At 34.7% G+C, this 72,089-nt stretch overlaps 2 protein-coding genes and 1 long non-coding RNA gene across 4 annotated transcripts; 2 read left to right on the forward strand and 1 right to left on the reverse strand.

The window, feature by feature from the left end:
* The first annotated feature begins 545 nt into the window (after positions 1-545).
* LOC100378799 (uncharacterized) lies at positions 546-12,895 on the forward strand. Of its 2 annotated transcripts, XM_006812087.3 has the most exons (6): positions 546-751; positions 7,662-7,736; positions 8,574-9,292; positions 10,135-10,285; positions 11,366-11,501; positions 11,720-12,895. In XM_006812087.3, the coding sequence occupies exons 1-6, from the start codon at positions 626-628 to the stop codon at positions 11,878-11,880; spliced, it is 1,368 nt and encodes a 455-aa protein (XP_006812150.3). In that variant the 5' UTR covers positions 546-625; the 3' UTR covers positions 11,881-12,895. The 2 variants fall into 2 exon arrangements, with proteins under 2 accessions (XP_006812150.3, XP_085356982.1); XM_085500856.1 differs by lacking the exon at positions 7,662-7,736.
* An 18,788-nt stretch (positions 12,896-31,683) lies between these two features.
* LOC146750839 (uncharacterized) lies at positions 31,684-37,510 on the reverse strand. The gene is made up of 4 exons (XR_014926928.1): positions 37,502-37,510; positions 32,675-32,725; positions 32,415-32,471; positions 31,684-31,929 (listed from the first exon to the last, which is right to left on the reverse strand). It is a non-coding gene; the product is annotated as an uncharacterized LOC146750839 (long non-coding RNA).
* Positions 37,511-37,639: 129 nt separating this feature from the next.
* Positions 37,640-37,996, forward strand: LOC144357884 (uncharacterized). Its single transcript, XM_078011922.1, has one exon. It carries the CDS (start codon positions 37,640-37,642, stop codon positions 37,994-37,996), a length of 357 nt encoding a protein of 118 aa, XP_077868048.1.
* Positions 37,997-72,089: the final 34,093 nt, after the last annotated feature.

Here is a 72,089-nt window from a genome sequence, read left to right on the forward strand (position 1 = left end):
GTGCGCTCATCTAGGTGATAATTAAAGACAGTGTACAAATCCGTTGTATTTTGCTGAGTATAAAGATTCATCAAATAAATCATGCGTGTGTGGGGTGGGGTGGTAGTACCCGAACTTGTTTCCATAGAAACCTCTTAATGATTTCACTCTGGAGCCCATGTCTCTTGTAAAAAGTGCGTTAGCCGCGGCCATCATTAAGTGGCTACATTTCAGCCAGCTAAGCGGAGACGATTTCAAAATTGCTGGCCACGGTGTTTCACCGCCTCATGCTTATTACACGGTGGGATGTGAATCGTGCCGGCAGATTAAGCACGTGACCAAATGGCGGTTTTCCTATCACGAGAACGGTCACAAAAACAACAATACCGGTATAACTGTGTACAAAATTATAACCAGCTCTACAACTACAATATTCAATTGGATCGACGGTTCTGTTAACAAAATACAACGGTTCTGTGATTGTTGTACGACCGACAGACATAATCCCCATCAGGTGTTACACACCACTTCACCAAACATACGCATCACATACACATATCGATATTTCTCAACACACAGTGCAAGGCAGCGCTGGTCCGCGGCCTCTATTCCGGATAACAAAACTCCGCCAAGGACCAAGTGCAGCATGTTTAGCCGAATGGCAATGAACCCACGTCTGGGTTTTAGACGACTGGTTGCCGCCATATTAATTTGGTTAATTTATTTAATATACATGGGACCCGTGAGACGGAGTACATCACATGCGAGAAAGGTAAGGCCGTTAGTTTTACTGAATGATGTGTTCACATCACCACAATCACCGGCCATCAAAATACACACGAAATATATTCTATATAAATCACATACGTGACTACAGTGGCGGTGACATTGAATTATCTTAGCTCATATACCCACAAGCATGTACCCACCATTCAATAGACGAACGAAATCAAAAAGGTATTGAAAATTAGCGAAAGTATAAAATTTAAATTGCATCCAGGTTAGTGACACGAAGAAGGAAAAATCAGTACCATCGTACACCGGCATTGTAGGTTATACCGAGCTCACAGCTTGCAATAAAACACCACTTCATAGTACAAAGCTGTGACAATAACGCTACGATAAAATTATTCGACCAAAAACACGTCACCTAACGGCGTTTAATTTAATATTATATTTTCTCTCTCTCTGTGTGGTCAACATATACGATTCTCTGTTATGAATGTGAAATAGAAAATGATTTCACTTTCGGCATCTAAGCTTAGTAAAATATCAACATTGCAGACGACATATTGAACAAAATATATCACATATCCCATGATGCAACATAACTTTATTTAACCATAATAAAGTGGCTTAATGCGCAATGTGTTATAATAGCGGTCGCAGCAATGTTTGTGTTTGTGTGTTTGTATTTCCAAATTAAAACCGAAAACCAATTTTTTTCTATAAATTATTCGACATTGCACCAAATGTAGACAAAATTGTGATTAATCTTGAATTTGGATGATTTAATTGTGCATGAAATAGTATTCATTCAATTTAATGGTCAATGCGCATGCGCACCGAATTGCTGGTACGTATAAAATAATGCAGTCCTGTACACATTCACACAATCACTAACCAATGAAATAATTTTCCTGAACCGCGACTTTTGTGGATTCTTTTTTAGTTGATAGATTGTATCAATTTAATTTCAAGTCTCGAACAAGTCTTGGGTAACCAGACATGTTTACCGTGAAAGCAATGATGTTATGTTTTAAGATTAACCCCATAGTGTTATGCTCCAATACGACTGCTAGTTTGGGAAACACATGGGTACAATCTTGAAATCTGGATATACTGTTGTTATTCGTTATATTTTTGTTTATACATGATATCCGCCCCCACTCCCTATATTTAGGGGGGCCTATGCTTGTTCCCTCATTTTTTTGACCCCCCCCCCCTATCTAGGGAAAAGAAGAAAATTTAACCCCTCCTTTCACGGGCTTTTCCGATGAATTTCACCCCCTATCTAGGGAACTTTTCAGTCTAGAACTCCTTTTAAACCCCCCTTTTTTGTATATCTCGGGAAGTGTTTTGAAAAACACCCCCTATTTTGAGAATCTCGGGAAAACAAGCAAAAAATACCCCCTTTTCTACGATTTTCTCGGGAAAATGTTCCCAAGACAGATCGTCAAAAAGTACCCTCTTTCCCGAGAAAATGGGAACGCGCATGCGGCCCCCTATGGATCCTGAGTGGGGGGGGGCGCCACCACCTCCACCATAGACAGAAGGACCTAGTATTTTCAATTACAATACGTAAAGTGAATACAAAGTGAGAAAACAACAACAACAACTATTAGTTAGTTAATTAAGTAATAATAACTAATTCATAAAATACACATTGTCACTACATAAGTAATTATGAAATTATGAATTGTATGAAGACATTATACTAGTTTTCATGTGGAGGTTTGTGAAAATGTCAAGTTGAATAAAACATGTTCTCAGCAAATGCATTCTGTGCATGGCAGTGCGGCGGCCATTTATTGAATAAAATAACCCTAACGGCTCACATAGCCAATGGGAACCGTCTTCTTTGGATTTTAATGTAGTGCATCGGTCTCCCGGGGTAAATATTTTAGAAATGTTTTATAAATTTCAATAAAACACGCTAATATGAAAGAGCTTGTGGAGGATGATTCATAGTAAAATAAAAACAAAAGACGTGATGACGGGATAGAATGCGTTCAACGATATCTCGGCGACCATTGTCGTCCAAGGTCAATATGAATAACTGAATATAGATATTTTGCTTAATTTCATAATTTTTTTGTTTATTAATTAATAGTCTACAGAGTTGACCTGTATACATATGTAGAATCATATTCGTGTATACGTACACAGTAAGATTGTCTGAACCAGTGGCGGCGGCATAGGGACACCGCCAAAATCAAGCTTAAATCCTTTGTGTCAGCAAAATTCGCCCATCAAAACGCAGGAAATAGCGTTTCAGAGGGTCTATATTTCAAAACTTTTAAGGAGAAGCATGCCCCGGACCACATACTAAGGTCGCGCCTTTGGCGCAAGGTATATGAGCAGATCTCGCCTCCCCATGCACAATTTCGTGCCACCGCCTCTGGTCTGAACCACGTTTAAGGGACTTCAAACTGTGATAATACGTCTCCGATATCAATTGGCGTTATTTCACTTACACAATGAAAAACACACACGGTTGTGCGTTATTTTTATATGACCTCTGTTACAACTGTAACAGCTTTGTCTTTATATGGAAGATATATCAGTGCTCAACATCTGTGCTTGTTATTCATAAATCCGTATATATGTATACGTCGTATTAGAGACACAGACTAGGACATAGAAACACTGGACTGTTAGAATACATAATACATGTTTGTTTATAAATCGTTATAATTATGCTAGAGTCATGCGAAGGTAACAACGAATAAGCAAATGGAATACAATGAATTAGAATCTTACAATGTACAGCTCTCCATAACTTTCACGTTGTAAGAGTGACAGAATTGTCAGTATTCAAAATAGTGACTTCACAGTTTCTAATATTCCTCTACATGTAATTGCCTGCTGTGGTGAGACGTGGACTGTGATCGTGAATCATGTGTTCTATGTTTTAATATTTGTCTGTTTTCATATACAATTTATTAATTCGAATTAGTGGTTGCTTCTGCATGGTCGACAGATACACACGTGCCCTTGATCAATGGTAACCAAGCAGAGTTCATTGGAACCTTGACTACATGTATATACTTTATTTGTGATACCCAAGATGCGACTTGTGCATTACCATCTAATTGCTGTCGGGCGCTGTTCACTATACAACATTTCGAACTTTTTTGACGAGTGTGTAGCGTAGTAGGTTGTCCGTCTGCCTGCAGTAGCGAAACGAATGATGTGATCGTTAGTTCGAATCCTGTGTTTCATGTTACCTAAAATATCGGTTTTGTGTATGTACAATTTATTGGTCAGTTGTAGGTTCATTAACGATATTCTCACAAGTTCAGCCAATCAAATCAGCTTTAGTGTGGTGTGCATTTGAGCCTACATAATGTATGACTTAGATACCGTTTTTAATAGGTTGCAGGTGCCCATATTGTTGTGGATTTAGTACAGCAATTTTAAAGTATTGATAATTGTAGAACAGTTGATTGTCACACGCACCCGAATCTTGTTATTGTTTTTGGAAAAATTTACCAATTCTAAAATTGTTCGCTTCGGCCGAAAGCTCATCATAGATAATCCCCGTGTGTTGTCTATTATTCAACCAAATTCTACAGTACTCAAAACAAAACAAAACAAAACAAAACAAAACAAAATAAAGTACAAAATACGAAAGATTTATAAATGGCCATAACCTGCGGAAAATAACTGAATCATTATGACAAAATAATCTTGCGGGCCAAGGCTTCTCATAAAAAACACACCAAGTTCAACAATCCCATTTCCCCCTCTACTTTGTTTTTCAATTCAGTTTGCTAAAAATAAAATAAAAAAAACAAAACATATCGGTTGGACCAATGTAATGTACTGAATGTACTGAAACGTGTAAAACGTCTTGATGGATTGCACAGTTCTTATTGTCTGACAAACAATCAAACAAGGACACCATTACATACATAGTCGAACCATATATGACCCCATGGAATACACGTGGTGGTGTCAGTTGAATCGAATAGAGTGAGCACATCCTGCTCCATATGTTACAGCTGACATATACCATTCATAATGAGTCATAATCGAATAGATTTTGTTTGAAACATAAGGTCTACACCAGACAAGTGACATTGATGTCATCTGAGATCACCCATGTTTAGCATATTTAACCGCAACCATGATAACATTTCACAACTGATTTTCTTACCAAATTCCAGGCTAACTATGATACCTAAAACACATCTAAATATGCTAGGGTTAGTCAGTCAGTCAGTCAGTCAGTCAGTCAGTCAGTCAGTCAGTCAGTCAGTCATAAATAAATAAATAAATAAATAAATAAATAAATAAATAAATAAATAAATAAATAAATAAATAAATAAATAAATAAATAAATAAATAAATAAATAAATAAATAAATAAATAAATAAATAAATAAATAAATAAATAAATAAATAAATAAATAAATAAATAAATAAATAAATAAATAAATAAATAAATAAATAAATAAATAAATATTCCTTCTTTTCTCTGATTAGAAAGCATTCAAAAGAGGGCTAGAGAATATATGCTAGAGTACCCCTACGATATGGAGTATAAGAATCGCCTGATAAATTTAAATTTAGTTCCCTTAAGTTATAGAACAGAAATATGTGACTTTGTATTTCTTGCTAAATGCCACAATTATGAGTGTTAATTAAAAATTACTCATTTTGTAGTTTTTAAGTAGTTTGATGATCCACATTTAAAAATTCAAATATTTAAAACAGAAACAATCAACTGACTAAATAATATATCAAACAACCTTATTAATTATGCAATTTACATACTGAACATAATTAATATAATATACTGCACCCCCGCAAAAAAAAAAAAAAAAAATACAGCCGAAACGTCCATCAAAAACAGAAATTGACGTATGGTCAAATTGATATGTATAGTATTCATTTCATGAATTCTCAATTGATATAAATGATTGCTGACGTGCCACGGGATGTTACCGTATTAAAAAGCACGTAAACCATTCTGTCATAAATAAATTGTATTCATGATTAAAAAAAGAACGAAATAAGTACATGTTAACCCCTAACAAATAAATAAACACACGTTGTCTGAACAAAACATAGATAAATATTCAATATCCATGGAATTGATTTGTGTAGATCTGTAACACGAACGCACAATAACATGTCCCAGCTGTATAAATAATAATGCACTTTAAAACTGGCCTTCTAGCATAACAAATCTTAAATTGCCAATAAATACACCCCAATGAATGATTAACTCACGTAAATACCACACATAAAGGTACTATAGTTACCGCTTAGGTATACTGTAACTTTCAAGTTATCATTAATGATAAAATGAAGTGGAATTTATTTCATAGAATACCTTCTCTGTTAATTTAGCTCCATGAGCCTCAAAAGTAATCAAGTCACACTGTTCTGTATACTAATTACATTCATAACCGTATAAACCTACTCAGGGATTTGACCGCCATTTTTAGTTCCTAAATTATAAATTAATCGAAACCACGTCCATAGGTAACGTAACTTGAGTGTGTTACAATTTGACAGTTTTGTTTTGGAAGCGAGAAACTTTGCAAGATATCTCTGTTTTGTGATAAAGAAATACAATATTCCCTTTTCATTGGTGTTCCAGGATAAAAACACTGGATCGTTTACGTTGCAGTTTATAAACAAACTCTATAATTCCAGTCTAATATCTAATGTCAACCCATACACATACAGTATACAGTTATACATTTAGATGACTGACATGAACACTGCCCTCTAAAGTGCCACTAGTCAAACACACAGTAATGGCTCATCATATTCCACACATTAAACCAATCTCAGACACCTTCGTTAACATTATAGTAGTTTATAAATGAATAAACGCTACTCGGACTGATAAGTATGATATATTGAAGATAATATTTGGTAATCGTAGTCCTAAATAACTATTAAAAATAGCTAGACGTTTCGAGCAATGGCTCTTTATCGATAGCATTGCTCCTATGCTATCGATAAAGAGCCATTGCTCGAAACGTCTAGCTATTTTTAATAGTTATTTAGGACTACGATTACCAAATATTATCTTCAATATATCATTCGTTAACATTAATAATGTTATATGATTTCATGGCCAGAATTGTCAAACTAAGGTGGTAACTGAGCGTGATGGTTTGCATTTATCAACGGTTATTTTGCGAATTCCATATGTCAAGATTACGGATATCAATGATAACAGCAGCCATTCAGTAGTAATTACAATCGGTTGGGTTCGCACGCGGCAAATTATCAGAATAGCGTTTAAACCCAATCTGATGTGTCCATACAGGGGCAGATCCAGCAAAATGTATTGGGGGGGGGGGTCCCAGGCCTATAGGTCGAATACACGGGACCGTGCGATTCGGACGATGCTATGCGTAATCCAGATGCATTTTCATGCGTTTGGAGGGGACCATGGCCCCCTGCCCCCCCTCTGGATCCGCCACTGCGCCCATAGCAACCGTCGTCGCTATGATTGGCATTATATTATAATGATCAAAAGAACATATCACATATATATTCTTTCAAGCTACTGTGTTTTGCTGTCCATAATGTACTTTTATTAACAATTTTGAGTCATACATTTATTACTAATTTAAAATAATTTTAAATAGGAAATGGCAATTATTAACGTGTTTCTATAACAGCAAATCAGATCAGACGGACTTAGACATCAAATGAATACACCATAGACTCTATTCATAGAAATATGCCTTTGGTTTTAAGTAGCACTCAACATTATCATCGAAAGTATACCATCAAAAACAAAATCTATAAATATGAACACTGTCATTGAAATCAGTCCACACAACCGACACACTATAGAGAAGTTCGTTTCGTTTTAAACAAACTTAGTAACTAGTGAGGAACGCAGTCGGATTTAGTCCAGTACATTATACTACGCATGTAACACAACATTATCTGTATTTTGGTATAAAATTACTGTTTTTCCAACAGGAAGATTTGAACGTAACAACTCCCAGCCCATTCACAAGAAAATTAACACCAGAACACGTGGTTAATACGACAAAGGTACGTTTATGTGAGACAAGCAGTAACGATGACGCAAAAGAACACGTTTAGCTTGTTTTTAGAATAGTTTGTCACCCTTCCGATGAGTCGCCGGCATACGACAGGATAATTACATTTTCAGTTTTCTGTCAGTATGTGTTAACTTTCCCTTGCAATATTACATTCTTAACACCCAGTGCAACATTCCGATGTATTGCACATGCCTAGAATATATTCACATATTCATGCACTTTCATGCGTCTAATGTCATCATGTAAGTGATAACGTTCTAGCAAATCGCATTAACTTGTTTCGAGTGTCACGGCGACGTCACATTATTGATCTTCTTAAAGAAGCCACGAGATCCATACTTGGGTTGAGTAGGTACCCCCGACCGACGCTCAAAGAGCAACTCTTTATTCAATACCGTGTATCTGTCATTTTCAGAATAAAATACTACAACTAACACCTACCTTCCGCGGGACTTGATCATTATACTGTTACAAGTTGCACTCGAATCAAAGACGACATATGCAATATACATTATTTTTCCCCCTCCAGATAGATTATGGTTCTGATTTCACACATACTACCTGTCACCGTGACGACCTGATATGGGGAAGGGTATTTCGGGGGGGGGGGTACCCCGTTGGTGAAGATGCTTTGAGTTGATATTTAGATTAGAAAATTAATCAACGATTCAGAGCACATAGTTTCTTTTGAGCCAATTCAGACGGGAATTTGACCGCAGGCGTCATACGACGCACGCCCCTGGTATTCTACATTCTACACATGTTTTGTAGGATTAGTCTTTTGCAAATGATGATTTATCTCACACCTTTCTTATTTTGTCAATAGATATCTGAACTGACACAGAAAGAGATTAGACAAATGTATTTAATGGCCATCAATAAAAACAACACCTGGAACAGCGTACCAAAGAAGACGACACCATCTAACGAAACGGTGCCGCCGTACGTTCTCGCTGTGTTTCCCGAGAACTCGACACGTTTCCGTCATTTGCAGTATTCGGGCTTCAAAGACGGTGCCGCATTTGCCATGAAATATAACAGGACCATCGTACGGGCACCGTTTGTTGCTCTGGAAGACGACGGACAGAGGACAACGACAGCGTGGAATAAAACGTTTGACTCGGACAAACTTCGTCAATTGGTACCGAACGCAGCATTTCATAACTTCCGTCGCGACTGTGGTAGCTCTAAAATAGACGTTGTTTATTGGACGGACCGGAATGTGGAAAATTACGAAAATACGAGACAAATTTATAATGACGTATTTGGAATACAACTGCCTAGTAAATCAGATCTTCCCGAAACTCCGGAAAAAAGTTTGAATCTGATAAACTCGAAACCAGATATGAAGTGTGTGGTCTTCTTCGATCCAGAAGGATATCGAGAGAAGATGCTACCAAACAGCGATGCAAAAAATATAGACGAATATTTTGTGAGAGCGAAAATCATGCAAGACATGGTGGAATCAGTTAACAACACCATCAAGAAGTTCTGTCCTACCGACACGTACCTCGCTATGCATTGGCGAAATAAAACGAAGGAATGGTAAGAGTAATGAGATGATATTGACCATGTTATTTTCCATTATTATTGTTTCCTGAATCATCTTTAAATTCAAACTTTCTGAATGATTGTTTTATAATATCTCAGAGAAGTGCAAATTGTCATGTCAGTTCCATGGATAATCCGTTTAAACGTTGTTAGTATATATTTTATGGATTACGGACAGTGTTACTTATTCTGTGGTCACATCTGTTTGACAATTCCTTGTACATTATTGTGCATGTTTTGGTGTATATGCGTGATTAACCCGTTTTGTGATATAAACCTTCTACGAATAATCATATATTCAAATATGGATGAGAACATGTTTTCCTTTATTTTTTTTCATTTTTCTACGTACACTGCGTTGTTGTTTACATTGCGATGTAAAGACAGTGCCTTTTTTATTTTGAATTTTTTTATTAGAGCTTTATTAAGAAAGATACATTTTAGATGTTATGTACTATGGAAATTGTTAAATTCTAATACATTACAGCACTGTATTAAAAATGTCGAAAGGTCTAGATAATTATCATGTAACAGTATAATTGGCATATTAAAAGTCAATATTTTTATTTCGTGATAGAACATAATCCGCCATGCAAAAACAATAAAAAAAAACGCTTTTTGCCCATTTTGCATTTTTAACAAGCATGAAAATAAATCTTATTTGTAAGCTAAAATTGTACAATCGATATTTGCATCTTTTCTCCCCGATTTGCAATTTCACTTTTGTTTTGTGTCAACATTGCGTGGAAATGGCAATTTATCAACGTCTATTCAGGAGCCACCCATGAACGTACATCCTGAACAGGAGATGTTGATAGTAATAAGTTTATTTATAGGTGCACCGAAAATTCTGAGCACTCGGCCACATGCGACTCGTTGAAGGACAAAGTCGCCGAAGTTACACGAATGATAGCCGAGACTGTAGCCGATGTCATGAAACAGTCTAAAATACAATGTGTATATGTTGCCCATCCCATAGGTTCTGAGGTAAGACAAACTATCACGGTTCTACTCTCACAACGGTATAAGATGGAAATGGCATCGAAAGTTGGGGAGTTGGTCCCGATTCACATAATCATAGTTTTATGAGGTTATTACGAGGATATTGCAAAGTATGCACGAAGACAGTACAGCGAAGTATGGACCGACGCGCAGCCGAGGCCAATGCAACCACGCACTGTCCGAGTGCATCTTTTGCAGTATCCTCGTAATAACCTGATTATTATACATCTGTTCCTGCAATGAATACATCATGGGAATGCCGAAATCGTTTAGATCAGATTTAGCGAACTTCTTTGTGTTGTGTCCTCTCAAACACTGGGGGGGGGGGGGGGCAGCCATGTTTGTTTGTTATTATTAGAGGACGCCTACGCGCGTAATCGTTCCATATTTTTCTAATTATCGCATTTCCTTATATGGTAGGATGAAAATACCCAGTGCAATACCGCATAATTACGGCACGCTGTAACTTATGGCGTTATGGTGAAATACCCAGTAACGTCATAAGCACTTAGACAGTATGCGGTTGCATCGACCTGCGCTGCGCGTTGGTGGATACTGACGCTGTACTGTCTTCGTGCATACTTTGCAGTATCTTCAATATTTAAATTTTTTCTTTTCATTGCCATGTTCTACTTTGATGAAAACAAATACATACACTAAAATACAATCAGTTTTATTGTTTGACTCACAGATGTGAAACTCTTAGTGGTTTTGCTTATTTGCAAGTCGTACTCTTGGCTAACACCGAATGTTGTCTGTGACAGTATATATAGAACTATTTTCGTAATTGGATATCAGTTGCAAATTAATGTGTTTATATTTGTAGTCTTTAATCTCAAATTCAATATTCAATTACTAGTTCTAATAGAACATTAGCACACTTTATTCGTTCGACACTGTATCATGCTTATAATACATACATATAGTTCATTTTAGTTTTGATTGATTTGAAATAGAAAAAAAATGATATATAAAAGTCTTCATACAATATAATGGATGCACTTATCAAGCCATATGTTATACATAAATATCATACTACCGTGTACACGTAAATTTCATTTCCAGGAAATCATACGATATTTGAATGAAAACATCCAAGCAAAACGACGTATTTTCACCCAAGATGACCTGAACATACGATTTCCAGATCCAATGGAGGACGCCCAAATGAAGGAACTTCTGGAAGAAGAACTCTGTCATGGTGAGTGGTCATTTTCTATCAAATGTATGTACTAGAATACAGAGTGTTAGGTTCGATGTATTCCATTTATACATCCATTTCATCCTGTCGAGTCTTGAGAAAATCGCGTTAAGTTGTAATTTATAGAAATAAAACTAAGTAAACTCTCAGTGTCCTTGTTAAAATGCACACCTCTTTCGTCGTGGGCTAATTATTTGTTATTTTTTTTGCTTGCCAAGGTGCTGAAACATTTATTGGATGGCCGAAGTCAATGTGGTCACAAGCTATCATTCATCGACGAGATATTGAAGGAAAGAAGAACCTATATTTTGATAGTTTACCTAACCTTGCCATTGTCACATCTGATTATGGGCTTGTATTTGATATTGTCTTTTCCTAAATGATGTTTTTGTGGATATTTTACCATCACTGTCATTGGTAATCTCAGCCATAATGTGCACACACGAACGATGCGTCGATGTTAGCTCAAGTGTGATTGTTATCCTAACAATATGTTCGACGAAAAACATTTTAACTACTATTAGTAAATCCCAATTTTTTCCCCATGTGCATTATGGGTAATCGCCTACGAGGATTATATAACCTCGGATTGCAGTTTGTAAAAGTAATTTGGTAATCGTAGTCCTAACTATGTCACCTTTTCAATAGCATATAGACATGTTTAAGCAAAACGTGAGAAAATAAGAATACACATAACAACTAAAGAATAGAATCACACCTGGACTAAAATTGAATTTCCCGTGTAATACAGTGTATATCTCGTACAAATAATCTTGCTTGTTTTACACTTATATTAATGTTAAGTTACAGTATTTTTTGAAAGCTAGGATCATGTTTCAAATGAACAATGGATGTGTTCGCATAATGGACAGTAGTATCCGACAACGTGGCATTCCTGGGATTTACTCATCTATTCATCCCTTGAACATATTAGTGATTTAAACGACGCTATTTTTGGCGCCTTATTTTACATTTAATTTCGACACAGCAGACCCGGTTTTGTAGGCTGTTTTGTCGACTAAGTGATCGTGACATGCATGAGGGTGGCATAAAAAACTTTTTTAAATATAATGTGGCAGTATACATTTATATATATAGTGTATTTGATATACGGTACTGGTAACATACTAGTACACACTAATGTTTTTTCCCAAGTTTTGAGGAAAATTTCGTAATACATAATAGACTGTCGATAAGTAGTTTATATGATGTCATTAGCGTAATTTTTATACAGACTATATTTATCGAAGGTTATTATTATTCTCGCAAGGCTAGAAATCGTTTTATAGAAGCAATATATGTACATCTGGATATGATTGTTTTGGTTGTTTTTGAACTTACAATTTTCAAAGAAAAGGTATTTAAAATAAAACAAATTCAATTTTGACAAATAACCAAGGAATGCGTTGTATTTTGTATGCATCTTAAACTATGAATATTTATTTATTAGCAATTTGTTTGAATAATAACAAATAATTAGTTTGAATAATTACAAAACCAACCAACAGTCGCACATTAGTGTTTCAAAGTTCCTATCTCTTTATTGTAAGGTCTATGCCAGAGCAAGCTGTGATATAGTATAAATAATGAGTTGATCACGCTGACTGGAGCATACATATTCATATGTCACGTTTGTTTATATATCCTCGAGGGCGGACATCCGGGCATTTTCTACCGCCTGGCAACCCTCGCGGTGAAAACAAAGACCAAAAACTCGCAGAAAACGATACTTTGCGATGGTTGTTGAGAGTCCCCTGAACAGTGTAACAAGATTAGCCCTACGTGTGTAACATATATGAATTTGGTTGTTTGGGATTACTTCAAAGTTGAGTTTGTGTTGTTTTCTCGAGTTTTCACCGGCTCCACCGGCGTTCCACAGCAGCGCGCACAAAGCCCATAGAAATACGTGGTACAATGGTGCGCGTCTTAGCAACGTAGAACGTCCGTGACGTAGCTCCGCCCCCGAGAATACCAACACAGTGTATGCCTAAAACGACTTAATACATTGAGTGTTAGGTACAATAATACGCCCCCTACGACGCAAATAACACGGCTTTTGTTGGCAGTTTTTTTAGAAATAGATTAAACCAGCAGAAATTATGTTGAACCTACATGGGGACATACAATCATGTTTTAAAAGATATTTTAATAAAGTCATGTAGAAGTGCTATTTGGTCTGGTTAAATACATGAGATATAAACAGTTGGCTTCAATGCGTGTAACCAAGTGAGACGAACTCGCGATTGCCATACACCATTTCTTTATTCCCGTCACATTCCCTCTGTGATATAGCCTAGCAATGTAAGCTCCTTGACGTCCTTTTGATGTTGAAGGGGATAGACCATTTCCCGGACGTAGCTAGACTGGAATGCAGAAATATGTGTAATTTTGCTGATATTCGATAGAAGGGAATTGTATTTTGTGACGTCGATTGATACACCCAGACGCTCAATATCTCAAAATGGTATGCGCGCGCATGCGAAACATGGTCTTATAATTAACATCGTTCAAAACGATAACAGTGTTTGGTTGCGAAGTTGGTGGTTCATCAGTAGCATGGAAGCGCTGCGTCTGTGGACTGCTAAAATAGATGTACGTATATATATCAGTGAATAATAAACAGCTGTGACGAGGAAAGTATTTATTTACCGGGAGATGACACGACAATGACCTTATAAAGATTCGAAATATACGAAAACTTATCTTATCCTATACGGAATCATGTAATTAAGAATATGTGGCCTCAGAGTCAGTGTAACATAATAACTGGAAGTAAAGGCAATATTATTTGCCATAGGATTATTTAAATTCATGCATCCCGTGTTAAAAGTATGTAGTGATACTTAATTGGCAACAACGTACCAGATTTACAAAGTAGTCAATTCAGTGTCTGTCAATTGGTTAACAGAACTGACGACAATAACAACGACCATACACTTGACATCTTTTACACTGACATTCACAAATACAAATGTAATGGCATTATTTTGTTCACGGAGGATGTAATATAAGATTGTCAATTAAGTGGGCAAGCTTGACAGATAACATCCAGATTGAAGTGCACCACCCCGTCATGGATTATAATTCAATATACGCACGTGTCATCGCCATCGCATTAATCACACTATTTGTTAATTTGACACACGGCTTCCTAACCTTGACTTATGGAGATGTATACATGTACCACATATTTATCACTGAACACCGTCTAGTAATAAGATCTCCTCTTTCCGGAATTGTGACTTACTTTGGTAAAATGGTTAATATTAACCATCCCTCCTTAAAATGTCAAAATATATTTTATCCTAAATGGATCAAAAAGAGAAAATAATTCAACTTGACAGAACCACCCCAAAAGAGAATACACCACGGGATTTTGATCAGTTTAACAGCATGTACACATGAGCTGTAATGAGTGTATATATGCAGTTAACTGTTTCTGTAACTAAGATTCTCAAAGCAGAAGACTCGGGTCGCGGCTTTCCAGGATCACCATTCAGCCACATTCACGGCTATTTGGATCTTTATTCGAATGAACATGAGATGTGTTTGAAGCCTACTCATAAATGGAACAAAATGTCAAGTGGCAAATAAGCCATGTAACATCACGAAACAATGCAAATAGACATCAGTCCCTGTACCTTAATATACATACTGGATTTCGTTCCAGTCTATCAATCGTCGGCCTTCACATAGAGTTGCAGACCAATCAGCCGCATGTACCTGCCCGTAAGTACCATCCAGTCAGTGGCCTCCGCCAATTTATATACACTTTAATACGTGTAATCAGGTCACGTACAAGGCACGTTGCCCTACACCTATGACACCTTCCTTAAGTTTAATGAGAATACTAGTATATTCAAGCTGGTGTTAACCTATGCAGTTTACATATACGTCCTTCGTATTATTACATTGTTCGCGTCCTGCCAGCGTCGACTAGTCTATAGGTTCGATAATAAATTCAATATATGTATTGTACTCGGGAATTCTCAATTTCAAGGTATAGCTTTGATTAACACAGTGATTCACCATCCCAGATATACCATCCCAGATATAGCATCCCAGATATACCATCCCAGATATACCATCCCAAGACTACATATCGCAATGTCTATGCCAGGTAAACCCTTCTTGACTGTACGCATTGAACAATTTTTGAATCTGGCGAGGTTTGTTATGTTATCAGCTGATTCATACATAACTCATATTTAGTAATTCTTGCGAGTTTGCTAACAAATATAATGATTAGTAATAACCATGGGCTACATACGATCAGTGTGCGTGGACGACGGCCACCATGCCAGGAACTTAAGGAACTATACAGACGTAAACACCTCTCTACACAAGGACAGTATATTGATCGACTAATATCTAAATGTCGCCGAGTTTAAGTGCACGCCACAAATCATCATAATAATTTCAAGAAATTAAAAGCCTTATTCATCTTAACAACAGAGAAACCTTCATCATTAACTCCCTAATCACTCATTCCTTACTGCCGCAAGCGTGTTACGCGCCCCAACGAAACAGAATGCAATGTCCATGTCATGCCATAGTCCAGATAACATATTACCATTGTGAAATCTACGTCAAACTCGACTATCTAAACCCTTAAACCCCAATGAAACAGCATGTTATGTCCATGTCATGCTATAGTCCTGATAATATATTACTATTGTGAAATCTACGTCAAACTCGACTATCTAAACCTCACACAAGTAATTGCTAGTTTTGGTAATTGCGAAAGCGAACGCCAACAAGACAAATTAAGATATAAGTAATAATAATAAAAAACAATAATAAAAATATATGGTACAAATAAAATAAAATTAAATAAACGCCGTACAGATTTTAATGTCAGTATTACTGGACGTGGAATAAGCATTGTGTTTAATCAATGCTAGTGTAAGAAGACGTTGCGAGGCACTCTGCGTATCCTGGTTGAATGATACTACTTTTTGAGGTCACACAAGGTCATCACATATCAAAGCATTTCACACCAACACAAAATCAGCATTTATAGAGATTCTCAAACACACAACGAATCAACAGTTATGATAACAATGGTTTTAATAATAACAATATGAATACTGACAGCAGCACAACATTATTCTATATAACTGACGTTAGAACTAATTGCAGGTGACCACGACACGAAACAATAATGCACCTGGAAATGAAATGAAACAACCTGTCACTGTGAATGAAATCCTTCACATCCATTAATGAAATAGACTATAATTCTATGTTTTCACTGAGCGTAACAGATTTGCAATGTTCTATATAGTTTTAAAACGTGTGATTAATAATTTACGAATATTGGCAAAATGAATTGTGAGACAAAATGAACATCAATCTCACAGTGCAGTCATATTTTGATGAATTAGGATACTCACATTAGGAAATAACACTCGTTTACACTTAACATTTTGTCAACTGCGAACATTTAACAGTAATTTTCACGTGTTAAGGTCAAGGGCAAAAAACAACCCATTTTATAAATCAAAGTGGATATTTAAAGTGAAATTACAAACGTAAATCTAATTTAAAAAGTAAAAGTGAGACTGCAAATATAAATCCATTTTAAATTAAAGTGAAATTACATATGTGTAATTTACATTTAGATTTGTGACTTTCATTTTTACTCGTACTTTTAAATTTACTCGTACTTTACAAATGCCTAAAATACGGAAAAAAATAAATAAAAAAAACGTGACACATTTCGGTTGTCGTCTCCTTATCATTTCATTTCCTTATTTTGTCAAATATTGCTCCATATAAACAATTTCAACATAAATTAATCAAGTACATATGATGTATAATCTATCAATAACGTTTAAAATCATCCGTCAATATTACATACCTAAGACAAAACATCAGAATTAGCCCCAGATTCCCACTTGTTAGCAATACAAAAACACATTATATCATATTCTTTCTTACCATTCCATTTTAAATAACGGTAAAAGTGCGATTGGATGTCAAACTTCAATCTTCTTGAATGCATATTCAGAAAATCATCACAATGCTTTATTCCATGAAATGACATGATATATGGGATAAAGGCAATTCTTAAACATTAAGGTAATATTGCCCACGACTATCAACACAGTGTAGAGATATTCAAACGCATGCGTGTGCGTGTCAACTAAAGTATAGTTTTAGCATCGTTGCAATACACGTTCTATTACAGAAACGCGTTTTTTGTTATGATTACAATTATCGTATAATAGGATACGTATACTCTATAAAATACACATATTTGAATGATGATTCAATCGAGAAATTACGTCCATCAGCGAAGCAAATAACCTCGCAATACATTAGTGTCAATTGTGCTTACCACTTCTCAGTAATGCTCATTAATATTGATAAATTTCTGTTGCCAATGCCAGAGGCATTTTATGTGTTGTTGTTTTGTTTATATTTAAGCGTGTGTAATTGCAGTGGCCAGAATTGTTTCACGGTGCTAAAGTGCTTGAAGATGCCTCAATTAAAGTGACATCACCGAGTGACTGGAGAATGCCAGCGTCTTCATGGTGAGAATCCAGGTCCTGGACCTTTATCTTGACAGAAGGTTGCTCTGCCGAGACCTACACAAGTAAGATACACTTCGGTTAGAAATATTTCACGCCTGTTATGAGATGCAGCATGCCCCCCCCCTGAATGAATGTGGAATGAGTTCGGAATAAAATAAAATATAAACGTATACGATAATTCTCACCTTATTTAAGCTCGTCGATTTTGTGAACGTGATACTTTGGGTTAATTTGAATGCATCATGTTTACGACGAAACTGGGACCGTACCTGAAAATTATGAATGTGGAAATTATTTCAACAGTGTAAGCAGATCATGGAATCTAAAATATACACAATTAGAATTGTGGGTAAATGTTTACATAATGACCGCGTTGTTCTGTTAACACAACACACGCAATTACCAGGTATACACGATAAGCTAAGAGTAAAACAAAGTACTTTGGGAGAGTTTGTAGTACGTACCTCAGAGCTGCCGACACAATAGAATAGGAATAGGAATAACCCCTGAAGAGAATTGAAAATGGCGAACAAGTATTCTACAACGATGGCGCGCCTGTTGACAGAGAACACTCCAAATATCCAAGTAAGCCCTAGGATTGGCAGTAAAATCACTGTAGCTTTCATACTAGACCTAGAGGCAAAATGAAGACACAGAAAGTTGGTAGTAATTACTAGTAGTAGAGTTCAGTTTTACTACAAGTATGTATTGTTATTTGTTGACGTTAGTGTTACTTATTATGTCAGCCGTACTTTGTGTTCATTTGCTTCTGTCGCATCACTTGAAGTCACATTTAGGGGAGCATGGGCGAATTTAAATAACTGTAACTATGTACTAGCAATGGTCACGTGATTGCTGCAGTACACAAACGAAGAGCGCGAGGGTTTATGTACCGTAAGCACAACGTGTCCATGATTTAACTGATTTGTACCACGGCTGTCGCGAATTGGTGAGTTTCGGCCAATCAAATTGTTGCCGTGAATAAACGTAGCTTAATTTGTAATCAAACCGAGTTGACGGTACTTTGAATCCATATACCACGCCATAACCAATTTACCATATATAGTGACGGACATTCTGGAAAGCCCATTGGTCAATTCAAACAGCCTTCATAAAACATTGTTATAATTTCGTTGTGCAGATAGTGTTCCTTTAAATTTTAACCTAAACTAACTAAACCCAAACCAACGCCGAAGTAATGTTCATGAAAATGAAAATCGATTTTTATAAGACTGTATTAAAACAGATAAAAAAGTTGACTTCTCATATTCCGAATTACACAAGGCCTACTAAGAGAACCAAATATATCCCACTCACCTTATCTTAACGAACCTCTCTTCATTTGTGTTGCACTGTAAACTGATTATCACGCGTACTACTTTGATGAGAATAAAAGTATTCGTTGCTATGACAACTAGCACGGGAGCCAGAAACGCCCATATGGCGCCATTCTCGACAGACAGCCAGCAACTGCAGGGGAAAAAGACGACATAATTAGACGACACATGAAGCGAGGCGCGTTGAAGAAATTAAATACAAAAATGTGAAAAATGAATGCCTTACTTTGCTTCAGATCCATATTGTCGATGTGCTATACTAAAAGCGACCGTCACTATTAACATTGGCAAACCTAGAAACGAATAGTAAACCAATTTACTGAGAACGAACAAATAACTCATGTTATTTTGCTATCAAGAGAAAAATGCTCAAAAATACTGAATTACGATGTAAAAGGGGCATATCCCGAGAAAAAAAATCGGAAAACAACAAACCCCATCCAATGACATGGTATATTTTGATTCGCTTTGTATCACTTTCCGAAAAGACGAACACAACTTTCACGTATAGCTGAATTCCTTCAACAAGCATCCAGCAAAACACAGCGGTGAAGAAATAATGCAACAAAACAGCCACTGTTGTACAGATAATCTGAAAAGAAAGCAGGAGTAAGAAATTAATCTCACTTCAAAACGAGGGCGAAGAAAATAGTTGAAATGTTAAACAAGTTACTATCACTTCCGCCACAGGGGAACCTATGTGACCAAAACCAACAGACTAGAACAGGTCATCTAACCAATACTAGACAAAATGATACACCGTTTAATTAAACAGTTTGGATGACTTAAAAACCAGTTGACATGGACAGATAGTATATTAACGTAGCAGTAACGTAGCAGTAACATAGATAACGTACAGCATTTTGAAAACACACCTTATTTTGTGTTGCGCTGATACCGGATAAAAAGATAACCTGTCCAACAGCGAGGGATACACATAAATTTAGGTGGATGATTCTCTCTTGCGTGAAATTCCTACAAGATCAAAAACAAACTTTAAATATTGCCTTAATAATGAGAAAATACCAAATCTATATAGATTACAGAGATATATAGTCAAGCCATACCTTAGAAGGATATAGCCAACAATCGTAAGAGCCAATCCTAATAGTGACAGACTGCAACCAATACTGGTTATTAGACCAAGTGCTTTTTTGTGTATCTGAAATTATATATATATAATATTGTGAGCAATCAGACAAGACTATCAGTAATACTAATTGCTAAAACCAAGTATAGGTATTACTAACAACCCACGATATTTTGAAATGGGTCTGAATAAAAAAATAAATATTTTCCGTGTAACATAAAAAGGTTTCCAATATTACGTCTTTGATTATTAACAAATTAACCTAGTCAGACCGAAATCAAATAACTATAATTGGTATAAAGAGAATTACAAACCTCTAATGTGTCATCCTGGTGTAGCCTCATCAGGACGGCAAAACTAGTTAGGTGGTAACAATGACATTGCACCGAAACATTGTCATAATAAACAACTTCACATCCAGAGTTATTCCAACTGCCCTTGCCGCTGAAATGATACAACATATCACGGTTACTAGAACCATTGACATACGTGTAAAGCAAAGCCGATATAATGAACTACTGCCATTATCAGTTAGTCAACGGTTATAGCTATCAATATAGTCTAAATCCATGGCATACTTAAATCTATAACACCAAGGTGAATTTGGTGACACGTACAATGAATACATTTCCTATCGCACCTGCTTGCGTAATCCCAGAATTCACAGCGCGGTTCGCTGGTCTCATCGAAGTTATGTGTGGTGAAATTGATCACGACAGGCGAAGATTCTTGTAAGATTGTATTGAACTTTGGATCGACACTACTCGATATAACAGCACTGTTTATTCGCCACTCATCACCACTAGAAACATAGAAATAAATAAATTCGATGACAATTATCACTTAAAAACTATAATATGATATGTATTTATTCTCGCTTTTTGAATCAATACAAATTTAATAGATTTAATTTATGCACACATTTATATTTATATATCAACTCACCTGATAACTACTGACTGGTTAATGAGGATTTCTGGCCGATGGTACAATATATTTACTATCCAACCGCTTCCTAAGTATATACAAATTTATACATCGAGTAAAAGTAATATGAATTCCGAATTGAAATGCCCATTGTTGGGGACGAGATTCGGGAACAAATGAATTAATAATGAATGAATATTATGACGCGGGCATATTATGACGTCACTCAAATATTATACAATGTACCTTGAGGCAGTATATCTTGGGGTAGATATATTCTTGCTGGTGGTGGATTATGTAACTGTACGTAACTGTGTGATGGAAACGCCATGCCGCCAAATCCATCGTTCGCTATGCTGATTGCTTCGATCAGGATCTCTGAAATAAGTTTAACAAGTTATGGTTCACATTTCTTCACATTTCTACAATATAACACAAACCATGCCATAATAAACTACAGTGAGGTAAAAATAAAATAACACAAACATTGCATAGAGTGTGTTTGACCTGACCTGAATTATTTTCAAAGACCAACCGCACCGTGTCGTTTGGTAGGTACACAGTTGCGATTTCTACGATGAATCGATGACATAATTTTTCAATGTCAAGCACCGTATCCATACACACGTTGTCACACATACCAATGGGGTACTGAGTAAACAAAAAAAACATGGTTAGTGTTGAAAAACAGAAATTATGTAATCAGCAGCGCCGAGAATGTTATTTATGAGGTTAGTAATTAAGATATCTGCCTACAATATGATGATGTCATCGTGGCATTACGTAATGTGTTTACTGATACAATTCTAACACACCATTGCCAGCTTGTTGAAACTTAAGCTTGAATGAGTGTTGTTTTACTTTGTACAATAACCAACCTGAGTAGCATCGTTGAAAATATTTCTAAGAACATTACTGAAGACTTCTTGGAATGCGCTGATAATAACATTCTTGTCGGGCGATTGCAACTCTATCGACTCAATTTCTGTAAACTAACGGTAAGAGTATAGTATCATGCATATGCGTATCATAAATTATACGTCACATCACATCACATCACATCACATCACATCACATCACATCACATCACATCACATCACATCACATCACATCACATCACATCACATCACATCACATCACATCACATCACACCATATTACAAGACATCACATCACATCACATCACATCACATCACATCACAACACATCACATCACATCACATCACATCACATCACACCATATTACAAGACATCACATCACATCACATCACATCACATCACATCACATCACACCACATCACATCACATCACATCACATCACATCACATCACATCACATCACATCACACCACACCACATCACATCACATCACATCACATCACATCACATCACATCACATCACATCACATTATATTACAAGACATCACATCACATCACATCACATCACATCACATCACATCACATCACATCACATCACACCATATTACAAGACATCACATCACATCACATCACATCACATCACACCACATCACATCACATCACATCACATCACATCACATCACACCACACCACACCACACCACATCACATCACATCACATCACATCACATCACATCACACCACACCACACCACACCACATCACATCACATCACATCACATCACATCACATCACATCACATCACATCACATCACATCACATCACATCACATCACACCATATTACAAGACATCACATCACATCACATCACATCACATCACATCACATCACATCACACCATATTACAAGACATCACATCACATCACACCACACCATATGACATCACATCACACCATATTACATCATATTACATCATATCATATATCAGAAAGCCAATATCAGTAAGTTTGACTAAATTCGACCCAAGCATGCTCAAAAACGGTTCTTGTTCAAAGTATGCTTTTTGATGTTTTAAAAGACATACATGGCTGACAGACGGCCACCCGTTTTAATGAAACGGTTCAAGTATGCCTTACAAATAGCTGGTGATATGTTTGAGAGGCTAAAACGTTTCAAGTCAGTCACAGGTCAACGAGACGAAAACTAAACCGACGAATATATGTATACGGTCTTTAGTAATCATGTCCGATGAACGAAATCCCGAACTATACTATACAAGCAATGGAAATAAACATATGTAATTTATACTAGATAGAACTACCTTATGATACCAAGGTGACATCGAGTCAATAGCAGGGCATGATATATTACAAGACGTTATCACGATATCACATGACGTTAGACCAATTCCTGAAACAATGCATAACGCAATATATGCGCATACGGCAGTTATGTGTCAGATTTCATTTTGGTGAAATGATTCATTGTAACAGTGTAAAAATATTTAAATGAGATTTACAGAGATAATATTGAAAGTTGTAGTTACTAAGACTGTATTCATATTAGACACTGTCATTCATTGGAATTAAGTATAATATTAAGACTGATTACCTGATTCAATGTGTATATCCTGTTCACATCGGTAACAATCACATGTGCTGATAGCTGTGACAAGAAATAAAATGGCAATCGTAATAACTGTAATACATATCACGATCCACGTACCGCTCTATGCAGAATGCGTTGTTCCAAACAGGAATGCATTCTGATTAGAAATGTAAATCAACTTTCGAAAAAAAGATCATACTCACCGTCACTAATATATATGAGCTGTGTACTGTTATTTTCGGTATATGTTGTCAGAACTTCCCCGATGAGTGACATCGACATGTTTGAACTTGGACTAGTGGAATAACACTTGCATACATATACCCCAACTTTGACCAAACAGGGATCACCTACAACAACAAAAACAACAACAATAAATATTGTACATGGCATGGAATGTTCCCAGGCCTAAGTTGAGATTCATCATTTGTGCGTTCGGATGTCACGTGTCACATACCAATATTTGCATACTGTATTAACGAACTTACCATTTCCACATCCTTCCGGGCGTGCGCATAAACATTCGAACGACCCAGGTACATTCCTACACACCGAGGTAGCATCGCAAGGCTTAGGAACGCAATAGTCCAAATCTACACAAAATAACAAGTAAAGGTAAGAATTATTTTAATAGTAGGATGGTAAAAGATTTGAACACGAGATACGCGTATGAAATGAGATTGGCCGTAAATCAAACGTCCGAGATAAGAAACGTCTGCGTATGAATGATGAGACAGGAAACATACCTGTCACTGTAAGTTCCGCGTACGAATAAATTGGATTATCATCATCCCCGCTTGACAAAGTGCAATTATAAATGCCGGAATCGTACTCCGTGACGTTCATAATCCGCAAGTGATAATCGACGCCAGCATCTGGACTCACAATTTCATAGCGAGTGACATCATCGCGGACAGACTCGTCTTCGTTTATTTGTATTACATGGTCCCCATTGGTGTGAATCCAGGTTAGGGTACCATGCTTATCGCCAACTGAACATTCTATAACAACTGCTGTCCCAACATCCGCAACGGTATCTAAAGGCGTGTCGATGAATGTTTGTCGATCTGAGTAAGACATATATTCTTTGATAGGAACTATCATACCGTTCATTGTTGAAATACATATAATGTCAAAATCAACAGAGTGTATATCTAATATGTATATAACATGTTTGTAACCGAAAAATGCATTTTCAGTTCTCATTTCAGTTTTTGCTTTATACGACAATTCAACATATCGAACACAAGTGCAAACATCATGTAAAATCACTATGTAACAAAGTAATAAAATATGAAGATAATTAACATATTCAAATTCGTACTTTTTATTTCAATTGTTGCACCGACAGAAATAATTTCGGGACTGTGGGTTGCTGCAGCAACTTTACATCTATACTGAAGACCAACATCAACTAGCGCCAATGACGTCATTTGTAGATTATACTCTCCCTCCATAGGATTGTTGATTTTGTAACGTCCGTTCACGTCTGTCAAAACGAGGTCTTCATTTATTGGCACCCCGTCCCTCAGCCATGACTGAACCCCTTCCTTGTTAGTGATCCGACACACTAACTCTGCTGTGTCCGATTCGTATACTGATATATTAGTTGGTTGCTGGGAGAATGTCTGAAATTCTAGAATACGAGTATATATGTATAAATATATATGAAGACAATAATTAATCACACGGACAATACCTTTCAGCATGTCTTATTCCTTATTAAGGTAAAATGTCTAAAGCATTTCCCATTTCCCCAGATCTGGTGTGGTATTTTTATATAATTTTTTAAAATAGAATTGTCAATTTTTTACAGTACATTGTATAATTTACAGAATGCAATAAAGTGGATTAACAAAACACAGAATAATAGTTTGGAACATGAAAGGTTTTACAGAAAGAATTCAATTTAAAGAAACCAAATCTGACTGCGCAGTAAGTTTGAATTCCCCGTGAAATAGATAGTGACCTTTAAAACACGTATATATTCTACCCTAGTAATATATTTGTCTTTATGAACGTTCTTCATACTGTAAAAAAATGTAACTATCGTTACTATCGGTATAAAAATTTTGTTATATATGTATTTTACAATTTCTGTACATTCTCCAGTGCTTGTGTATTCTTTTGTTTTTTTTGTTATGTATAGTCATATGGGCCTGTGGCCTAAAAGACAATAAACACATTATTATTAAAAAATATAACCGACGGGGAATCAATACATACTTTCATCTAGGGTATTCTGATCAGCAACATACTTACACATTAAAATTGTGTTCTACGATTTGTCAAGTAAATTTCCAAAAAAAAACACAACAACAACATAATTTGGGACGTTGCGCTGGCGATGGTGAGAATTAACAAATGTGGGACCTAGCCAAATAAATAAATATTGTACATTTTATAGTTACAGTGTTACAGTAGTTTCTGTTACTCACTATTTGCCAATTTGGATAAAAACAAATCAAATCGAACAAAAACATTGATTTTCAGTTTTTAAGCGTCGCGTCGGAATGTAATCACAAAATACATTTTTAAATAAAGTGTGAAGAGTATTTTTTTCGCATCGGCGTACACAGCATGAGTTGAATTCACCACACAATACGTGAGTGTCATAGACAGGGGTGGATTAGATGCTTCATTTGGACCATTCTGCCACCTTTCTAAATATTTCAAACACAAAAATATCACAAAATTATTACTTGCCGGTTATTGTCAGATTTGCAATTGAGGAAAGTAGTTCCGGACTGTATCCTGCTGCATCTACCTTACACTGATATGCTGCAGCGTCTTCCAGTGTTACGTAATCTATATTCAAATTATACTCGCCATTCGTGTAACTGCCGGTTATCGAAAAACGCTGATTTGCGTTTGTTATGACACTATCTGCACTGATAGGAGTCCCATCCTGCAGCCATGACAACGTGCCCTCTTTGTCATCGACACGGCACGACATCTCTATGCATTCATTTTCGTACACGGTTGCGTCAATCGGCTGTTCGACAAATGCCTGAATCACTGTAGACACATATAATATAACACATTTCTTTATGGTACACAGTACTACGAAGAAACGTTACAACTATTTATGATTCTATTAAGGTTCATTCCCAACCAAATGTAAAACAATCCGGCTAGAAATTGGAAATGATAATTTGACCTAAAATAACAATTGCGACATTTACGTGCGTTCATATCCACCCATTGCAAATATTATTTATAACAATAGTGTTAAACATAAATTGACTAACATACATATTGAACACATGAAATGAAGCAATCTGACAGAACTTTTTCATTCACGCACTGATTATTTTTAAGCGGATATAAATAATTACAATAATTATATATACTAACACACGATCTTACCGACAACTGTCAGTATCGCTGAACTAGAGATAATGGCAGGATTCTCTGAAATGATACAACATTTAAACTCGTTCCCCGAGTCGTCTAACAGGACGTCTTCAATAGTCAAATAATAGTCCAAATATAATAAGTTTGCGGAATATCTAGCGTCAGACGTCGTCATCTGGTCGCCAAGGCTTATCACTTGGTCATTTTGCAGCCACACCACCGAAGAGCTGCTCTGCTCGATAGAACATTTAAATTTAACCTCGGATCCGACACCCACTGTGGTATCCGAAGGTTCGCTACTGAAGGAATTCACAGAGTTACCTACGAAATAATCATATCATATCATATCATATCATATTATATCATATCATATCATATCATATCATATCATATCATATCATATCATATCATATCATATCATATCATATCATATCATATCATATCATATCATATCATATCATATCATATCATATCATATCATCGGCTGAATGTTTGACACGCAAAAACACAGAGGGAAATACATACGGATATACGAACAGTCGGAGGGACGAACCACAACAAATATTACCTGGGATAGCACCATAGAGCACGGATAATATCAGTATCAACATCCACCGACAGAGCAAGTACAATCCACTATGTTCCATCATTCAGCGCGCGTTCTGCGAAAAACTAGACAACAATGTGTTAAGAACTGCATTACACATGGTGTTGATCACTTTACTAATCACCATTGTTACGTATCAGGAAATTTATAGCATTAGTTATCACGAACTCCTGAACATATCCTCCTAAACTCAAAACCACGCAATTTCAATTTATATGTCAATTTCCTTGCCATTATGTCAGAAGTTTATGTGTATTAATATTGAGCAGGAAGAAAAACGCACCTATCACGCATGATATCTTTTGTTAAAGCGACAAAGCTTTTCATGAACAAGTAAATAATACTGACTACTTTTATGGAAGAGAAGATCAAAGATCTATAAAATAGTAAACCACATTCAACGGAGCCTGGTTATATGCATATAACCACCGTGAATTGACAGAGTTAGCGTGAATCTTCGATTTTGACAAACCACAGAGATATTTGAAATTGACTTGTAAAACAACTGGGTAGATATAGAAGGCTCCAAACGCAGTATTTATACACATTATACAAACGAGAAAGACATGAACATTTAAAAGAAATAGCAGCATCGTATACTTACGAATAAGCTGTAAAGTGTGGAATCGTACCTCTAAGAGCTCTAAGACTGAACTTGTACGGGGAACACTAAGATAGTCCTTATCGATCCGGAAGTAGTAGACATTTATTCCCGGAAGACGTTAATACGCAGCAAGAGTCTTAGTTATCAAGATGTGACGCCGGAGAGGTGCGTGACTGTTGAATCGTAAATCAATAGTGCGAATAAATGATCAACAAATCAATCGTAATTATTTATATTTTATCATAATGGCAAAATCATTCATTTAGTTAGCCTGGGGTAACTATCCAATTAACAACAAGTCGTATATTACCCACAACAATACGATATTTCAAACAATGGTTGCCATCACAGGGAGTCTTAAATTGTTTGACCCTTCATAATGTTCCACTGCATATGAAAACTCTGGGAATCTGAATTTCAGGCAAGCTAAACAATTTCTTCGATAATTCCAGTAAATATCTCATACGTTTATCTGATTTGATCAGTGGCTTACCATACATGCACTTTATTCAATTCTCTAGGGATATCATCAAATTGCAAGTAAATAGACTCAGAACTAATGACACATTAACACAAATAGGAGTCATAAATCGCAAAGCACTATGGGAGTCAACGTATGAAGTGTTAATCAGTGAGATAGTGAATATAATTAATGCGAAACGTTTATTATTTGAAGGTCACAGGAATGAATGGTACCAATTTCCGAGAAATGTCAAAGAAAAAATAAACGTGAATCAGATTCTACTTGTGATTTTCTCGAATAGAGATTTGGATGAAAACAGATAACATACCCAGGTCGTAATCAAGAATTTATTTTAAATACAGTCGCATGTATATTTCAGCCTACATACTCAACTAGTGTGTAAAACTCGTGTAAAATCTGCACAGAACAAACGGGCCAGAAAATTAAAAAAACAAAACACTGGCCCTGCAAAAGATTCACTGGCTAGGCGGATCATACAACGAATCCATTTTTTGTGATGCTTTTCATAAAATTTGTTGCTAAGTAAATTCAAGCTAACACTGTTTTATGCTTTAATTGCATGATTTTCATATAAATTATACATTATTCAATTTAACATCAACAATATTCCCTCTCCTTTCTCCTCACCTATATCAGACTCAGGTGACTCATTTCAAGTGTAACCACATGGACGAATGCATATTTGATGAAGTAATATATGTGTGAAAAATGAAAATTGAACAAAATATTTTGTTTGTAGAAATGTCAAATATGAAAAAAATGTTCAATACAACTAGTTTAACAATTTGTCGAACTTAATCGCACACTGTCTCTATGTACGGATTGGAATGTGATGAATGCATCGCGGCTAAAACACACTCTTGATGTTCTATAATAGATTGTCAAGTATGTAGAAGGACCATAGCTTTTTAATATACAAGGCAGATTTCTCAGTGAATATTCCTGAAAATTGGCAAAATGAATTACAGCATTCCAACCGATAGTCAATACAACAGCATTATTTTACCGGTCCATATGTTTCAGATCTGGTGCAGCATCATGAAATTTGGCCGCTATAGCAATGTTCGAAAACTCCGAAATTTCAAAACTGTGTCCAGACATAAATCATACACGTACACCAGGATGGAATAGTGTCCCAATATCACGAGAAGATGCGTCTTGTCTTATCTCTCAACCCAGATTACGATATTTAAACATACAAAAGAGCTATGCAAGCTCCATTGAATGAACTTTGAACTTATCATAATATCAACACGAATATTATATTTTAACAGTAATGCAAGGACATTTTGGCTAGTTACGTTTTAAACCGATATGACTGGTCCGGCTCAGAAATAGCTGTACCAAAAGGTTAGCCATAATTTCGCACACTGTACATCGTCCATAGTATAAAAACTACGCGTGTGTCTACATGGAGTAATCAGAATCATTTAGAATCCCGGAAGACCAACTATAGTTTAAACAATTTAAATGTATGCGAAATTGTGTCAAAAGGGCTATATCATAAAAATGGTGTCAAGTAGGTCAGAAAAAAACACAAAACAAGAACGGGTCATTGAACTCGTTTTTATGAAAATCATATGTTAATGTTATACCTTATATAGAAAGAAAAAGAAGGAAAGCTAAAGATATTTTGTATAATTATTGGTTACTTGTGTGAAGATCTATAGTAACTATAAATTATATTACTGTGAAGTATATTGTCAACACATTTTATACAACTCTGACTAAGGATCATTCTAGTCAGTGAGTCGCATCAGTACATTACCCCAGGTAACCGAATATATCGGCAAAATGATGAAGTAAATACAACTCATAATATGTTTATATTGAAGATTGAATTTCTCATTTCAAAGTCAGTTTACAGTTTATATCGTTGCTTAGAACAATACTGTAAATGTTGATACACTTACGGTAAGTACTACCCGCTATCAAATTTGTATGTATATGTATAGGAATTGCTCCAATACATTATAAAGTTGTCAGCAAAAACACGTATACTAATGTTGCAAATCCAGACTTACTGTCGCAGTATTATTATGAAAGTTTTGATTTTCCAAGCTACTTCACATAACTTGTCGGAGAAATGCGGCATATTCAGCTTGGTATTAACTACCACACAATTGCATTTTACCTAAACAACTGCCGATAATTAAATTATAGTTGCAGGTTCGTAGTCACTCAAAGACAAAATATAGTTGCAGTTTCTATTTATTACACACCCAATTTACCACTAAAATACATAAATGTTTTTCTTTTACATCATTTGTACATGAACGAAAAGCGATGACATAATCTCCTTTTTTAAAACAATAACCGTTTGGTGTGGACTATTATTCAAAACGAGGTGCATGCTGATTAGATATTGGTGAACTAATTCAATAATATTAGCTAGAACAAACATTGATGCCACAATACAATTTCATGATTGGTCAAATGAATTCCTATATCCATTATGATTCATAAAAAATTATATTTGTAAAACGTGTATAGCAGCTTTAAACTCTTCACTGATAAATAGTAAAATATTCACCCATATTGCACATTGCTAACAAATACTACTGCTATTAATATAAAAATTTATTCACTTAAAACGAGGCTTTAACAATACGAATTGATCAACAGCACGTGATAAAACATAAATAGAGTTGTAGAACGATGTTTTAGGTATAGGTTATCTCCAAGTAATACAGGACCATATCTTTGTATATTGTCAATTAAACCAAGTAAGACTGAACACTCGTCATTGGGTGGAACAACGATATATGTATGGTGTTATTTTAATTTGAACGTTATTTGCTTAAACGTCGTTGTAAGCTGATCATTATTTGTACTAAACGTAATCAACAAAACTTTGCAATAAGGAAAAAAACAAAAAAACACAAGAATATATAAACCACTTCTATCTTTATGGGCATCAACATCAGTCAGACGATGAGAGCGATTATAACACACACGACAATCACCGCATAGCTTGTAGATTTTGCAGAAGAAGACATATCTATAAACGAAATAACACGTTAAACAATGGTAATATAACATTCAGAGAACAAATCCTTGAGCGTGCATATTAAGAAGACATTGTTTAAAGGGAACTGCCACAAAATTTACATGTTCAGACTTATATGTAACATGATTATAGATGCACGTGATGCCATAATATTTTACTATTATTTGACGACTAACTATGTAATATTCTGTCCAGATTCTGAATCTTATGTTTGAACTTTCTAGTTCAGCTGAGACTCGGGGGGCGAAATCAAAATAATGCCTCTTGAAGTTAGTATGTAATCTTCTTGGTTGTCTAACAACGGCCTCCACCCTGGACATGTAAGTTTCACGTGAATTACATATCGCCAAGTACTGTGACATGAATGAAATAAAATAAAGAGATAATAATGTTCGTCGTATAGAAGAGGAGAGAAGACGTTACCAGTTTGAACTTTTACAGACACAGAATATTTACGTTACATGCACACTGCTTACCCAACGTATCGTTTGTCTGCATATGATCAAAGTTTGTTCCATTTTGGAAATCGATTCCTAAATCAATACATAATGGCAATGCATGCGTTAGGCAGATTTCTGAAAGGGTTATACTTCATTGATGCTTTCGTACAATGACATCACTTTAGTTTAAAGTACCATATATAATACACATGCTGCAATATATAGCTTTATTTTATAGTCCTCTCATTTTAAAGATAGGTCCCAATACTGAAGCTCATCGTAAATAAACTAAATACCTGTGCTGTTTAATCTACCACGTAAGCCAAAAAATCTTCCCATCATGGATGCTGTAAGAAGTAAGTACATCGGTATAGTTTTGACTACTTGTAGATAACTATGACACAGCCCCGTATAATCGCTACTAATGTATGTAGTGTAACAAATATGATTAAACGAAAACTTTGTATTAGGTTTATTATTAAAGTTCATTGCGAGATATATTATATATATTATGCAGTTAGTTTTACATCTGTAGTTAGACATCAAACAGTGGCAATTAATGCTTCGTAGATTTTACCCGTTTCATGTGCGAAGTAAAAATATTTACTCTGATTCCTGATACTCTGATAATTTGTTTCAATTTGTTGCTCGGATAGGCAGGGGTATGATTCTTACTGGTTCGTGATGCAGTATATTCTCAACTGACCCGGCTGCACCATAATTTTCTTTTTTTTTTGGGGGGGGGGCCTCTCACCAACGTGCAATATAGGTATAATGCAGCTGTTATCCAGTCGTTACACTGAGATAGGGTACCTAATCAAGGAAGTGTGTCATTATCTAATGATCTAATATGCATCAAATCAGCTACAACCAGCTCCAAGAGGTCAGCAAATTTATAAACGCGTTGACGAGCGTTTATATTTATTTTCACTCTATATGTAATTTATAGAATGACTTTATAACTGTCCATTTCAATGTCCGCAGAAATGCACACATGAATCGTCGCGATCTCTGTTGCTTGGAGCCGCGGGCGCCCGATGGCAATCCTCGGGGCAAGTTCCTTCCCATAGGGCTTTGCGCTTTACGCAATAGTACCTCTGCCACAGGCAGCATTCAATTTTGTGGTCAATCACCATTCTCCTTCCCAGAGTTCCTCGCGGTTAGATCGCCGAAAGTATCTTTGCCACCACACACCGGCTTTTTGTGGTGGAACACCACAAGACTTTTACTACGCGTATCATTTGCGTATTTTTGTTATTAGAGTGCTCTCGTGTTGATTTATTCTTACTGGAAAACAAGTTTTAAAATATTTTATCGATAGCCGATTGTTCCGTAAATGCACTGTCAGGGTGAAATAGTTATAATTTACAAAAGAAAATAATGTAATCGTGGAATAACGCTTACTAAGGCGTCACTCGGCTCACCTGGGAACTCTGGGAAGGAGAATGAGGTCTGTGCTGGGACCAATCTCCTTCCCACTATTGCGTAAAGCGCAAAGGCCTCGCGTAATTTCCTGTTTCAACTAGTTCGAAAATAGTACGTCCTTGAACGCGATAAAATCACGCGTAAAACGCCTTCCGAACCAGGCATTAGCAGCGTAAACTTATTGCAAATTTGCGCAATTTTGGGACCAGTTTGTCCTTACAGTATTTCTAAGTTTCATTTATCATTATTTAGTAAACAGGCCCCTGAAACGATTTATTGTATCCGTAAAATACGTGCCGGCCGACGATTGAAATTTTGAACAAACTCCCGGCACACCTTGCGCGATATGCGTCAGATCGGTGTAGAATAGACGCCGGCCTGCAGCGTCAACGACCTGCATCTCATTGACGCTGCAGGTCGGCGTCTTGGAATAGCGCTTCCTGTGACGACACAACGCCTGCATCTTACTTGCCATTCGCAAGGGACGCCAGGAACCAGCGAACCATCAGTCCCAGGCGTTACCGCAGGATGGTATGGGGTGAGATCAGCGCCAAAACATATCTCTTAGCATTTTACTATTATGTTCACATTCTTTTTTCATTTTGTTAGCTTTTTTTAATCATTTCATCATTATGTTCACATTTTTATTTTATTATACCATTATTTTTTCATTTTGTTATCATTTTTACATTATGTCATCATTATGTTCACATGTTTATATTATTTTATTATTATGTTCACATTATTTTTTAATTGTGTTATCATTTTTATATTATTTTATCATTATGTTCACATTGTTTTTTTAATTGTGTTAGCATTTTTACATTATTTCATCATTGTGTTCACATTTTTATATTATTTTATTGCTATGTTCACATTTTTGTCGTTATTATAATTATGTTTTCATTTTTTCTTTATTTCATCATTATGTTCACATTTTTATATTTTATCATTATGTTCACATTGTTTTTTCATTTTGTTAGGATTTTTACATTATGTCATCCTTATGTTCACATTTTTATATTTTATCATTATTTATGATAATGTATGCATGGTGAGCAAACATGCGTAGTTGGTTTTAAACTATATACGTGTTTGTGGCATAAATATACTAGTATCTTGTATTTATATCCCAGTGTACTAATACAGCATAAACATAAACTCTTTCGTCCGACAGTTGTAAATATTGTATGTGTAAAACCCTTCTTTCGCTGACTACAGATTTGTTATTATCTGTAATTAGCGAAACGAACCAGTTACAGTTTAAACATTTTTATTTTCGACAAATGATTTATGTCGTTATATATACGACGGAAAAAAGAATGTACTGGTCAAGTTTCGTCCGACAATTGTAAATATTGTACGTGTAAGACCCTTGTTTCGCTGATTACAGATTTTTGATTACCTGTAATTAGCAAAAAAAAAACATAAACGTATTAAATATTATTATTTTCAGCAAATAATTTGTAAATATTGTGCGTATAAAACCCATTTTCACTGATTACAGTTTAATTTTCATTATGTGTGTTATCCCGTTTCGTTTCTTCGATGGCCAATGTTTCCTGTGGCGGGCAATGCTCGGGGGGGGGGGGAGGGGCAATACATAGAACTTGCCTAATGGACGTACCCCTGAAATGGGTCTCGTTTTTTTATTTTAGGTATAACTATCGGTCTTATTTCTGGCCAAGATGGGTATAAATATCGGTGATATGTTTCCCATTTGGTACAAATAACCTGAACATTGTGTTAATAATATGCTCTTATGTAAGTGACAGAGGTGTTTCTATGGTAAAAATACATATTTTAATAAATCAATATACAATGCAACTGTTGGCTTTTGCTCTTCTGATAGAGAGCAAATACGGTAACTGTTTTATTTGGAATAAACAATGATGACAGAAATGTTACTTTGGTATAAATATGGGTATAGATTTTGCCACTATCCAGTTATAAAAATGGTCACACTTTTGAGCACTCAGGGACACCTCCCTACCCAGGTATGTATCAACAGCCCCCCCACCCCCACCCCCACCCCCGAGCTTATGCTATCCAAGCATGAGGCCATGTCGGTCGAGAACTTGCTGGTATATCCCCCCCCCCCCACGATTCCCACGGTGATCCCTATTTCTTCACGAACGAAAACACCGACTCAATTCATCTCTGATGTCCTGAGAACGCTGTGCCGAGAGTGTATGCGCCGAAGTCACCGGACGCGACGAGGAGTTCCCATTTGAACCCGGGATTTGAACTAACTTGAACATTCTGACCGGGATTGGTTTCAATCGGCAGCGGCGATCGTGACACTGTTTCAGCATCGGTCGCTTAAACAACTTGCTGTAACAACAAACTTGCATCGCAAAAAGCTTGACATGCTCCCCCAATTTTGGCCACTTTTGCCGAGGAAGACAACACAATACCTGGCGCATAACATTTTCTCCGTCACATGTGTGTATATTACCCCCTAACGTATCTATTATAATTAGCTTCAACTAGTTTTGTGAATTCGCTATAAATAATAGTCAGTTAAAATAAAAGTTATGTTTATGCTGTATTAGTACACTGGGATATAAATACAAGATATATTTATGCCACAAACGCGTAGTTTCGAAACCATGACAACTACTCGCATGTACTCGAGCCTACGCTGATCTAGGGAGTTTGTTCACCATGCATACATTACCATAATTAGACAGATAAACATGTCAAATAATGCTAACATAATGCTAACATAATGATAAAATGTGAACAAAATGATGAAATAATGTTAAAAAAACAAAAACATGATGATACAATAAGGATAAAATAATATGAAAATGCTAACATAATGATGAAATAGGATAACACGAAAACATAATGATAAATTTGTGAACATAATTAAAAAATAATGTGAACATAATGATAAAATAATATAAAAATGTGAACATAATAATTACATAATGTAAAAATGCTAACAAAATTGAAAAATAATGTGAATATAATGATAAAATAATATAAAAATATGAACACAATGATGAAATAATGTAAAAATGCAAACAAAATTAAAAAAATTATGTGAACATAATGATAAAATAATATAAAAATGTGAACATAATGATGAAATAATGTAAAAATGCAAACAAAATTAAAAACTAATGTGAACATAATGATAAAATAATATAAAAATGTGAACATAATGATGAAGTAATGTAAAAATTCTAACAAAATTAAAAATGAATGTGAACATAATGGTAAAATGCTAAGAGAAATGTTTTTGGCACTTATCTCATCCCATAGAATGGCGCGTGACCCTTGTTACGCAGGATGGAGGGCGCCATCTACTAAAATCACGTTTTGTCAATCGAACGGATAACGGTGCACGATAACAACGTACCGATGGCCCACGGCGAAATACTTAACAATTTTGAGAGGTTAGGCCTCTCTCTGTAGGCTATTATAATGCCCCTCGTGAGTCATTATTTTCTACGGTTACAATACAAGTTTGTCATGTTAGCAGCAGGTTGTCTGAGATAATATCTGTAATTGTGTTCACGGTTAATAGAAGAGAATTATTTTGATTTAATTTGAATGTATAATTCATTTCTTTTGTTTCCGTCAAAATTAACAATCATGTAAATACACATACTGTCCCGAATGGGTCGGATGTCCATAAAAGAGAAATATAATTATTATATACAGAGAAATGAAAATCAAATATATACCTGGACCCGGCGTTTGGAATGATGACATTTTTTCTAGAAACCTGCCTGCAGAATCTAAATTACAGTAAAAACATTCTGAATTATTATTATTATTCGCACAACAAGATTAACCTCATAAGAGCAGTATTAACGTCGGCGATGCTCTACGGATGCGAAAGCTGGACTATGACAACGAAAATAACGAAGAAAATAAATGCATTCGAAATGAAATGTTATAGAAGATTTCTTGGTATCACATGGCGACAAAAAATTCGGAACGAAGAGATATGGATGAAACTAAAAGACCAGCTGAAAGAAGGACAAAAAAAACGTATTATGCAAGGGAAGGTTGAAGGATGCAGAAACAGAGGACGGCGACGAAGAGAATGGGAAGATGACATCAAAGAACGGACAGAGAATGGAGAGCAGCTTTACTATCTTGCTGATGACAGAAAAGGCTGGAGGAGGTGCGTCTGGTCATGGGTGCACCAACGGCCTCCTGAAGCTATGGACTAAAGAAGAAGAATCAATGAGATCTTCAACCATAATTCAATTTCATTGTACTTTTATGACACTTTGGAAAAAATATATACGAAATCCAATTATGTATAAACTATAATTCAATTTCATTGTTCATTTTTATGACAATTTGAAAAAAATATACCAAACTAATTGGTGTATTAACATAAAAAAATTGGTCACATGAGTCTTTTTTGCATGTGATCAAGCAGACACGGCAATATCACAGTCAAAATTATACTTTTTCTCTAAATATATATAATAATATACAAAAAAATGAAGGTCAATTATATACCTGGACGCGGCTCTCGTAAGGATGACTTGTTTCCTTGAAACCACCCTGCAGAATTAAATTACAGTAAAAACATTCTGAATTATTATTATTATTCACACAAGGCTAATCAATAAGATCTTCCACCATAATTCAATGTCATTGTACGTTTTATGACACTTTGGGAAAAAATATATACCAAATTCAATTATGTATAAACTGTGTAATCATAAGAAATTGGTCACATTAGTGTTTTTTATGTGACCAAGCAGACATGGCAATATCACAGTCAAAATTAAACCCACCTTTAGGAGAATCTTTGCTATTATTATTATTATTATTATTATTATTATTATTATTATTATTATTATTATTATTATTATTATTATTCGCACAAGGGTGATCAGTAAAATCTTCCACTATAATTCAATTTCATTGTTCATTTTTATGACAATTTGAAAAATATATACCAAACTAATTGGTGTATTAACATAAAAAATTGGTCACATGAGTCTTTTTTGCATGTGACCAAGCAGACACGGCAATATCACAGTCAAAATTATACTTTTTATCTAAATATATATAATAATATACAAAAAAAATATGAAGGTCAATTATATACCTGGACGCGGCTCTCGTAAGGATGACTTGTTTCCTTGAAACCACCCTGCAGAATTAAATTACAGTAAAAACATTCTGAATTATTATTATTATTATTATTATTATTATTATTATTATTATTATTATTATTATTATTATTATTCGCACAAGGCTAATCAATAAGATCTTCCACCATAATTCAATGTCATTGTACGTTTTATGACACTTTGGGAAAAAATATATACCAAATTCAATTCAAGTATAAACTGTATAAACATAAGAAATTGGTCACATTAGTGTTTTTTATGTGACCAAGCAGACATGGCAATATCACAGTCAAAATTAAACCCACCTTTAGGAGGATCACTGCTCAACCTTTACGAAGGTTCAGGTGATGTTTTTGAACACACAAGAACAATGATTTTGTAATTTTGTAACTAGCACTAGTCGAGAATGTAAATCGTTTTTGATATTTGGACTTGATTATACAATACGAAATTAACAATATAAGTATTGTGTTCCATACACCGCATATGTATCAAGAATCTATTATTATTATCACAAGAGTGATCATTACAATTTTCCACTATAATTCAATTTCATTGCTCATTTTTATGACAGTATACCAAACTAATTGATGTACAAACATTATAAACATAAAGAAAAATTGTCACATGAGACTTTTTTTCGTGTGACCAAGCAGACATGGCAATATCACAGTTAAAATTAAACCAACCTTTAGAAGAATCATTACTAATACTGCTCGGCAATTCACCTGATGTTTTTGAACAAACAAGAACAATGATTTAATATAATGTCACCCTAACTTAAAACAATAATAAGTATTGTATTTGTTTCTTTTGTTGGGAAATAATTCGATAACATTCAATAGTACTTCCTTTGTTGTAGAAAACGTATATTATATAAAAATAAACGTTGTATTAAGACGCAACTGTGAAGTGCCAGTTTACTATTTTCCGTTGACTCGAGCGTGAAAACAGGACAAACAATGGTTTTGGATTTTCCGTGCCTAATAATGTACGTTAATCATTAAATGATAGTAAATTTTGCTGAAGTAACTGTATCTCAACAACATACGTTCACTGTGTTCGTCGTTCACAACATCACACATACATCGTGAAGCATGTATGATAAAAACGTTATTACATGCAAACCCCTTGATACTGTATTGGTATTGATTTTGACGAGTCGCTTCGTAAATACTGCAATATATCATAATAATTCTGTTTGTATTTGCGCTGCTATATTTTGACCTGTTTATAGCTGTAATCAAAAAATAAAAAGACTTCTACCTGAGTTGGCATATGATATGGCGAAAACAAGAAAGTGTCAATGGAAATTTTATTCAATGTTCTCAATTTGTGAACATTTCGATGGTCCCAAACATATATACATATTCCATAATCGCTAGCGATAAAAACAAATGGCGTACATAAAATGGCGTTTACAAATGAAATAGTTGAATCTGTAATTGTTTCCGTTATGAACGGCTAAATATGAGGTCATTGATTGTCACTATCACAGTCGTTGATTTATTTACTGTACTGTATGTATTTTATGTTCTTCATACAATCGATAAATGTGATGCTTGGAGAATGAATGAAATAACCAAACGATTTCTTTCGGTGAAATCATATCAATATTCTTGTTTTAAACTTCCCACATTCGAAAAAAAACAACAGCTCGTCAGTGCTTTGACAAGCAACCATTTGAATTTTGACAGACTTGAAACGTTTTTTTTGTACTCGTATATATATCGACGTGATAAATAATAATTTAACGGCTTGCAAAAATCATGATATAACAACAAAAAAAGTTAAAAATTTATCTATGATTCATAAAATGTTTTTGAAATTAATAAACAGGCTACTTAAACAACCTACACAACATCTGAAAATTTAGATGTGGGCGAATACGGTACTGCATATTCAATACTAATGTTTATTCAAACAAAAACAATCACACACTGATACATGAAAGTTGTTTTCTTACTGTAAAAATAGGAGGAAATCCAGCTCCAAGACGAGTACGAATACATGTCGTCATCTACAAAAATAGCAATAGTAATTTAACAGTATTACAATACCTCGTACACAAAAATGAACAATATTGTACAATATGTATAGCATGTTAAAGTTTTATTGTCGACAAAACGTATTTGAAAGTCCTTTCAATGTTGAGTAACTTGACGAAAATTCGAATCTGAAAGTCACGGCGTTCGTTCACGAGTTATCGACAGCTGGGATATGACACTATTTATCAACTAAGTTATTTATTGTCTTCTCTTCAATAAATTCCGTCCTGTATTGCTGTGTGAATTCTGCTTGGATGCGCGCTAAACACAATCTAGGAAGTACGCGATGTTGGAACTTCGTTTTGATACAGTGTAAAATAACCGTCCTATAAAATCTAAAGCTAGGAAACGTATGCAACTTGAAAGTTCAACGTACTTCTCTAATGACTAATGAAAAATTCTTCACATCGGATATTGACTTTGCACTAAGTGAATCATGCGTGCGATTCAGTTACCTACACCCTAAGATACTGAAAACTCATTCACAACCGAACTCACGTAACTTTCGTAAAATAATTTAGTCTTTAAGTAACCAGAGTCGTGATTGAATGAATATAATGACTGTATCGCAATACGTAAAGAAAATGTGAATGGTATTCAAATATTTTCAAAACCTTCTTATGTTTTGTAATTTTTCTGTAATTTGATTCCCTTTTGTAATTAATATTTGCTAAGTAAATTCTCTGGAATAGTCGATAAGTATATGCTCAAAACATTGAAGTGATAAACTTTGATACCCCTATCATCCAAATGTTTTGGTCGTACCTGTACAATATAAATAATAGTTTCTTACATGAATCTGTTTCTGTCAAATTTCATGGTGTACAATATTCGGGAGTTTCAGTTCACAGAAATTAATTTGGAAGTGTGGGTGCGAGATTTATGATCGATGACGACTCCACATATTGCATCGACATTTCCACTGGTGGTCAAGTAAATTCTGCTTCTAGAGCTATTTAGATTCGTATCTAATGTTAGTTTCCCTAACAGTTTTACAATTGACAGCACATAACACGGGAGCATTATTTTTTATTGCAACATCCAATAGATATATATATATATAAATGTTACCTTGATCACGGTTCTCATCGCAAGTGATGGGACTAAAAAAGAATGCAGGAATAAATATAATGAGATAAGGTACCACAGTGACCATTTTAATATAGCTTACTTGACTTGCTCTGTAGAAAAAAAAAAGAATGACGAAAACATATATTTTTAAATATTGTTGTTCAATAATCCATTTGTTAGATTGAAAATAAAAACCACTAATACGCATGTGCAGTAATTGCTGTTGTACACAATAAAACAACGTTGCATACTAAACCCATTATTTTGGTATTTGCTCAGATGTGTGCTACATAAACAGCGTTTTATTTCTAGGAAAAAAATCATACATGAAGGTATTCTTAAATCTATCATATCGAACAACAATGTTAACAATATATGTATTGCATTAAGTTTAACTTTAGGTGTTAACCTGGCATAATGTAGGGAGGTACATCAAAAAACGACACGCGCCCAAATCTACAATTATAGTGACCTGGTATTTATGGTGAATTTAGTCAAAACAAACTCTGGAGTACTTACTTATTCAGTGTTGATGCGTTGATATATTTTACAAGAATACTCGACGTGGCAATGATTGGCGTACACATTCCTGTCATAGGCGCCTTACCACGGCGCCATACCTATTTCCATCAAATGATTACCTCAAAACAGACATATTAAACTAAAGTTCGTGTTGACATCAATCTGTCACACTAAATAGTTCAATAGAATAACATTGCACATTTATCATTTATCCCAAGACCTATAAGACTTGTTTGATTTGTGAAAAATGTATTGATGTTGTCTTGTTTGCTTATTAATATGGCATAATAATGTCATGTCATTGCTGTTCTCCATCGGGCAATGTCCGGGAATATTAAAATTCCCTATTTAGAAAGGCGCATCTGTCATCGAACACAAAAAATATATATGTGTCTTTAACAGTATATTCTTATTACTGCAACACCAGCCCATTTAGACGACCCAAAAAACATGCATGCACCAGAATCATAAAAAAAAGCCTAACAGACCAGATGCCAGTTTTACACGGGGTATGTTCATCGTACCATATTAGCAAATGCGAATTCCAAATATGGAATGATTACGGGCGTAAGCGTCCTCTAATAATAAAAACAAACATGGCTGCCACCGGGGTTTGACCGGACTGCATACAAAAAAGTTCGCTGATTCTGTTCTAAACGTTTTAGATTTCGGCATTCCCATGATGTATCCTTGGTATGAAAAGATGTATAATAATAAGGTTATTACGAAGATAACTCAACGTATGCACAGTACGCTGCGCGTTGGCCGATACTGCCATTGTACTGTCTTCGTGCATATTTTGAGATATCTTTGTAATAACCTTATATTATGCTGTAAATTGTGGCAGAATTGTTGACGACAATATACACAAGATAATACCATTGTTACATCTAGTATACAACATATATTTCTTTATTATTAGTCGCACACAATTATATACGTTTTATCTACAGTACAGTACAAAGTTCAACACGACAGACATTATAGTGCTACCAAATGCATTCATACATAGTAAATCATTGTGCTCAATGATATTCATTTCCAAAGTAATTACGGAAACCGAGCTTTACCAAGCAATACTTGAGAAATTACAATTCAGAAACAAAATATATAGTAAAAGTCATAAATGTACACAACCATTTCTGACGATGAATGAGGTAATGAGTTAATTAATAATAATTTGATAATTTGTCAATAAAAAATGACCGAGAAAACGTTATATACCACTATCACTCACTATCGCGAGAAAGAACCTATCAAATGCAATCTATGCCACATTGTCCTCCGATCATTTGATATAAGAAAGGGATATCTGAATTGGATTAAATTCAATGTATTGTGTGTTATCTCTCTTTTTTTAACAATTGTTTGTTTCAGGTAAACCTATGAAGACCCAATAAGTAATAATTAAATACAGAGACAATCTCAATTTTTATGGAAATTTAATGGTGATATTAATTTTCCCACCAACAAGATAATATTGACGAAAACGACAGATGGTATTTACCATGACCATTAGTGACACACCATTTGAGTTTTGCAGTGTATTGTATTGTAATGTTGTAGTGTGTTTGTTAGTTATCTAACATAATTTCAGGCATTGGGTCTCAGTGATCTGAATATGTAGTGTTGTATACATGTAATTTGTGTAATTGTTTTCAGTCGTTACTTTTCTAAAATGTACAAACAGATTTGAAAAGCAGTTTGCATGCGACTCTGCGTGTGAAAAACATCTGGCGGTTTCCATGATATATTAGTATATTTTGATGTGGATATTTTGATTTAAATAATTTAACAGACAAATAGCGATATATAGGTAATAACGTAAATCATTCAAACCATAGTTTGTGTCAGTAAAATCACAAAGAATATCATCGGCCATGTCAGCTTCGCGGTTATTTTAACCTGAAAAAACATTATAATGTGTAACCTGTGTAAGCAACCATACGTTTGCATTGTTACAATCATGAAGATAATACGAATTGCAGCATTGGTTATTAATACTATTTGCTAATGAAAACCCAATTCTGTCTCTCAGTAGTAGAGTTGATCATTTATAATAGTCTATATAAGTTTGTGTGATTGATAAATAGTGATAGATAAAAGACAAAAAGAACATTCATACCACAATGCTATTAGAAGCGACATCAATATCAGTACCCTTTGGATGTAACTTATTACAAATTTTGGAATGTGTAACCAGAGGTTCCAGTAGTAAATATCTACGGATTTTTAACTTTATCATCATAACCAACTACCAACAGTTTTCTCAGTGGGTAGGTTACGGGGGGGGGGACGTGGTATCAACACAATCCAACAAACCCCCTATATATTGAGGGGATTGTCTGTGACTACATTACAAAATACGAGCCCATGGGGAAAGATTTTAAATATATATATATTTACCTTTATCTGTATCTGTGCTTTCAGAAACCATCTTGTCTACATTCATATAGGTATTATTGTCATCTAAACACAAGTATAGTATAGTAATTATAGAATAGAATAGAATAGAATGGAATCCATTAACATTGACTTCGGCATGATGGTGCAACCATCCACATTACGGAGAGTACAGTACAACACAACACAACACAACACAGCATAGTACATAACAGTAGAGTACAGGTAATACGACAGTGTTAATACGAGGTTTAAGAACTTTGACATTTTCCCCTGCCGTTTATTTGCTGTTGATGTTAATCTCCGCGTATTTCAGCAGTTCTATGTACATGTACGGAATATGATGTAGTGTATTTACTGCGTCATTGAATCTGTATCGTTTCATGTATACACAACATATAGAAATAATGCGTGTTGTCAAACAGGAGTAGACAATGTGTCGATTTCATTTGCCCATGTCTAAGTATACAACCCTGCATAGTACCCAATAGCAGCCCTGCCATAAACAAATCAACTGAAAAACTGAAGTGTTCATACTGTACTCTTGGGGTGTATAAATGAAACTGTACAAAAGTTGGGATAGCAACAAGGTGTCATGAGTGACGATGGCAAGTGTGCATCCACGCTTGGATATGCTGGAACCAAATTGAGACGAAGATCAATTCAAGCTTTGACGTGTTGGACAAGTTTAGAATCTTTGAAACATTCAACAGATTTAGTAACGCTTTGGTTAGAAGAATAAACTTCTTGTAAAAGGAGCTTCATGTTATCTCTGTGCGTATTTATGTAAAGCTGAACTGGCTTTTCATTTTATTTTTGACATTTGTGTAGACTAAACGTAAGAATGTACCATAATGAGACATAACATTGAGTTAGTCCGGAAACGAATTGAAACATCAGCATTCTCTGTTATGCTTTGCCATACATGCTGCCACGTGTTTTCATCAGAAGCGAGTGTTTTTTACGTACATAGATCGCAAAGATAGTCACACATCATGTTATAAAATATACAGAAGGCACCTTGACACTATATACAATTATACATATACAATTAGAGTAATACAATGACAGACACATTTAAAACATTACAGTTCATCAGATGTATTACACTCTAGAAATATAAGGAAATACATAATGATCCGCACTAGACGAATATAGTCAGTCCTAGACCAAAAGTAATCACCCAACACACCACGTATCAAATGGATGTTGTCATACTTCTCCTTCATCACATGACAGCGTAACCTGTCAGCACAAGACAGTACTTTCCGTAGGAATCTGTCTAATTCTCTTTTATAATTAGTTGTCTATTGTATTACTAAGTCTGCATGTATGCAATGTTAAATTATAGTTTGAGCAATAGTGGAAACAGTTGAGTATAAATAATTCAAAAGCAAATGAAAATTATTATTATACATTGGTATATCAGATTATTTTTTTGTGAAGGGTGAAATTGTTACAGGTCAGGTTCAGCTGAAAAAAAAACTGTGGCACTATGACGATGGTATATGTAGATGGAAACACTGTCATAATCTGAAGTGGTGAGTAGAACTGAAACCAAAAAATAAAATCAAGTTTTATTTCTCGAAGCACTTACTGAACATTTCAGTATTGGATAGAAACAAATACTGGTAACACTAAATCTCTTCCAGCTAAACTCTCACTCTCACAACAGTGCATAGACATTGCGGTATATATTAACGGTATATTGAAACATGTATACAACTTTTCGTATGGACCTACAAACACATTGAATGGGAATTTTTGACATGGTTATGATACATGTAGTCAGTTGTTACCACATTAATATAACATTAACATTAATAGACGTTTCTAACTTTAATGACTAGATCTTGTAATATTCACGAAAAAAAACTCTCGTTTGAAATATTAAATTACTGTGGATTTCATATTATTTATTTGAGCAACTATTACTTGACTGCAGGTTTGAGTATTTTACGATGTAAACAGAATGACACATTTCAATCAATCGGTCAAAGGTAGAATCCCACCCACAAAGATCTGTTAATGACCGTCCAGAAAAATACATTAACGAGCAACTTTTTGTGTACATCGACACATACTAAAAATTAGTATTACTATTTGGTTGCTTAGGAATATGAGCTGAATCACTGTCTTCATCTGAAATAAAATAAACTTACATTGAGAACAGAAAACATATTTCAATTTTCGAGGAACATTCCAGTATTTGAGTGGAGTAATTACAATTTTAGCATATTGTGCAGCTAAAAGTGTATATAAGTAAATACCCTACTGAGGATTGACACTCACATAATTTTATACACATTGCGATTTAAAAGGTATATTGAAACATGTAGGGTAACTGCTATTCTAAGCAATAGTGATAATATATTGTCACAGAACAACCCAATGCACGGCCTTAGGTCATAGCTAATATTACATGTACATGTACATTACATATTACATGGTCTGTGAACTCACAACTCCACAAATGTATAAGTAATAACAACAAGCCGTTAGACTGGTTGGCGATCCGCTCCGCTCAAAAACAAGCAACATGTTTTTGGTTGTTTTCATAGTGTGACATAAACGTGAAGCTAACGTCGGTTTATAACTAAATGGGCCCATATACGAAGTTTGCAAAAAACATTCAGTCTTTAAAAGTCACTTAGTTTATTACTAGGACGTATTCTTCTGTTACATCATTTATTATTTCCATCCGTTTTGCGATAGTATTTTCTAGAATGAAGGCAGCATTTACAGTTCATTCAAATTTCAAAGTTGCGTTGGGATTACGCTGATACAGTGTAACGGCGCCGGCGATCTACTACCAGGCGCAACGTAGCCAAAATAAAAAGCATTGTCATTTGAACACTGCTATTACAAAACCACAGTCAGCTGGCATCGGTGTCGCCGGGAGTATATGATAGAGGGAAGTAGGAAATAGGAACATTTCTACTAATTATTGTATTTTTTCGACGTTTTTCGACAAACCTGCGATTAGGCTGCGAAAGTAGAACATTACGGAGGAGGTGAAACGGAAGAGCATCGCCAGGCGATGGACGCTAGACTCCTTGGCAACGACCGCAAACCGTGTCCAGCCATTGGTTAGCCATATAGAGGTCAATTTACGCGTTCTATTTTTACGCCTTAAATCTGGCTCTTCCGTTTCACCCCCTCCGGAATGTTCTACTTTCGCAGCCTAATCGCAGGTTTTTCGAAAAACGTCAAAAAACCACAAAAATTAGTAGAAATGTTCCTGTTTTGGGCGAATTATTGATAGAGAATAATGTCTTTATTACAAAAACCGTGAGTTTTTGCCTTAGTTATATTTTTATTGGCAAAAAACTGCGAACTCGGCAAATTTGGTTGCACAACTTCCCTTTATCATATACACCCAGCGACACCGATGCCAGCTGACTGTGTACAAAACTGGTAGAAGGTAATACATTTGGGGCGAAAGTATTCAAAAATAAGTTTTTGGATGTTGCAGTGGCAGTGGTGGGCCAGGATTTTTTTCCAATTAGTGACGGCACGACCTACCTGTGAAGTATGAACAAAATCAGCCAAGCCGAAAAAATCACAAAGGAGTTAAAAGCCTTTGCTGGTGAAAAGTTACCCCAACTTTGGGGTCAAATTTCTCGGTAATGAAAACAGATCAAAAATTCAAATAGATACTTTGTGCCCACACTCAAGCTGAGTAGAATGAGCTATGTCTGATGTGTTTTATCCCAAATTTGTAGGAGGAGATACATTTGATACATTTCACTAGGGTGAAGGTGTGACCAACCTGTCAAGTTTGAAAGAAATCGGCCAAGCCAAAAAAATCACAGAAGAAATCATACGTGAAAACACTAGAAATCACGCACACAGACAGACAGACACACACACACACACAGGAGCGGAGCGGATCGCCAATGATTCGAGCTTTACTTAACAATTAACTAAAAATCAGTTTGTAACATTTGACGGCAGTTCGGAGAGCGTAGCTCAGTGAAGCCCCGAACATGAATAAGAAATTTTGCTGACAAATTACTGGAAGTAAAAGTTTCATATCTAAACACACGGAACCAAGCAACTATAATAGACTGTACGCCTGGTCTGTATGGGGAGTCATTAATCGTTCATTGATTTTTCGTCATGAAAATGAGGTGCATTCTTACCAGAACAATTCTAGAAAGAAACAAATTTGATGATGATGATGATGAAAATGATGATGACGAAGAAAAGCTATTACACAATGATGAACCTACAAAAAATGAATAAATATTTAAATTAAATTGAGTAAAACGCAAATTGGTCCAATCGTGCAAGACTATTGACCACACTCGTGGCATTTCCAACTAAATAGATATTTAAAGTTCAAGTCAGTTGGGACGTTTTGTTTTTCTATATTCTTCTTCCACCTTTTTTCGTCAAGCCGACTTGAGAATCAAAGGCGCTAATTGACCTAGTTCACAGACCTTTCAGAATTTTGATTGGTCAAGTCGGTCGGTAGCCATCTTGGATTGAAGATAAACTGCCATTTTGAACTCTTTCTGAGGCATTCTGATGGTTTGTTGTAGATTTTCACGGCCACGTGACCTTTTTCGCAATGTTAATTTTTATGCTTAAAAATGCTATTTTTAAAAATGCAACTAACATATTGAAGTTGTTTTTTAACATCTATATGTAAAGAACATTTTATTTTGTAAATTTGTTTGGGTTGGTCACGTGGTTTAGCCGAAGTATTGGATTTTTCTAAACAGGTAGTATTTTTACCTGGACTCTTTCAGACAGTAGAGAATAATTTAAGTTTGGCACGTGATTTAGCCGCCATGATTTTCGACCAAAGGTTAGAACATTTGTTTCATATGAATGCTTTAACCGATCAGTTTGCTATTTTGGGTGTAAAGCATCTTCTGAAAAAATAACATATATATCAGTAAGTACAAAATTATAGATGGTTTAAATGCTAGAATTTGTGTCAGATAACATTCTCAGCTTTGTGGAATATACACGAGCCCGTGGCCAAATTGTTATCTTAGGTCAACCTTTACCAGTGGTGTTGCCGGCAATAATATGTTAAGCCTAGTACTAATACTCTTTGTGAATCGCAAACTGACACCCACTACTCCTATTTAACATCATATGTTTATTATACAGGCGCCACTTTTTGAGGACAGACAACATCCCCAAGCTTATTTGCACTTAGATACATTAGGTAGCTGATAATGAATAATAATGAAACCATATGTACTCTAACTTCAAGATATCAAAATAACTAAATATGTGTATTTTACAATAATCTTTTACATTTACACATGTTTACAAAGTTTCATCTATTCCGTGGTAAATTGACTTAGTCTTAAGAGGATTGGGATTAGTAGGATTAGTCATTACAACAAATGCATGATAAATTGATGATAATATTGTAATGCTCAATGCTGAAACGCTTGAATACCATCGTCCAAAGGCCTTCTGAATCGACAACAAAATAGCCTACAAGACCAGATGCAAGTTTTACATGAGAGATGACTGAGCGTTTGTAGCTAGCAGCGATGCCACAGTAATGCATATTAAGAATGTTGATGTGACAGATGGTTTAGTTAACAGGGTTTCATGAACCAGCAGCTGTGTTTGTCATCAGATTTTCATTTTGTAAAATTGTGTGGCAACCTTCTCACCACTTGTCAGTTTATTCTAATCCTATCACCCAAACGCCTTTATCTTTGCCATCTCCAGTTTGTCATCAAAAAAATAAATCATAATCTGAGACAATGATTGAAATGCTGCCGCCATAACCCAAATTAAACTACTGACAAGGGAATCAAAGACATATCGCTAGTTTTGTAGTTCATTGTCTTGCAAAACTAATGTATTATGATTGAAATCTGACAACAGCTTCGATAGCAAAGTAACTTGTTCAATTGTTCAGTAACAACCTAATAAGGAGTTTCGAACCGAATTGAAATTTATATGTCATGCCTTCATTGTTATGGGTTAATGTCAATATGATACCGATTTTTTTCAACAAACAAAAATCCACAAACAAGATAATGGTTAAAATATATTTTCGCAGTAGGATGAACAAGTTCATAATTGACTATTGATATGAATTCTAGTATTGTTAAAACAATCATATAAAAGTTATTTAATTTAGTGGATTTCCAGAGTGGCAATAATTTTTATAGGTGAGTTCTATCCCATTATACATTAAACATATACATTTTAATTCTGCTCAAACTAACTTAATTACACTAACAAATGAAGACTTTAAGTGAGTATTCCCTATGATATTACGTTGTAAATTGTGGCAGAATTGTTGACGACAATGTACACAGGAGATTATCATTGATTACATTTAGTATGCAACATATACTACTTTATTATTGGTCACACAATTCTATGTGTTCCATGTTTTAGCTACAGTACAAAGTTCAAAACGACAGACACTATAATGCTACCAAGTACATTCATACATAGTAAATCATTGTGCCCAATGATATTCATTTCCAAAGTAATTACAGAAACCGAGATTTATCAAGCAATACTTGAGAAATTACAATTCAAAAACAAACTATATAATAAAAGTCATAAATGTACGCAACCATTTTTGACGATGAATTATTCATATTTCATTATTTTGACGACACACTGCATTGCGACTATCAATACGACGTATGTGATGCTGACATCGTGTATATACTTTGCATATGACATTACATCTGCTGAAAATAAGGAGAATTATTTTGTAGTTACTGTTTGTAGTTACACAAGCTCAATTTTCATGGCAATTTAATGGTGTTATTAATTTTCTTACCAACAAGTTAATAATGACAAAGACGACAGATGGTATTTACCATGACCATTAGTGACATTTTAGCATTGTATTGATTGATATTATGATTCTCAAATGGACTGACAGATAAGTATCAATTTCTCAAAAGGCTGTGTTGTAGTGTGTTTGCTAGTCGGTCACCTAACATAATTTCATGTATGGGATCCATATACCATTCTCTTACTGATTTGAATATGTAGTGTTTTATACATGTAAGCTTTTTCAGTCGTCACTTTTCTAAAATGAAAAAACAGATTTGAAAGGCAGTTAGTTTGCATGCGACTCTGGAAGTGAAAAACATCTGGCTGTTTCCATGATATATTAGTATATGTTGATGTGGCACCAATAACCAATAATTTAACAGATTTGCTAGTAAAAACCCAATTCCGCCTCTCAGTAGTAGAGTTGATCATTTATAATAGTCTATATAAGTTTATGTGATTGATAAATAGTGATAGATGAAAGACAAAAAGAACATTCATACCACAATGCTATTAGAAGCGACATCAATATCAGTATCCTTTGAGGTGTAACTTATTACAAATTTTGCAACGTGTAACCAGAGGTTCCAGTAGTAAATATCAACGGATTTGTAACTGTATCATCACAACCAACAACCAACAGTTTTCTCAGTGGGTAGGTTACGGGGGGCGTGGTATCAACACAATCCAACCTACCTGCTCCTATATATTGAGGGGATTGTCAGTAACTACATTACAAAATACGAGCCCATGTAGAAAGATTTTAAATATATATTTATTACCTGTATCTGTATCTGTGCTTTCAGAAACCATCTTGTCTACATTCATATAGGTATTATTGTCACCCCAACACAAGTATAGTATAGTAATTATAGAATAGAATAGAATTGAATAGAATAGAATCCATTGACATTGACTTCCATCCATATTACGAAGAGTAAAATACAACACAACACAACATAGTACATAACAGTAAAGTACAGTGGCAATACGACAGTGTTAATACGAGATTTAAGAACTTTGACATTTTCCCCTGTCGTTTATTCGCTGTTGATGTTATCCGCGTTTTTCAGCAGTTCTATATACATGTACGTATCGTATTGTTTCAAGTATACACAACATATAGAAATAATGCGAGTAGACAATGTGTCGATTTCATGCCCATGTCTAAGTATACAACCCTGCATAGTACCCAATAGCAGCCCAGCCATAAATAAATGACTGAAAAGTGTTCATACTGTACTCTTGGGGTGTATAAATGACCCTGTACAAAAGTTGGGATAGCAACAAGGTCCAATGGGTGACAATGGCAAGTGTGCATCCACGCTTGGATATGCTGGAACCATATTGAGACGAAGATCAATTCAACCTTTGACGTGTTGAACAAGTTTCGAACCTTTGAACCATTCAACAGGTTTAGTAACGCTTTGGTTAGGAGAATAAACTTCTTGTGAAAGGAGCTTCATGTTATCTCTGTACGTATTTATGGAGCATAGCCATTGTCAAGATGAACTGGCTTGTCATTTTATTTTTGACATGTGTGTACACTATGTAATGCTATCATAATGAGACATAACATTGAGTTAGTCCGGAAACGAATTGAAACACCATCATTTGCTGTTATGCTTTGCCATACATGCTGCCACGTGTTTTCATCAGAAGCGAGTGTTTATTTTACGTATATAGATCAGAAAGATAGTCACACATCATGTTATGCAAATACAAAAGGCACCTTGACACCTATATACAATCAGAGTAATACAATGAAACATTTAAAACATTTACATCTTCGATCATTTTAACACGAAAATACCCCCCCGCTTCTGCTATATTGGAAACAGTTAAGTATAAATAATTAATACATCAGAATATATTATCATAAATGTCCTACCGATACATGGTTTAATTGCAGAATTATACATTGGTATATCATATTATTTGTTTGTGAAGGGTGAAATTGTTGCAGGTCAGGTTCAGGTGAAAACAAAAGTGACACTAGAACAGAGCACATATTTCATTTTCCAGGAACATTCCAGTATTTGGGTGGAGTAATTACAATTTTAGCATATTGTGCAGCTATAAGTTTATATAAGTGAAGACCCTACTGAGGATTGACACTCATATAATTATATACACATTGCGATTTAAAAGGTATATTGAAATACGTAGGGTAACTGCTATTCTAAGCAATAGTGATAATATATTGTCACAAAACAATGCACGGATTTAGGTCATAGCTAATATTACATGTATGGTTTGTGAACTCACAACTTCACAAATGTAAAAACAATAATTCAAGCTTTACTTAACAATTAACTAAAAATGTATGACGTTGGTTTCGTTTAAATGCCTCAATAAACGGATACAAACGCTTAGGTCGAAGAATCTAACAGGTTAAATTTAGTAACATGGTGAAATTGGTATAAAGGTGATAATCAACAATGAGTGTTCAAACGATAAAAACAATAAAATCAATACTAGTCACAATGACTGGTGTTTCAGTTTCAGTTTCAAAGACTACAGCTCAATCATCAAACGTTTTGAATCCCGTTTAATCAGTTTTAACATTTGGCGGCAGTTCGGAGAGCGTAGCTCAGTGAAGCCCCGAACACGAATAAAAAATTTTGCTGACAAATTACTGGAAGTAAAAGTTTCATATCTAAACACACGGAACCAAGCAACTATGATAAACTGTACGCCTGGTCTGTATGGGGAGTCTCTCTGAGGTATTCAAGCAAGAGAAATATGTTGGCGCTGGTTTCATCATCTCCAATAAGCCCAAGGACCATACAACGTGTACCAGGAGACGAGGAGATGCTGAATTGTTCGAGTAACAAACGTCGAGTTACGAAAACATCGAGTTACAAAAATGACCACGCTCTTTTTGTTTAAGGTCTCATTTAGTAACTCAAACTTTATACAACAATACACTGCTAATCCAACAATCGCGGACAGGAACGGGGATTTGAACTCACCAAACCTTCTCCCTTGTATAAAAAGTTTAGTTCACCTGTATCTTAGAAATGCCTAGACCAATCACAATCAAACTTCACACATACATCATACATAATATTATTCAAGATGGCCGAATGGCGGCCATTGTTGTACTAACAATCATCAAAATCAAGCATTTTCCGGCTGTTTACAGATGGATTTTGTTCAAAATTGGTATATACGTTAGACCTTGATGCACATCATTTTGTTTTTCAGATAAAATTCAAAATGGCGGCCATTTTGTTTTAATGAATGTGGTTCTAGTGCCATATCTCTGACTTGCTTTGACTGATTATGTTCAAATTTTAAATATTCATTATAGATCATGTCATAAATAGAAATATATTGGTTTGATGATTCTATTAAAAATGGCCGAATGGTGGCCATTTTTGTGCTAAAAATCATCAAAATCAAGCATTTCCCGGTTGTTTAAAGATGGGTTTTGTTCAAACTTTGTCAATACGTTGGACATTATAGGACCTTGATGCACATCACTTTGTTTTCTGATCTGATTCAAGATGGCCGAATGGCGGCCATTTTTGTGCTAAAAAATCAAGCATTTCTCGGCTGTTCACATATGGATTTTGTTCAAACTTGGTATATACATTAGACATTATGGGACCGTGATGCAAATACACATTGCATTCGATGTCTTTACTCTCATCATTAAAGTAGCGAAACATGAGAGGAGTCCATCAGTTTTCTTGACTCCTAGACGAATCAATGATGTACATTTTATAAAAACAAGATTTACAGACAATTTTGTGCAAAATGTGCATCAGGAACCTGTAATGTCTAATGTATGTTATAAGTTTGAACAAAATCCATCCATAAATGCAGGAAATGCTTGATATTTGAGGATTTTTTAGCACAAAAATAGCCACCATTTGGCCACTTTGAAAAGGATTGTCAAACCAATATATCCGTATATCTATGACATGATTTATAATGAAAATTAAAAATTTGAACATAATCAGTCTAAACAAGTCAGACATATGGGTCTGGAAACCGCCAGGCCGCAGGCAGCCATTTTGAATCTTATCTGAAAAATAATATGATATGCATCAGGAACCCGTAATGTCTAATGGATGTACCAAGTTTGAACGAAATCCATCCATAAATGCCAGAAACGCTTGATATTTGATGATTTTATAGTACAAACATGGCCACCATTCGGCCATTTTGAATAGAATCGTCAAACTAATATATCTGTCTATCTATGACATGATGTATAATGAATATTTAAAATTTGTACATAATCAGCGAAAGCAAGTCAGACATATGACACGAGAACCACATTCATTAAAACAAAATGGCTGAGAATCTAATCTGAAAAACAAAATTATATGAGTGTCAATTCTCAGTAGGGTCTTTACTTATATACACTTGTAGCTGCACAATATGCTAAAATTGTAATTACTCCACCCAAATACTGGAATGTTCCTGGAAAATGAAATACGTGCTCTGTTCTAGTGCCACACTTGTTTTCACCTGAACCTGACCTGAAACAATTTCACCCTTCACAACAAAATAATATGATATACCAATGTATAATTCTGCAATTAAATCATGTATCGGTAGGACATTTATGATAAGAATACGCACAAGAACTATTAAATAGAATCACTAAATAATTACACAATATAACCTGTTACGCGCATTAGTTAGTAAGCTCAAGGAATGAGTTAAACAGTTGTTTAGTTCCAAGGCGGAATATGGTTCCCTCCTCGACACGACTGAGCTGATTCTCGTTGCCATTGACAACACATACACCAGAAATAGACATATCTGTAAAGTTACATCAACTAGAATTAAAATTAGTGAAACCGGATAAAAATAATTTCCTGTCTAGAAAACCGATCACCCAATTGACAAACTGTAGAAGCAATATAGAGATTCCGGCATTTATTACATGAAATGCAATATACAACATTCCTGGTAATATATTTAAATGCATTATTGACCACAACATCTTTCTTGGAACCAAATATACAACTAGAGTCAGTAATAAAAGGACAGGTATTGCATCCGGTCGATTACACTGGACAGAACCATATTTCTCTGGGTTTCCCCTTTCCCCAGTATGTACCATTAATCCCAACTAAATACTAGCTGATTCGAAAAAATGCGCCTACAAGACCAGATGCCTGTTTTACATGAAAGATCTAACTAAGTGTTTGTACCTAGCAGCGATACCAGAGTAATGCTTATTACGAAAGCTGACAAGACAGATGGTTTAGTTAACATGTTTCAATGAACTATTACAGCTGTACGATCCTGCATTGACACTGCATTTTGAAACATTGCCGAGAATAATGATAATATCAAACCACTGTGTTTGTCATCAGATTCTCATTTTGTAAAATTGTGTGGCAACAACTACACATCTTGTCAGTTTATTAGAATCATATCACCCAAAAAACCTTTATCTTTGCTATCTCCACTGAATGCTGTCATCAAATAAATGAATCATAATCTGAGACAATGATTGAGACGCTGCCGCCATAACTCAAATAAAATACTGATAAGAAATCAAAGACATATCACTCGTTTTGTAGTTATCTTGCATGATTGAAATCTGACAACAGATGCGATAGAAAAGTAACTTGTTCAATTGTTCAGTAACAACCTAATAAGGAGTTTTGAGCCTAAATGCTACGGATTAATGCAATTATGATACCGAACATTTTTCAACAAACAAGAAACCTTAATGATCTAGATAATGGTTACAACATGCACTGATTTTCACACTGATTGTAATTGTGCAATTGAATCCTGAATTTTGCAAAGTAGGATGAACAAATTCATAATTGATTATTGATATGAATTCTAGTATTGGTAAAACATCCAAAAAATATTAAATATATTTAATTTAGTGAATTTCAAGAGTGGCAATAGTTTTGAAAGGAAAGTACCCGTCCCCATAAACTTATACATTTGACTCAAACTACCTTAATTACACGAACAAATGAAGACTTCAAATGAATATGTTCTATGTGTTTTACCCTCGTTGGGTGGTGATGTTATATTATGTTTTAAATTGTTGCAGAATTGTTGACGACAATATACATAAGAGAATACCATTGATTACATTTAGTATGCAACATATACGTCTTTATTATTGGTCAAATACAATTCTATGTGCTCCATGTTTTAGCTACAGTACAAAGTTTAAAATAACATACACTATATATAGTGCTACCAAATACATTCATACATAGTAAAACATTGTGCTTATTGATATTCATTTCCAAAAACAGAGCTTTACCAAGAAGAAATTACTTGAGAAATTACAATTCAAAAGCAAACTATATATAATCAAAGTCATAAATGTACGCTATTTCTGATGATGAATTAGTTCTGTCAGAAGTAAATAAACAAATATTCATCAATAGTATTATTATACATCTGTCACCGTAAGGCCACAAGTTACAGCGTGCCGTAATTTTGCGGTATTTTACAGGGGATTTTTATCCTATCATATTGGAAAATGCAAATTCCAAATATGGAATGATTACGCGCGTAAGCCTCCTCTAATAATAAAAACAAATATGACCAGATTCAACACAGTTAGATTTCGACATTCCCATGGTGTATTCTTGGAAAAGGAAAAGATGTATAATAATAAAACGGTTATTATGAGGATACCTCAAAGTACGTACTCATACAAAACGCCGATATGCCAGCTGTACTGTCTTCGTACATACTTTGACGTATCTTCGTAATAACCTCATATAATTATTTCGATAACATACTGCATTGCGACTACCAATACGATGTATGTGCTGCTGACATTATGTACATACGCTGCATATGACATTACATCTGTTGAAAAAAAAAAGAATTTTTGTTTAAATAATGTTTTAGTGCCAGGGGACAGCGCTCGACATTGAATGTTACTGTTATCTTTTGTTGACTTTTTTCTTGTATGTGAAAATTACAAGTGCTAGTGCTGACTTACAAATTTGCCATACAAGCCATATTCATGTTTGGGACGACAAGACATGACTGTGTTTCCAGCTCTCTGTAATTACTTTGTAGTTACTGTTATTGTTTTATTTGAAAAATAAGATATGTATCAAATTACGATTTTCCAAAAGAGGTAATATGTGTATGAGCACTGACATACCAATATTCGTATAGCTCTTTCAACAAATACATTGGACATATAATAACAATATACATAAAACAAAATACGTGTATGCACATACATTGCTCAATGTTTACGCTATTTCTGACGATGAATTAGTTCTGACAGAAGCAAATACACAAATATTCATCAATAATATTATTATACATCTGTCACCGTAAGGCCATAAGTTACAGCGTGTCGTAATTTTGCGGTATTCTACGGGGTATTTTTCATCCTATCATATTGGAAAATGCAAATTCCAAATATGGAATGATTACGCGCGTAAACCACCTCTAATAATAAAAACAAATATGACCGGATTCCACAGTTCGTTATTCTGATCCAAACATTTTACATTTCGGCATTCCATTGGTGTATTCTTGGAAGGGAAAGATGTATAATAATAAAACAAATATTACGAGGATACCTCGGCTTCGCTGTTATTATAACCTAAAAATACAAACATTATAATGTGTAACCTGTGTAAGTAATCACAAATCATGAATCAAACACACACGTTTGGAATGTTCAGTGATGACAAAACAAATTGCAGCATATAATTAAGTGTCTGTGGATTATTAATAATACTATTTGCTAATGAAAACCCAAAATTTCCCTTTCAGTTGTAGACCAGGGTTGAGCATTTATTGTTATCTACATTAGTTGTGTGTGGAGCGGGGCAGGAACATTAGAACTTAAAAATTATTTATATGGAGTGATAGGTAAATGACAAAACAAAATTATAATGCTACTAGAAACGACGTCAATATCAATGTCTTTTGTGGTGTAACCTGTGTTAGTACTCCTACAAATCATAACCAGATTTTCCATTAGTAAGTATGTATCACATCCAACTATCAACCGTTTACTGTCTCTTGGTAGGATACATTGTATCAACACGACCCAACCTACCTGCTCTAATATGTATGCACATTTTCGTATACAAGTACAAACACACTAAATGGGAATTTAGTAGTGGGAATGGGAAACTTTTTAATTCTTTCCTATGATTATTCGCTATTATATTACAAAAAGTCCACCTTCAGTCTATCTACTTAATAAATAATCACAAACCGAAGTGTTATTTTGTTTACCATATTAGGGTACAAATTATACATCTCAAGCTTGAGTTACTAGATCTTGAATTATTTTAACTCTAAAAACTCTCATTTGGAATATTAAATTATTGTATTATTGCATAAAGCGGCGAATACGACGAATTATTCATTACAAGTGATTTTGGACAATGCATAGAAAACACTACGATACGTTTTAGAAAAATAATTGTACAATGTATTATCATTCGCATGAAATAGCCATAGTTGTGTTAATGACCATCCCGAGAAATAAATTAACTACAAATGTTAACACATAATATTGAAAATTTGATAAAAACAAACAATAATAACAGTATATTTCTACTAACTAAAACCCCTCCTGAAGATTAACATTCACACCCCTGTATATACATTACAATTTTAAATGCAAATTTTCTTATTTAAGTACAAACACATTGAATGGAGATTTCTGACATGGTTATGATATCTGTAACCTATCAGAACAGAGTATCAAGCCAATCCAAAAGCACTTTCAACAGAAACCTTTTTGATTATCTCCTATGATTATTTGTCTGTTAAATTACCAGATTCGCACCTTCAGTTTATCTACTTAATACATAAGCAAAAACCGGAGTGTTATTTTATTGACCATATCAGGTTACAACATATACAACTGTAGATTGACTAATTAGATATTGAATTATTATTAAATCCAAATATTAAATTATTGTATGATTGCATTTTTGTGTATTTACTAAGCGTGTTATAGTTCATAGAAATATGTTCTTTAAATACATGAGGTGTATTATCAATCGCATGAAATAGCCATGTGATTTGTTCTCAAGTAAGAGTTGGTTGACAGATAACATGCTGGTTCGTTGTGTAAGCTTGGAACAGTAGTAATGTCTGATGTTGTGTTGCTGGTATTGCTCATATCAAAATTATCACGAGTTACACAGTTGTGTATGTTGTATTCTTTTTGCTCTTTAGAGAACTGTACAGAATATGTTTGGCTTGACATGGTCTTGGAGGTTCTTGACAGACTGTGGTAAGTATGATTAAAGTGATGGATGGATTATTTATGCTGGTAAATCGGAGAGAGTTGATTTGTTACAGATATAGGGGATTATGATTTGAACAAATATTACTTGACTGCAGGTGTCAATATTTTACAATATAAACATAATGACAGATACCCACATAAACGGTCAAGTGTAGAACCGACCCCATACAGATCTGCTAATGACAATTCCAAGAAATATATCAACGAGCAACTAATTGACTACATCTACACATTTCAAAATATTATTACCATTCGGTGGGTCAGTGACATGAGCTGAAACACTGTCGTCATCTGAAATAAAATAAAAAGACATTGAGAAATGAAACTAAACAGAAAACATGCAGATATAAGTATTATGGGATGTAATTAGAATGACAATGTATCAACATGGAACAAAAGACCAGCAATACCACAAATAAAATGGCCGAGCATTGGAAATCCCAATATAGCCCGATGTCCAGCAAATGTTACAACTGATAAATGGTAGATATATGTTGTGTAACATGGGGAATTATGATTTGAACAAGTGTAACTTGACTGCAGGTTTGAGTATTTCAGGATGTAAACAGAATGTGAGACTTCAAGATAATTTGCCATGTGTATAACCCATCCCGTTCATATATGTTAATGGCAATCGTGAGAAATATATGAACGAGAAACTTTTCGGCTACTTAGTCATATATAAAATTATTATTACCATTTGGTGGATCAGTGGCATGAGCTAAAACACTGTCATAATCTGAAGTGCTGATAAGAACTGAAATAAAACAAAAGACATGTTATATTTCTTGAAGCGCTTATTGAACATTCCAATATCGGGTGGAAACAAATAATAATAATAACAGGATATATTTCTTCAAACTAAAACCCCTCCTCAAGGTTAACATTCACATCACCTTATACACATTGCGATTTCAAATGTATAATAAAACATAATTACAAATTCAATTCTTATGCAAGTACAAACACACTGAATGGGGATTGTTGAATTGGTTATGATATCTGTAACCTATTGCAACGAGGTATCAAGCCCATCCAACCATTATCATTCGCATAAAATAGCCATGTGATGAACAAATCTTACTTGACTGCAGGTGTCAATATTTTACAATGTAAACAGAATGACAGATTTCTACATAATCAATCAAGTGTAGAACCGACCCCATACAGATCTTCTAATGACAATCCCAAGAAATTTATCAACGAGCAACTAATTGACTACATCTACACATTTCAAAATATTATTACCATTCGGTGGGACAGTGACATGAGCTGAAACACTGTCGTCATCTGAAATAAAATAAAAAGACATTGAGAAATGAAACTAAACAGAAAACATGCAGATATAAGTATTATGGGATGTAATTAGAATGACAATGTATCAACATGGAACAAAAGACCAGCAATACCACAAATAAAATGGCCGAGCATTGGGAATCCCAATATAGCCCGATGTCCAGCAAATGTTACAACTGATAAATGGTAGATATATGTTGTGTAACATGGGGAATTATGATTTGAACAAGTGTAACTTGACTGCAGGTTTGAGTATTTCAGGATGTAAACAGAATGTGAGACTTCAAGATAATTTGCCATGTGTATAACCCATCCCGTTCATATATGTTAATGGAAATCGTGAGAAATATATGAACGAGAAACTTTTCGGCTACTTAGTCATATATAAAATTATTATTACCATTTGGTGGGTCAGTGGCATGAGCTAAAACACTGTCATAATCTGAAGTGCTGATAAGAACTGAAATAAAACAAAAGACATGTTATATTTCTTGAAGCGCTTACTGAACATTCCAATATCGGGTGGAAACAAATAATAATAATAACAGGATATATTTCTTCAAACTAAAACCCCTCCTCAAGGTTAACATTCACATCACCTTATACACATTGCGATTTCAAATGTATAATAAAACATAATTACAAATGCAATTCTTATGCAAGTACAAACACACTGAATGGGGATTGTTGAATTGGTTATGATATTTGTAACCTATTGCAACGAGGTATCAAGCCCATCCAACCATTATCATTCGCATAAAATAGCCATGTGATGAACAAATCTTACTTGACTGCAGGTGTCAATATTTTACAATGTAAACAGAATGGCAGATTTCTACATAATCGATCAAGTGCAGATCCCATTCCATACAGATCTGCTAATGATAACCCCGAGAAATATATGAACGAGCAACTAATTGACTACATCTACACATTTCAAAATATTATTACCATTTGGTGGGTCAGTGACATGAGCTGAAACACTGTCGTCATCTGAAATTAATTAAAAAGACATTGAGAAATGAAACTAAACAGAAAACATGCAGATATAAGTATTATGGGATGTAATTAGAATGACAATGTATCAACATGGAACAAAAGACCAGCAATAACACAAATAAAATGGCAGAGCATTGGAAATCCCAATATAGCCCGATGTCCAGCAAATGTTACAACTGATAAATGGTAGATATATGTTGTGTAACATGGGGAATTATGATTTGAACAAGTGTAACTTGACTGCAGGTTTGAGTATTTCAGGATGTAAACAGAATGTGAGACTTCAAGATAATTTGCCATGTGTATAACCCATCCCGTTCATATATGTTAATGGGAATCGTGAGAAATATATGAACGAGAAACTTTTCGGCTACTTAGTCATATATAAAATTATTATTACCATTTGGTGGGTCAGTGGCATGAGCTAAAACACTGTCATAATCTGAAGTGCTGATAAGAACTGAAATAAAACAAAAGACATGTTATATTTCTTGAAGCGCTTACTGAACATTCCACTATCGGGTGGAAACAAATAATCATAATAACAGGATATATTTCTTCAAACTAAAACCCCTCCTCAAGGTTAACATTCACATCACCTTATACACATTGCGATTTCAAATGTATAATAAAACATAATTACAAATGCAATTCTTATGCAAGTACAAACACACTGAATGGGGATTGTTGAATTGGTTATGATATCTGTAACCTATTGCAACGAGGTATCAAGCCCATCCAACCATTATCATTCGCATAAAATAGCCATGTGATGAACAAATCTTACTTGACTGCAGGTGTCAATATTTTACAATGTAAATAGAATGACAGATTTCTACATAATCGATCAAGTGTAGAACCGACCCCATACAGATCTGCTAATGACAATCCCAAGAAATATATGAACGAGCAACTAATTGACTACATCTACACATTTCAAAATATTATTACCATTTGGTGGGTCAGTGACATGAGCTGAAACACTGTCATCATCTGAAATAAAATAAAAAGACATTGAGAAATGAAACTAAACAGAAAACATGCAGATATAAGTATTATGGGATGTAATTAGAATGGCAATGTATCAACATGGAACAAAAGACCAGCAATACCACAAATAAAATGGCCGAGCATTGGGAATCCCAATATAGCCCGATGTCCAGCAAATGTTACAACTGATAAATGGTAGATATATGTTGTGTAACATGGGGAATTATGATTTGAACAAGTGTAACTTGACTGCAGGTTTGAGTATTTTAGGATGTAAACAGAATGTGAGACTTCAAGATAATTTGCCATGTGTATAACCCATCCCGTTCATATATGTTAATGGAAATCGTGAGAAATATATGAACGAGAAACTTTTCGGCTACTTAGTCATATATAAAATTATTATTACCATTTGGTGGGTCAGTGGCATGAGCTAAAACACTGTCATAATCTGAAGTGCTGATAAGAACTGAAATAAAACAAAAGATATGTTATATTTCTTGAAGCGCTTACTGAACATTCCGATATCGGGTGGAAACAAATAATAATAATAACAGGATATATTTCTTCAAACTAAAACCCCTCCTCAAGGTTAACATTCACATCACCTTATACACATTGCGATTTCAAATGTATAATAAAACATAATTACAAATGCAATTCTTATGCAAGTACAAACACACTGAATGGGGATTGTTGAATTGGTTATGATATCTGTAACCTATTGCAACGAGGTATCAAGCCCATCCAACCATTATCATTCGCATAAAATAGCCATGTGATGAACAAATCTTACTTGACTGCAGGTGTCAATATTTTACAATGTAAACAGAATGGCAGATTTCTACATAATCGATCAAGTGTAGAACCCATTCCATACAGATCTGCTAATGATAACCCCGAGAAATATATGAACGAGCAACTAATTGACTACATCTACACATTTCAAAATATTATTACCATTTGGTGGGTCAGTGACATGAGCTGAAACACTGTCGTCATCTGAAATTAATTAAAAAGACATTGAGAAATGAAACTAAACAGAAAACATGCAGATATAAGTATTATGGGATGTAATTAGAATGACAATGTATCAACATGGAACAAAAGACCAGCAATACCACAAATAAAATGGCCGAGCATTGGAAATCCCAATATAGCCCGATGTCCAGCAAATGTTACAACTGATAAATAGTAGATACAAGTTGTGTAACATGGGAAATTATGATTTGAACAAATGTTACTTGACTGCAGGTTTGAGTATTTTAGGATGTAAACAGAATGTGAGACTTCAAGATAATTTGCTATGTGTATAACCCATCCCGTTCATATATGTTAATGGAAATCGTGAGAAATATATGAAAGAGAAACTTTTCGGCTACTTAGTCATATATAAAATTATTATTACCATATGGTGGGTCAGTGGCATGAGCTAAAACACTGTCATAATCTGAAGTGCTGATAAGAACTGAAATAAAACAAAAGATATTTTATATTTCTTGAAGCGCTTACTGAACATTCCGATATCGGGTGGAAACAAATAATAATAATAACAGGATATATTTCTTCAAACTAAAACCCCTCCTCAAGGTTAACATTCACATCACCTTATACACATTGCGATTTCAAATGTATAATAAAACATAATTACAAATGCAATTCTTATGCAAGTACAAACACACTGAATGGGGATTGTTGAATTGGTTATGATATCTGTAACCTATTGCAACGAGGTATCAAGCCCATCCAACCATTATCATTCGCATAAAATAGCCATGTGATGAACAAATCTTACTTGACTGCAGGTGTCAATATTTTACAATGTAAACAGAATGGCAGATTTCTACATAATCGATCAAGTGTAGAACCCATTCCATACAGATCTGCTAATGATAACCCCGAGAAATATATGAACGAGCAACTAATTGACTACATCTACACATTTCAAAATATTATTACCATTTGGTGGGTCAGTGACATGAGCTGAAACACTGTCGTCATCTGAAATTAATTAAAAAGACATTGAGAAATGAAACTAAACAGAAAACATGCAGATATAAGTATTATGGGATGTAATTAGAATGACAATGTATCAACATAGAACAAAAGACCAGCAATACCACAAATAAAATGGTTGAGCATTGGTAATATCAATATAGCCCGATGTCCAGCAAATGTTACAACTGATAAATAGTAGATACAAGTTGTGTAACATGGGAAATTATGATTTGAACAAATGTTACTTGACTGCAGGTGTGAGTATTTCAGGATGTAAACAGAGTAACAGATTTCTTAATATTCGGTCTTAGGGAGGATCCATCCCGTACAGATATGTTAATGGAAATCGTGAGAAATATATGAACGAGCAACTTTTCGACTACATAGACATATTTGAAATTATTATTACCATTTGGTGGGTCAGTCACACTGTCATAATCTGAACTGCTGATTAGAACTGAAACAAAACAAACAAGAACATGTTATATTTCTCGAAGCGCTTACTGAATATTCCAGTATCGGGTAGAAACAAATAATAATAATAACAGGATATTTCTTCCAACTGAAACTCCTCCTGAAGGTTAACATTCACATCACTATATACACAATGCAATTTCAAATGTATAATAAAACATAAATACAAATTGTCTACGATACGTTTTAGAAAAACAGATTGTACAATGTATTATTATTCGCATGAAATAGCCATGTGATTTATTCTCAAGTAAGGGTAGGTTGAATGATGCTAATATGCTGTTCAGTGTGGAAGCTAGGGACAGTGAATTTAAAGCAACGTGTGAGGTTGTGTTGCTTGTATCGCCCATATCTTAATTATCACCAGTTATCACAGTTGTGTTGCTGTATGTTGTATTCTTTTTGCTCTTTAGAGAACTGTACAGAATATGTTTGGCTTGACATGGTCTTGGAGGTTCTTGACAGACTGTGGTAAGTATGATTGAAGTGATGGATGGATTATTTATGCTGTTCAATCAGAGAGAGTGGATTTGTTACAGATATAGGGGATTATGATTTGAACAAGTATTACTTGACTGCAGGTGTCAATATTTTACAATGTAAATAGAATGACAGATTTCTACATAATCGATCAAGTCTAGAACCCACCCCATACATAACTGCTAATGACAATCCCATAAAATATATGAACGAGCAACTAATTTACTACATCTACACATTTCAAAGTATTATTACCATTTGGTGGGTCAGTGATATGAGCTGAAACACTGTCGTCATCTGAAATTAAATAAAAAGACATTGAGAAATGTAACTAAAGAGAAAGCATGCAGATATAATTATTATGGGATGTAATTAGAATGACAATGTATCAACATAGAACAAAAGACCAGCAATACCACAAAAAAAGGGTCGAGCATTGGTAATATCAACATAGCCCGATGTCCAACAAATGTTACAATTGATAAATGGTAGATATAAGTTGTGTAACATGGGGAATTATGATTTGAACAAGTGTTACTTGACTGCAGGTGTAAGTATTTCAGGATGTAAACAGAGTGACAAACTTCATAATATTCGGTCATGGGTAGGATCCATCCCGTATAGATATGTTAATGCAAATCGTGGGAAAAATGTGAACGAGCATCTTTTCGACTACATAGACATATATTATTACCATTTGGTGGGTCAGTAACACTGTCATAATCTGAACTGCTGATTAGAACTGAAACAAAACAAAAAAACATGTTATATTTCTCTAAGTGCTTACTGAATATTCCAGTATCGGGTAGAAACAAATAATAATAATAACAGGATATATTTCTTCAAACTAAAACCCCTCCTGAAGGTTAACATTCACATCACCTTATACACATTGCGATTTCAAATGTATAATAAAACATAATTACAAATGCAATTCTTATGCAAGTACAAACACACTGAATGGGGATTGTTGAATTGGTTATGATATCTGTAACCTATTGCAACGAGGTATCAAGCCCATCCAACCATTATCATTCGCATAAAATAGCCATGTGATGAACAAATCTTACTTGACTGCAGGTGTCAATATTTTACAATGTAAACAGAATTACAGATTTCCACATAATCGGACAAGTGTAGAACCGACCCCATACAGATCTGCTAATGACAATCCCAAGAAATATATCAACGAGCAACTAATTGACTACATCTACACATTTCAAAGTATAATTACCATTTGGTGGGTCAGTGACATGAGCTGAAACACTGTCGTCATCTGAAATAAAATAAAATGACACTGAGAAATAAAACTAAACAGAAAACATGCAGATATAAATATTATGGGATATAATTAGAAGACAATACCCAAATCAAATGGTCGAGCATTGGTAATCTCAATATAGCCCGATGTCCAGCAAATGTTATAACTGAAAATGAAATATGAAAATGGTAGACATATGTTGTGTATCATAAGAAATTATGATTTGAACAAGTGTTACTTGACTACAGTATTTTAAGATGTAAACAGAATGACAGCCTTTTACAAAATCGGTCATGGATATATCCCACCTCGTACAGATATGTTAATGACAACCCCGATAAATGTAAGAACGAGCAACTTTTTGACTACATTGACACATTTAAAATTATTATTACCATTTAGTGAGTCAGTGATACGAGCTGTAATACTGTCGTAATCTGAAATGAAATAAAAGAGACATTGAAAACAAAACAGAAAACATGTTTCAATCTTCGAAGCATTTACTGAACATCCCATTTTTGGTGTGAAGCAATTACAATATAAGCATATTGTGCACGTATAACGGTATATAACCGAAGACCCTATTGAGAATTTTCACTCATATAATTATACATGTATACACATGTATATTGAAACATGTAGAGTCACTGATATTCTATGCAACAGTGGCGCACACATCTTTTACGCGAAATCGTCAGTTACTAGTAGAAAGTGTACTGACACATTCAGATAGTGCTCGACTAGAGGAATGAATACCAAAAAGGCCGTTGAATAACGATCTTCGTTCTCTCTCTCTCAAGGATAGATATATTGCCAAACTCAACATGGAGTCTACGCCTCTGCCATCCAACGTTTTTAACCGCGTTCAATCAGTTTGTAACATTTGGCGGCAGTTTGGTGAAAGTGGCTCAGTGACTGAGCCCCGAACACGAACAACAAATTTTGCTAATAAATTACTTGATGCAAATATTCCATATCTAGACATGCAGGGAGTTAATGAACTAAACTGCACGCCTGGTCTGTATGGGAAATTGGGGTCTCTTTTTGGTATTACAGCAAGAGAAATGCGTTCAATATTGGCGTTGATTTCACCAGGTCCATTTAGCACAAGGACCATTCGACGTTAAAGAACACTTGTATACACTTGTATTTGGTCGAGACAGCGTTTTACCAGAATAGATTTACTTTGAAAAACTTAATGTACACACAAACGTAGATTGGGGCATTCAACTCTATAATTATCTCTATGAACAACCCCTCTCTTATATAAAGTGGCAAACGCTGTACACATATTGCCATTTAGTCATTCATTCATTTTTCTTAATGAGAATGAAGTGTATTCTTACCACCACAAGTTATGACCCATGAAGACATTATATCAGATGAAGATGAATAAGAAAAGTCACACATTGATGCACCTACAAAAATGAATAAAATGTCACATTTAAAATGAGTTAAATGTAAAATAACTTAATCATGCAAGATTGTTGACGGCACTCACTGAATGCCAAGAGAATGTAATTTCCAGAATGGATTTCAAGTCAGTTTCGACATTTTAAAACCGGGAGTTGCCATTTTGAACCATTTCTGAGGTTTAATCATCCTGGTGTAGCTTTATTAAATATTAGGTATAAATATTCAGAAATAAAAACTTTCCCGCCATGTTTTTTATGCTTGAAAATGTACTTCAGAACCACTGAACATATTGAAGTTGTTTTAGTATCTATATGTAAAGCACATTGAAGTTTGTGCATTGTCTTTGAGTTGGACACGTGGTTTAGCCGCCGTATTAGATTTTTTCTAAACAGGTAGTATTTTTACTGATGCCTAAATTACCATGCATCTAGCTCTCAGCTGAGCTCCTCCAGAAAGTAACACAAATTAAGTTAGTCATGTGATTTTTCCGTCATCTCAAAAAATGACTAAAATTTTGAATATTTGTTTTCTCATGATTGTTTTAACTGATCAATTTGCTATTTTGCGTGTAAAATATCTTCTCAGAAAATAACATATATCAGCGAGTACATATTGTGGCATATTCAGCCTTCAAACCACAGAGAACATTTTCAATCTTATATGTGGTAATTTAATTGTTTACTATACATCAGTTATTTCAACTAATACAATTGGTGATTATGTATCAATTTCGACACATGGTTGTGGTTAATCTGCCCGAGCTAATGGTACGCCATATCTAAGATGTTTGTTTTAGAGATGATTAAGTATTGTAAAATACGCTTGTCAATTTCAAGAACGTTAACAGACTGTTCCGATGTGTATGGACGTTGTTGTAAATATGACCCTAAGCTAGAAGGTATACGTAGAAATAAATTGCAACAAATACTGTACCTGAACTGTCTCTTACAAACACGCCTTGTAACGTCAGAATCAACATAACGCTTCTCTGTAAGACGACCAAAGCCATTCAAGCAAATCCAGTTAGTTACTGTATAGAAATAAACGTGGAAGTTGTTAGAGATGGAAATTTATGAATATAAAAATATATATTGGAGCTATCAATTTCTTCATTGTACATCACATAAACTGTACATTGCATCTGGTAATTTGCAATAAACATCTTCTAATTGAATGACTGGTTTTACCTACCTTTAGAAACAAATCAGTGCTGTTGCCGGCAATAATATGTTAAGCCTGGTACTAATACTCGTCGTGAATCGCAAACTGACACCCACTACTCCTATTTAACATCATATGTGTATTACACAGGCGCCACTTTTTGAGGACAGAAGACATCCCCAAGCTTATTTGCACTTAGATACATTAGGTAACTGATAATGAATAATCATAAACCGTATGTACCCTAACTTCATGATATAAAAATAACTAAATATGTGTGTTTCATAATAATCTTTTACATTTACACATTACAAAGTTCCATCTATTCCGCGATAAATTGACTTAGTCTTTTAGATGATTGGGATTAGTGGGAGAGGAGGCTTTAAAGGGCTAGTTCTTCCATTACATGGTGAGAAAAAGTGTTGTAGTAAAATGTATGGTCTTTATGAATAATACAATGTAGAATATAATACTTTTGTGCTTTTGTATACTCGACTGTCACAGTGTGAACTAATATAAAGATTTCTATTTAAATATGGCTTATTGTTTATTTTCATAGTCATACACGCTATATATCTAAATTGGATTAATTAGTAAATGAATAAAAATGGAACAAAATATTCAAATGAATAATTAATTTATATGTAAACCAAACTATAACATTATTCTTTTAGCTAGTGGTCCAGGGAACATTTGATGAATGACGATAATAAAAGATTGGTTTGCTTACTAATGGCTAATTACTGCAATGAATTGCAGGTGCCATGATCAATGTAAACATGTGTACCGGGCTGTGGTAAATGATGTATGTTACTAATTAATTTGTATTTATCTTTCTTATTAATTTGGAGTTTCCGCTGATTTCAATGTTAACACATCTTGTCGAGCAGCTTTCATAAAATTCACATCATTGATTCGCCTAGAAGTGAAGAAAACTGATGGACTCCTCTCATGTTTCGCTACTTTAATGATTAGAGAGAAGACATCGAATGCAATGTTTATCACCATGCAATGTAATGTACT

This window comes from Saccoglossus kowalevskii, chromosome 1 (assembly GCF_978046115.1).
Source record: "Saccoglossus kowalevskii chromosome 1, keSacKowa6.1, whole genome shotgun sequence".
NCBI classification, from domain to species: Eukaryota; Metazoa; Hemichordata; class Enteropneusta; family Harrimaniidae; genus Saccoglossus; species Saccoglossus kowalevskii.

What these genes read in the sequence shown, in the direction of transcription:
- LOC100378799 (XM_006812087.3), top strand. Translation starts at nt 626, where the DNA reads ATGTTTAGCCGAATGGCAATGAACCCACGTCTGGGTTTTAGACGACTG. An exon ending in GTACATCACATGCGAGAAAG is followed by an intron (nt 752 to 7,661) that starts GTAAGGCCGTTA and finishes TTTTTCCAACAG; the next exon opens with GAAGATTTGAACGTAACAAC. An exon ending in CCCATCCCATAGGTTCTGAG is followed by an intron (nt 10,286 to 11,365) that starts GTAAGACAAACT and finishes TTTCATTTCCAG; the next exon opens with GAAATCATACGATATTTGAA.
- LOC144357884 (XM_078011922.1), top strand. Translation starts at nt 37,640, where the DNA reads ATGCTCTACGGATGCGAAAGCTGGACTATGACAACGAAAATAACGAAG.